Here is a 72,089-nt window from a genome sequence, read left to right as displayed (position 1 = left end):
TCCATGAAGTGAACGAAGACGTTGACTTGTCTCCACTTAGAGAGGGCCTTCCTAAGGGCTGCTGTATATACAATTGTTGAGAATTGTTGTGATATAACCACACAAATTCCATTCCTTACAAGAACAGGAGGAAAAATCCTCATGAAATTCTCTCCCTTTTCTGTGTCTGAAGCAAAGAGGCCAATCAGGATCCATCTGAAATGGAGGAGCAATTGGACAATTGCTGGGTAGTGGAATCCTTCTTTGAGGTCCATCTGGTGGAAAAAGGGGAACCGACTTTTATCTCTCAGAGCCTCTGAAGCTCTTACATAACTGATCTGAAAAAGCAATTGAAAGGATTAGAGCCATGATGGGGAACCTGTGGCACACAGAGCCCTCTATCTCAGCATGCCAGCCGCCCCAGCCCAGCTCTACTAGCATCCACTTACAGGCACAATTCCTGCCAGCTAGCTGGTTTTGGGGCCTATGCTGAGGGCCAGGGCTGGGGATGCATAAGTATGCGTGGGGGGGGGGGGGAGGGAGCACTCGCATTGTGCAGCAAACACCAGCGGGCTGGAAGTGAGTGTGAATGGCCTTGGTCCCCCCAGTGCTTCCTGGCTCAGTTGGAAGCTTCCTTCAGCCTTCAAATAGTTGCAGGGGCTTTTTTTTCTGGTTTGACCTGGGAAAGCTGCACCAACCTGAAAGTAAAAACAACAACAACTGCAACTGTTTGAAAGCTGAAGGAAGCATCCAACTGAGCCATGAAGCCCTGGTGGGTGGGGCAGGCCATTCACACTCACTTCCAACTTGTGGTGGGTTCCGGATTCCGTTCCTACAGGTATGGTTGGAGTGGCCCCGTAATTACCTACATCCACGTGCGTAGCATGAGCAAGCGTTCTAGCATCAAATGATCCTTCCGTAAGCCTCCGTGATGCTCCAGATGCTCCGTGGAGTGTCGCGCAGGTGCCTTACATGCCGTGCACATGCGCAGAAGCACCAACAGCATAAAGCACCGGTAAGGAGCACGGGTGGGCGGGCCCTCTGGAGCACCATACCGGAATGGTATCCGATGCTCCCGGCAGGGTCGTACCGCCTGCAACCCACTACTGCTTCCAGCCCACCAGAATTTGCTGCCCCAGGACAGAAATGAGAGACTGTCCTGTGGAACTCACCGCTGCTTGGGCGAGGAGGACAATGACAGGAAGAAAATGAGGAGAATGGAAATGCTTTTCAGGCTCATTTCTGCCCTCCTCAGCCCCCAGAAGCTCGCTGAAAGCTTCCATAAGTCTATGCACAGCTATTTTGGTGAAGGGGTGGGGCTTCAGGAGGCAAAAGATGCTGTATTCAGTGTATAAGGGGCATCCAGATTTTCAGTCTTTTTTTAGAGGAAAAAAGGTGCCTCTTATACTCCACAAGATACGGTAACTTAGCTCTGTTCTTAAATGCTAAATCTGTTGCGCATAAAATACAGAGGAGCTCTGATCACTACCAGAGCCATCATTTTGACAGTTTTGCTGTCCTGTAGTCTGTCCCCATGAAATGCAAGCATGGAATAAACTGAGGTTTGTCCTCAGTCTTTTCAGTGGCCACAAACTACTAGCAAAAGTGGCATTTGATCACAAGGCAAGGAATGTTTCCCCTTTTGCATTGGAGCATCCAAGAAGGGACAGGAAAGACCAAGAAAAGGCCTCCCTCTGACCTTTGCCATCCTGCACACAACATGAGCAACCAAGGAGAGTGAGCACAGCAGCAGTGGGAGCTGGCCATCCCCACCATGGCTTCCAAAGTCAACCACAATGGGCCCATCATTGAAATTGAGTTTGACACCCCTGGGCTAACAGATGACCTGAGTGCTGCATGTGTTGCTCTCAAACATACAAAGTATGAATCAAGGTTAAAAAAATTATCAGCATGCATTCAACAACAAAAGTCACATCAATCAAAAGCACGCCAAATGCAAACATTCACTTTTCAATAAAAAGGTATTTGTATCATTGAAAAAGCTGTTATTGTGGGGATTTTTTCAGCAAAAAGACATTAATCACGTATGAGTAGTTTTTCTAAACTAAAACCTCATTATTCAGGTTAAATTGCCGTGTTGGCAATCTGAGATAAATAAGTGGGTTTTGGGTTGCGGTTTGGGCATTTGGTCTTTAAAAGATTTGCCATCACTGGATTAGAGCATACACAGAGTGTAAACCTAATTCAGCTTTTGTTAAATTGCTATTGAGAGAAGGTCCATTGTAATCTAATGTGCCAACTATATAGATAAAACCTCTAGGCAAATTTCCAAGCTTAGGCCCAGCAAAGTAACTTGTGAAAAGTAAAATGTGGATTCTGCCAAGTAGCCTTGCCTTTAACTTAAAATGTGTGTTCAGCATTCCCTAACAAAACTCTGATTTATACGCCAGAAAATGTATTTCTTTTCCCATTTAAAGTCTATTGTTTTCAGAGCACTGAGAAAAATCATAAAATTCACATGATATCAAATTATGTTTCTATAGCAATGACGTTCTGTGCAAGCTGTGTGAGCTGTAAGATGTTTGGAAAAGTTTTTGGCGTGCTCCTGTTTTTCTCTCTCTGTCTTCTCTGTTAAGGTGAGAGACCAAAAGGCCATGCAGTCTCTTGCTTTCTGCAGAAATAAAAGCTGATAATCCGTAGCTTCATCTTCAGAGTTTCACTGGACTTATCAGATTCTGAGCTGCATTCAAAAACCTTGCACAATGAAGAACGCTGTGTTATATTTGGGATCAGATCAAGTCCACAATATTAGATTTTAATAATTCCAATCTTGTTCTCATTGATGGAATAAAATTGAAAAAGAGTTAATATTTTGTATGAACACTAGAGGGAGCCAAGAGAGAGTTTTAGAAGAGAACTGTGTAATCATTTAATTGGTTAAAGAAAAACAATGTTAGAAGTTGATTGGTTAAATGTCATAATTCTATATAAGGTAATAGTTAGGGCGTTACTATTGCTGACTGGTTTGTGACCGCCCCGATCAGGCTAGCTGATATGGGAGTAGGAGGAGTTAGGGAGGGTATAACTGCTGTCTCACTTTCATTGTGGGTGTGGCTCTCCTTTGTGACTCAGGTGAAGTCAGGGTGAGACCCACCAACGCTTTGCAAACCGTTTTCAAATTAGCTTTGATTTTTGATAATAAAGAGAATTTTATTACTCTACTCTGGACCTCGTCTCCAGAATTCTTTTAAATTCTGTAAACAAATTGGGGGCTCGTGTCCGGGATCCAATCTGCGTTGGGGCTCTGAGGGGTCCCCCTCAGGTGCACCCCTTTCCTTTTTGAGAGGAGGGGAGCCACCCAGAGGACTGCGTAGCTTTTGGAAGCCCGTAAAAATTGTGTCATAGACGAACAGTAGGAGGGGAGTGAATAAAATAAGAAAAAGCCTGAGGACAGACCGGATAACTCCTGCGCGCGGACCCTGGTGAGTACTGGTTTTGAAAACACCAGAGCACAAGACCCAGGGCGGTCAGGGAGTGTGTGAATGTGAGAACTGGCAGCGGGGCTGGGTATAAGTCCTTTTGAGGACGGAGTGAGTGATGGGGATATTGTGAATATCCGGAGACGGTGATGTGTGGAATTGAAAAGAGCTGCTGGGAGGGACACAGAAGCACACACTTAAGGGAGGGCTACCTACCCATATAAGAGATGGGGGGAAATACAAGTTCAGCTGAGAAAGGAACACAGTGTGTAAAGAAAATTAGAAAGAATCCTAAGCTTAAAATTGACCCGAATGGCCCAATGGGCCAAATGCTGGCTGGATGGGGGTCCCCACCTTATAATCGGGAAATTTTGAGATTAGGATTGACTAAAGAAAATATGGTAAATTTATGCTGTTTTATTTGGTGGCAAGATGATAATGTTGAGTGGCCGCGGGACGGCTCTATGAATTTCTTTAAATGCCGTAATCTATATGATTATGTGAAACAGAAAAAGTGTAAACATTTGGACAATGAGTTAGATTATGCTCTGCTCTGGAACCCGGACCTTTGGCCATCAGAACTTATTCTGATGGTGAAGCCCGGAGAGCAGGAAGAAGAGGAAGAAGCCCCAAAAAGGGATTTGTTGAAAAATATCCCTCCTCCGTATAATCCAGTTCATATCCAAAATCCCCCACACCCGGCTAATGCAGTAACTCCCCCATTATATCCTGGAATGCAGGGAGGGATAAGCCAATTTACCCCAGGGCAGTGGCCTGGTTCTCCGATGCCCGTATTAAGTCCACAGGGAGGGGAGAACCCAGTTTGGACTCCTAATTGTCACACACCCCCCATCCCGTCCTTAATGCCATACTCTCCGGGGGTTGATGAGAAAACAGGATGTTCAAAGGACAAATTGGAATAACAATGAAGCAGAGGGGAGAAGAAACATGCAAGATTTAAGATCAATAATTATAAAGGGGATGAGGGAAGCAATACCAAGAACTCAGAACATGGCTAAAGCCATGGATATAGAGCAGGGAAAGGAAGAAGCACCAGCTACATTTTTGCAACGTCTCAAGGACAGAATGCGAAAGTATGCGGGGGCGGATCCTGACAATGCCCTAAATGTACAGATAGTTAAAATTCAATTTGTAACTAAAGCATGGCCAGACATTGCAAGGAAATTACAAAAGAGAGAGAATTGGGCTACAGAATCTTTAGAAGTTTTGTTAAAGGAAGCGCAGAAAATATATGTGAATAGGGAAGAGGAAAAAGTAAAAAGGGACGGACAGAGGACAAGTCGAATGATGGCTATAGCAGTAAGGGGGGCTATGCAAACACAGCCCGAGCAAGGAAGGGGGCGGGGCTGGGTGCCACACGGACGAGGGAGAGACGATACCGGACTTAGAGGGAAGCTTGGAATGAGAGGCAGAGGCGGAGTTAACCGAGGAATGATGAGAAGGGGAACAATGGGAGAAAGAGGAACTTGCTTCCATTGTGGCAAGACAGGACATTTTAAGAGAGAATGTCCCACTCTGGCCGGGGAGGAGCAAATTAACCGATTGATGGAGGAAGATGAAGACATATATTAGGGAAGTCAGGGGCCCTTCATTAGGAGTTCCCGCCGGGAGCCCTTGATAAATTTGGAGGTGGGAACCCAGGAATATACCTTCTTAGTGGACACTGGAGCATCTCGCACCTCTATGTGTGTGATGCCAAAGGAGGGAAAAATTGATGATCAAGCAAAAATAAAAGTTAGTGGGGTAAAGGGGGAAGCTTTTAATGTGAAGCAGTTAGAACCAGTGAAAATAAGATATGGGAAAAATGAGATCCGGACTCTAAAATTATTGTATGTGCCTGAAGCAGGAATTAACATCATGGGAAGAGACCTGATGTCTGCCTTGGGAATTACAATAAGCTTTGACAAAAGTGAAACAGTTTATGTTCTAACAGAAGATAAAGAACAAAAGATCGACCCTTTAGTGTGGGTGCAACCGGGAAATAGGGGTGGGTTAGAGATAGAGCCTCTAAAGATAACATTGAAACCCAATAGTGAGGTAGTAAGCCAAAGACAGTATAATATTCCGATGAAAGGAAGAAAAGGTCTTCAACCAGTGATAGACCAACTAATAAACGACGGATTATTAGAAGGAACTATGTCACCTTACAATACCCCTATATTGCCTGTGAGAAAACCAGATGGTACTTACAGGATGGTGCAGGACCTGAGACTTTTAAATAAAATAGTAGAAACCAGACATCCGGTAGTCCCAAATCCCTATACTATCTTGAGCAAAATACCTGTAGAACACCGCTGGTTTAGTGTAATAGATTTAAAAGACGCTTTTTGGTCCTGTCCTTTAGACAAAGACAGTAGGGCTCTATTTGCATTCGAATGGGAGAATCCTTTCACTGGGAGGAAACAGCAGTATCAATGGACAGTGTTGCCTCAAGGGTTTACAGAATCTCCAAATTTGTTTGGACAAGTATTAGAACAGACCTTAGAAAAATTTAAGTTAGGGACAGCCCTGGGGATTTTGACACAAAGTTGGGCAGGGCAAAAGAAACCAGTAGCATATTTGTCCGAAAACCTTGACCCTGTAGCTCAAGGATGGCCCACATGTATTCAAGCCATAGCAGCAGTAGCGTTATTAGTAAAGAAGAGTGAGAAAATCACAATGGGAGGGGCGCTAATTGTAAGCAGCCCACATCAAGTGAGAACATTGTTGAAACAAAAAGCTGGGAGGTGGTTGACTGATTCAAGGTTGCTAAAATATGAGGGGATGTTACTGGATCATGCTGACTTAGTCCTGACAACTGACTCAGCATTGAATCCAGCCCAATTCCTCAATAAAACCAGTTCATCTGAAAGTGAAGAAATTGAACACTGGTGTAGTGAAATAGTAGATTTAGAAACAAAAATCAGGCCAGATTTACAAGATACCCCTTTGGAAAAAGGAGAAAGATGGTACATTGATGGTTCTTCACGAGTGGTAGAAGGGAAAAGACAAAATGGATACGCTATAATCCAGGAGGGCACATGGGCTCTTCTAGAAGGGGGGAGATTGCCAAACCATTGGTCTGCACAGGCAGCCGAATTGTATGCCTTGAAAAGAGCTCTCATATTGGGGGAAAAATCAAATTTAACGATTTACACCGACTCTAAATATGCGTTTGGAGTGGTGCAGACCTTTGGGAAGATTTGGAGGGAAAGGGGATATGTGACAAGTCAGGGAAAGGACCTGATCCACCAGCAATTAATCGAGAAGGTGTTATCAGCCCTTGCCCTGCCCCATAGAATTGCTGTAGTGCATTTGAGAGCACACCAAAAGGGAGATGAGGTTGAGAAGAAGGGAAACAGGTTGGCAGACCAGGAAGCTAAAGAAGCTGGTATGAATGAAGTTATTGAACAGATTAAAATTATGATTCCCCATGTATTTGAAATGAAGGAGATACCAATTTTTAATGAGAAAGAGGAAAACAAAATTAAACAGATGGGGGGAACGAAAGATGAAGATGGGAAATGGTGGTTACCAGATGGGAGACAAATTCTCAATTACCCCCTCATGAGACAAATCTTTGAAAGACTATACGAGGGGAGTCATTGGGGAACTCAAGCCTTGATTGATGAAGTATTAAAAAAAATATGCAGGAGTAAAAGTCTATACGGCAGCACAACAAGTAACTCAAAAATGTATAATTTGTCAAAGGGTAAATAGAAATCAATTAAGGGAAAAACAAAAGGGAGGGAGGCCTTTAGCGCTCTATCCTTTCCAAAATATACAAATAGACTTCACCGAAATGCCACAAGTGGGAAGATATAAATATTTGTTAGTTATTATAGATCATTTGACAGGATGGGTAGAAGCCTACCCATGTTTTGATGAAACTGTTAGAACTGTTGTTAGATTATTATTAGAACATATTATACCAAGATATGGGATTGTTCAGAGAGTTGATAGTGACCAGGGAAGACACTTCACGGGGAAAATTACTCAAGGAGTGGCTAACGTATTGGGAATAAAATGGGACTTACACAGTCCATGGCATCCGCCCTCTAGTGGGAAGGTGGAAAATATGAATGGAAAGATTAAAACAATGTTGACAAAATTGTATTTGGAAACAGGAGTGAATTGGATAAAAGCGTTGCCGATAGCCTTATTTAGAATAAGAACACAACCCAGGAGGGATGTGGGAGTCTCACCTTATGAAATGTTATTTGGAATGCCACTAAGGAATGCTGGGATACGAATGGGGAATTTACCTAGTAAAGACAAAGGATTGATACAATACTTGCAAATACTGTCCCAGACTTTTGACTCTTTCAGGAAAGCGGGCTATTTAATACAGACTCCTCCATTGAGCTTCAAAGTACATTCCATTGAAGTGGGAGACCAGGTGTGGATAAAAACTTGGAAGGACGATTCCCTAAAGCCGAAGTGGGATGGACCATTCCTGGTGTTGCTGACCACAGACACTGCCATCCGGACGGAAGAAAAAGGCTGGACCCACTACACCAGAGCGAAGAGAGCCAACTTGGAGGAGTCGGAAACTTGGAAGGCCTTTCAGAAGGAGCCATTGAAGTTGGTGTTGAAAAGGCAGTAATTCTTCTAAAGGAAAAGGCCCGTGAGTTCTTGGCTTGTGACCAATGTGCTGGTTCTGTTCTTGTCCGTGTGAAGCTTGCTGCTGTTCCCATTGTATTGACTGTGTACTTTGTATCCACTGCCGGATCCCCTGTGACATTATATTGATTGAACAATACCTGGCGGCATATTTTTATTATCCGAGTCTATCTTCAACTGCTCTCACCACAGACCTCCGTATTACCCCAACAGTACAGAGAGCGCTTGATAATCCCTTTTCTGACAATTATCACGCCGCCGGGGCCTAAAGAAGATGAAACCACGATGCCCTTCCATCAGAGGACTGTTACCTGGGCAGGAAACGGGATTTTGGGACTATTGGGCTCCTCGACCATCTTGCAAGTATTTCCTGTTGCATTTTCTAGGCATGACAATAATGATGGGTATGTTACTTTTGGTGGTGTGGGGAGCATGTGAATATCAAAATAAGGAGGGAATAGTAGAGGATTTCTATGGACCTCCCTCTAAACAGAATCGCTCAAAAAGAGAGATAAGTTTTCACCATCATGCGAAGAAATTCATAAACTCACCTGTAAACACCATTTGTATAAAAGGAGGAGGACTACAGAAAGGAGAATTCCAATATTCGAAAATGACACATGAGGGATGCAATCTAACATTAGAAGTAATGGCAAAACAAACTAAGAGAGGATTGGCCTGGTCATGTGAGAATCAAAATGATGGGTGGAGAAAGGGACTTTTCGAAATATGTAAAAATGCAACTAAGAAAGATTTAGATAATGGAGACCCAAGGTGTTATTGGATTGATAAAATTTTATGGTCTAGTAGCTGCAAAATTTCAGAAGAAAGCCCTGGAGATATACAATTTCTCTGTAATAATAATAATAAGAGTCAAAACATGCAATTAGGATGGAGTGGGATGTGTAAAGTATTATGGGAACCCAGTTGGTACAATAAAAGCCCTTCTTGAACTAAAAGGGTTCCAACTGCTGCAACTAAGGTTGAGTCAGAGAACTGTTCACCCTGCATTACCAAGGCTAAGGTGGGTGAACGTACTATCAACACCTTAATATATCATACGCATCCACCCCAGGGATGTAAACCTACTAAAATGGATTGCCTTCACAACAAAACGATGTACAGTTTGTGTACTCTAAAGGGAAAAACTGTATGTTATAATTCCAACACTCCAGTTCGCCTTAACGTTACTTTATGGGCAGGCTTGCCTAAGACAGGTTTTAGAAAGAATCCACAGGGAGGGGGTAAGCTGTATTTCTTTAATTATACTATACAGTTGCAGAAGGGGAAACAACCCCTAATTCTGGTGTTTGATGCATGTACTGCCACTAAGTGGGGGAAAGGAGTGCCTTGTGGAAACCAGGCTTGGATTAATAGTTATAAAATTAATCATAAATACTTGTGTGGACTCTGTCTACCAACCTGGTAGGGAGAAATTGCTTTGTTAGGAATGGATCTATTCATGTTGGGAATTTAATTTGTCTGGGAACATGGAGTCCTGACTATAGTATTTGGTCTTCCCCGGCTAATAATACTAAACCCCTACGTTTTAATATGACTAATTTGAGCTATTTGAATTCTTCCTCTATTAATGATATGTGGAGAGCACCCAATGCTATGTATTGGATTTGTGGAAAATTAGCGTATGAAACCTTGCCTAAAAATTGGTCTGGTTCTTGTATTTTAGGATGGATAAAACCATCATTTTTTCTGTTGCCTATAAAAGCTCGACAGGTGTTAGGGATCCCGCTATATGAAAAGGTTGGCTCTCAGAGCAGAAGAAGACGAGAGTTAGAATCAAACTCGGTCTTTTCCAACTTTCTTTGTAGTGATTACACGAAATTTGAAAATAGTGATGTTTGGAGCTCAGAAAGAATTATATGTACATATGGTAAAGCAACGTGGGCAGAAGATGGAACTTATGGGTACCGTACACCCATTTATATGATAAATAGAATTATTCGTCTCCAAGCAGTATTAGATTTGGCTGGCCAACGAATTGATAAAGCTTTTAATATTTTGTCCACTGCTACAGACAAAATAAGAACCGCAGTATATCAAAACCGTTTGGCATTGGACTATTTGTTAGCCAAGGAAGGGGGTGTATGTGGAAAATTTAATCTATCTAACTGTTGTTTACAAATTGATGATTCTGGAATTGTGATAGAAAAAAATAACTCGAACTATGATACAAACTGCACATGTTCCTGTACAAACTTGGAAAGGCATATTGGACACTGATGGTTGGCTTGGAGGTATTTTTAACAATTGGAAACAAGCATTGTTCATGGTTGGTATAATTTTTATTGGATTAATGATGCTACCATGTTTAATTCCCATAATAAGAAATGTTGTCACCTCCACGGTGGGAAGCATAATACAAGCTCAGCAACATGAAAAGTCAATGATGGTATTAAAAGAAATTGGGGATCAGATCCAATTATTGGAAAGCATGAATACATTCCCTATGGAAAGTACAATAATAGAAAGAGAAAGGTTGAAAGAAATAAGGGAAAATATTAAGAAAATTGCCATATAAGAGATGGGGGAATTGATGGAATAAAATTGAAAAAGAGTTAATATTTTGTATGAACACTAGAGGGAGCCAAGAGAGAGTTTTAGAAGAGAACTGTGTAATCATTTAATTGGTTAAAGAAAAACAATGTTAGAAGTTGATTGGTTAAATGTCATAATTCTATATAAGGTAATAGTTAGGGCGTTACTATTGCTGACTGGTTTGTGACCGCCCCGATCAGGCTAGCTGATATGGGAGTAGGAGGAGTTAGGGAGGGTATAACTGCTGTCTCACTTTCATTGTGGGTGTGGCTCTCCTTTGTGACTCAGGTGAAGTCAGGGTGAGACCCACCAACGCTTTGCAAACCGTTTTCAAATTAGCTTTGATTTTTGATAATAAAGAGAATTTTATTACTCTACTCCGAACCTCGTCTCCAGAATTCTTTTAAATTCTGTAAACATCATGAAAGTGTTAGAATAATTTGTTAATTAGACATACCTGTTGCACTTCCGGGTTTCTTGTGCACATGTGCACGTAACAATCTGCTGGCCTTTGGGCGCACGGCTGTGCCACGAACTGATCGTCTCATCCGTGCGCACCAGAAACTGGAAGAGGAGCTTCATGGTGCACATGTGTACACAGACATGCACACTAGCCAACTCCTCTTTCAGATCGCATCCCTGACAAAATCAGTTGGTGCCAAAAAGGTTCTCCATCCATGCACTATTCCAAGGGTGGTTTTACCAAGGCATTATAAAGCGGTACCAATACTTCACGTGATTTGGATTCTATCCCTCTGTTGATGCAGCCTAGGATTGCAATGGCTTTTTTTGGCTGCTGCCACATATTGCTGGCTCACATTTGAAAGATTGTCCACGAAGATTCCAAGGTCCCTCTCACAGTCCCTGCTATTAAGCCAGGTTTCACCTAATCTGTAAATGTACATTTGGTTTTTCTAGCCTAAGTGTAAAACCTTACATTTCTATACATTGAATATTCATTTTGTTAGATAGGCCCAGGGTTCAAGTCCATCTAGATCCATCTGGATCTTTTTAAAAAGTTTTTTAAATTTTCAAAACAACACAAAACAACATAAACACAACACATAAAATCTTCCTTTTTTATATACTGTAGAAAGTGTATCAGTTGCTTGCAAAAAACTTTCCTGCATCTCTTCCACAGTCATCAAGCATAATTTATATTAATTCAAGTATTTTAACTCAGATATTTATGCATATTACCATCATCATACCTCCATTTTCATTTGACTATAGTTGTTTAATCATCATAAAATATACCAAGGTTTAATACATAACCACATACTGGCATTTCATTTACTATTTCTAAAATTCTCCAATGACACTAAATCCTTATATCCTATTCTAGCTAAACATCCATATATTTAATAACAAACTTTTCTATCCTTCTTTCTAAATCACTCTTTACAATTTACATCTCATTTCCTTATATTGTACACATGCATGCATGCATGCATACATTCATACATACATATGTTATTATCATTATCCCTCCTTTATTTGACTATATCCTGCATCATATCATTTCCCCCCCTAGTAATCAAGCGGATAGCTTGTTCTTTCGCAGGCAGGATTAATGACTCTGTTTCTTTCTTTAATGTACCTGCTGTTAACCATAACCAAGTTTTTTCACTGTCCACTTTATCTTTTATTTTTTCCAGAAATTGCAGTTGGTCTTACCTGAACTGCATGTTTAAGAGAAGGTGTGGGAGGAATAACACATGGGTATTAACCCAGCCCTTTTTCCCTGGAGTCTGAGGTAATCTTTTGAAGCCACACCTCCGATCCTCCTTCTGCTCTCCCAGATTAACCAATGGTCATATCAGAGCACCTGGAAGGAAGGAACAAAGAACAACGCAAGGACACGTCCTTCCTATTTGGCTCTGACTGACCACTGAGCTAACTCAGGCCCCTGGCGCGGGGCACCCTAAACAAGGGGGGGAAGTGACTCCTCCCACACCTTCTCTTAAACATGCAGTTCAGGTAAGACCAACTGCCAGTTTCCAGAGTGAGGTGTGGGAGGAGTAACACCTGGGAAATACCAAATCTAGATGTCCTAGGGAGGGATCAATGGGCCTGAGCCCCTCGAGAGTTGAAGACTCCCTGCAGAACCCTCCTACCAAAGGCCGCCGCTGCGGAGGCATAAGCATCTAGGTGGTAATGCCTAATGAATGGCGAAGGAGACGACCAGGCGGCGGACCGGCAGATCTCCTCTATGGGGGCCTGGATGGCCCAGACTGCTGAGGTGGCCACGCTTCTGATGGAGTGTGCTGTGATGCCCTGTGGAACTTGAATTCCCTGTGCCTCGTAGGCCTGTGAAATGGCTGCCCTGATCCACCTGCTAATGGTGGCCAGGGAAACCTTAGCGCCTCTGGTGGACGGTTGATATGACACAAAGAGGGCTTCTAAATGCCTAAAGGGAGCCGTGCGCTTCAGGTAGATGTGCAAGGCTCTTCTAACGTCCAACCTGTGCCAAGATCTTTCCCTATCCCTGGAGGGCAATGGTATAGTCTATCAGTATCACCACGTGGATGTAAACTGTAGTGCATTGTCATTAGTTTCCTGGTTTTTCGGTCCAAAATGTCCAAATCAGCTTGTGTCCAGTTAACTATACCAGCTGTGTATCTTATAACTGGTATTGCCCAGGTATTTATGGCCTTGATTGTATTTCCACCATTCAATTTAGATTTCAAAATTTTCCTAACTCTGTTGGTGTACTCTCGCCTGACAACAGTTTTTACTTGTCCATGCTTGATGTTATCCAACTGCAGAATACCTAAGTATTTCCAGGCTTCGTTTCCGCTGAATTTAATTAGTTGGCCATTGGGCATTTCAATTCCCTCACATGTAGTGATTTTGCCCCTTTTTATGGATACAGTGACACATTTTTCCATGCCAAACTGCATTGAAATATCGTTGCTGAATACTCGGACTGTGTTTGTCAATGATTGGATTTATATTTCTGACTTTCCATAGAGTTTCAAATCATGCATATATAATAAATATGAAATTTTTTCAGCTTCTTTGGCTGTTTGGTAGCCTAATTTCATTTTTTTTTAAGATTACTGATAGTGAGATCATGGCGATGATGAAGAGAAGAGGTGAAAGTGAATCACCCTGGAAAATTCCTCGCTTGATATTAACCATTCCGTAGTTCTCATTCCCTACTGCCAACTCAGTTCTCCATTGTTTCATCGCCTTTTCAGTAAAGGATGTAATATTTTTGCTAATGCCAATTGTTTCTAAGCATTTTATGATCCAACTATGTGGCAATGAGTCGAATGCCTTTTTGTAATCAATCCAGAACATATTCAAGTTCATTTTTCTGTTCTTACAATTTTCTAATATCATTTTATCAATTAGGAGCTGATCTTTTGTGCCCCTGCTGCTTCTTTTGTTGCCTTTTTGCTCTACTGGCAAGATGTTTTTTGTTTCCAAATAATCCATCATGTTATCTGCAATTATGCCTGTGAGTAATTTGAAGGTTGTTGGCAAGCATGTTATTGGTCTGTAGTTTTCAGGTGTTGTTCCTTTAGTGGCATCTTTCTGAATCAAGTATGTTTTTCCAGTTGTCAACCTTTCATCAATTTGGCCCTTTTGTTAAATTTCATTCAGTTGCCTGGCCAATATTGCATGTAAACTGGTCAGATATTTGAGCCAGAAACCATGTAATTGGTCCTTTCCGGGTGATGTCCAATTCTTTACCTTTTTTACTCGATTTTTGAATATCTCAGTTGTTATTTCTAATACTTGCATTTGTTTGTTGCTAATGCTTTTCTCAAAGTCATTTATCCACTTTGCTTCCTTATTGTAGTCCTTTGCATTTTCCCACAATTCTTTCCAGAATTCAACTGTGGCCTGTTTTTCTGGTTTTTCACTTTTGGTGTCACCATTCACATTAAGATTATTATTATACAATTGTATCACAGTGGCCAGTTGTTTCGCCAGATTTGGCATTGGTTACTAGTCGGGCCCCACCCAGGGGCCTAGGACATTGTAACGTATTTTCGTAATATGCATGCAGATCCAAGCAGTGCGGCTTTTTGCATTTGACTGATGGTGATTTTGTCAATTTTTAACTGTTTTAAATGTAATTCCAGTGCTTTTGGAATAGCGCCCAGTGTGCCAATTACCACTGGAATTACCACTGCTGGTTTGTGCCATAGTCGTTGAATTTCAATTTTTAAGCCCTGGTATTTTGTGATTTTTTCATGTTCCTTCTCAGCTACCCTGCTATCACCTGGTATTGCGATGTCTATGATTGTGACCATATTTTTCTCAACCAGTGTGATGTCTGGTGTATTATGCGCCAGTATTTTGTCGGTTTGTATACGGAAATCTCACAAGATCTTGACCATCTGATTTTCGGTGACTTTTTCAGGCTGATGTTCCCACCAGTTTGTTGCTGTTTTAATATTATAATTTTTGCACAAATTCCAATGGATCATTTGTGCTACTGAATTGTGCCGCAATTTATAATCAGTCTGCGCGATTTTTTTACAGCAGCTGAGTATGTGATCAACAGTTTCATCAGCTTCTTTGCAAAGTCTGCATTTGGCATCATCAGAGGATTTTTCGATTTTGGCCTTAATGGCATTTGTGTGGATAGCTTGTTCTTGCGCAGCCAGGATTAGTGACTCTGTTTCTTTCTTTAATGTACCAGTTGTTAACCATAACCAAGTTTGTTCACTGTCCACTTTATCTTTTATTTTTTCCAGAAATTGGCCATGCAGTGCTTTGTTCTGCCAACTTTCCATTCTTGATTTTATCACACCTTTTCTGTATTCTTGTTTTGTCTACCTTCAATAGTTTTTTGTTCTTTACTTCGATTAATAGATGTTCTTGACTTTCTTTTAAATAATCAGCCAGTGCATGTTTTTCTTCTTCAACTGTTTGCTTCACTTGTAATAATCCTCTGCCACCTGATTTTCGGGGCAGATATAGTCTATCAGTATCAGCACGTGGATGTAAACTGTAGTGCATCTCATTCCCTACTGCCAACTCAGTTCTCCATTGTTTCATCGCCCTTTCAGTAAAGGATGTAATATTTTTGCTAATGCCAGTTGTTTCTAAGCATTTTATGATCCATCTATGTCGCAGTGAGTCGAATGCCTTTTTGTAATCAATCCAGAACATATTCAAGTTCATTTTTCTGTTCTTACAATTTTCTAATATCATTTTATCAATTAGGAGCTGATCTTTTGTGCCCCTGCTCCTTCTTTTGTTGCCTTTTTGCTCTGCTGGCAAGATGTTTTTTGTTTCCAAATAATCCATCATGTTATCTGCAATTATGCCTGTGAGTAATTTGAAGGTTGTTGGCAAGCATGTTATTGGTCTGTAGTTTTCCGGTGTTGTTCCTTTAGTTGCATCTTTCTGAATCAAATATGTTTTTCCAGTTGTCAACCATTCATCAATTTGGCCCTTTTGTAAAATTTCATTCAGTTGTCTGGCCAATATTGCATGTAAACTGGTCAGATATTTGAGCCAGAAACCATGTTATTGGTCCTTTCCGGGTGATGTCCAATTCTTTACCTTTTTTACTCGATTTTTGACCATCTCACTTGTTATTTCTAATACTTGCATTTGTTTGTTGCCAATGCTTTTCTCAAAGTCATGTATCCACATTGATTATTATTATTATTATTATTATTATTATTATTATTATTAATAATAATAATAATAAATCCAAAAGGGTTTCTAATCTTCCTTTCATGGGTGCCATTCAATGTTCATATCCAGTTATTACTTATCATAACACTACACATTGTATACATTATTATGATTATCAATTATTTATTTAACTATATCTACTATCACTAAATTTCGCTAAGTTTAGCTAGTTTTAAATTATACTCTTCCATCTATCAACCTGTATCTTTCCAGTAACAAAATAGTGTCATATCTTCTGCCATTTGTGGCATCAATCCTCTAATAATCTCCTTAATCAGCTTTGTATGGACTCCTCTTAGCAACTCTTTGCTTATAAGATCTCTCATGTAATTTCAATGCCCTTCTTCTGTTTCCTTAATCTGCTTATCTTTGATTGTCGGTGGTGTTATTTCTAATAAGATTTCTCTTTTTAAGATCCTAAATTCTTTTATTTTTTCCTCTTCTGTATCTTCCCATCTGGAGTAAGTTTCCCCTCCATTTAATTCATCTTTCAGTATTCCACTCTGTCCATTTTCAGAAACAAACCAATCATCATAAGTCTCAGCAATTTTAATTTCTTTATATTCATTTTCCTCTTCAATTTTTTGGATTTTAACCGCCACTTTTTCCATTTGATGAACATCTTCAACTTCTCCGTCATATTTTACTGTTAGATGCACTAAGTAATCCAACTTCTTCTCTATCCTCTCATTTATATTTGATAATTTCTGTATTTCTGAGAATATCTTTTGCAGATTTAAAACTTCTTTCTGGTGTTGAAATTGCTCCATGATTTCCGACTGTCAAACACTGCTATTCTAGCTTAGAAGGTTTTAGCAGAATTAAGCATCACAATAACATTTCACCTTTCTCTGGTTAAGAATCTACTTCAGAGGGACATCTCTGTGTTTTTCTTCTTCTTATCACTCGCTATAAATAAGCTGTGAGTCCTTGAAGTGCCAAGCCAGGATAATCAGTGAAAAAAGTATTTCGTTTCCAATACACAAACATCTAGCTTCCGAGTAGCAGTGTTACAAAATTACAATGTTACCATTTCTTTGTTTCTTTTTGTATTTCAAGTTTTTTAAAAAAGGTCTGATTTTTAAATGAATTAGAAAAACACCCACAGTAATGAAAGAGGAGAGTTTTAGTCCAAATATTACAGAGAGTAGTCAAAGAAAGAAAAATAGAAGAAGGAAACTTAATCTGTTCGTTTTAAAAGGCTTACATAAATTCCATCCGTAAAATAAGCATTTAAAAAGTAAGATAACCTACTGTTCAAAACCAGTCCAAATTTAATTCCGCCACTTATTTCTTCTGTTCTTCAGTTTAAATTAATTTTACGGGTTTTTTTTTATAGGCAGTCACTTTTAAAACAGTAAAAATTCCTCACCAGCTGAAAACACTTTCTCTTTCCATACCCTTCCGTTTTGGAGCCGCCCCGACCGCATCAGCCATTTGGCTGGATTTTTGTCACTGGCTTGAAGAGTTTCTCTTGGATCATTCAGAGACTTTGCGATGTCCCTGTGATCAGCATTATTTATATGTGAAAATGAAGATGCCAATAGAGGCCCCAATAATCAGGGATTTTTTTTTGATCAGTTAAATAGTTGCTAGAATGTCTTCTCCAGGGAATGAATTGCTTGCATTTCAGGCCTTTTATGATTAATCTCAACATGAACATAATGGGGTAAAATATAGATATTTTTGCTAATATGGAAAAAAGTAGCTCTTGACTTCCATGGAGAAGACATGATTGCATCTATTGCTCACCCACCCCCACCCCCATTCACTTTATCAGATGGAGAAAAACACACACAAACCTGTGGGACTTTGTAGGTGCCTCCTAATGTTGACATCTGGCTGGAGATCTCCCTTACAGCTTTATCAAAAAGAGTCAGGAGGTTGTCCTTCCTTCCACAGCTGTAGTTGGGGACATTGGCTTCTCCAGTGGAGAGAATGTCCAGCAAGGCATCTGAAGTGTGGAAAGTGTTCATATTGTTTTCATGGATGTTGTAGCCAAGTGTCAGATTGTGCAGGAGCTGGGAATTCTTGTTGACCATTTGAATTGCGAAAATGAGTAGTAAGTCATATGAAAAACCGTCAACATCCTTATTGTAAAAAAAGTATTATTATAATCAATGGCAACAACAAATACTTTTTTAAAATATATAATCCTCCAGAAGCCTATTGAGCCTTAAGCCAACATTGATCCAAAACCAATGATCAGTTACACAGATTTGGGAATTGGCTGAGTTACGGCAAGTACAACTTATTTCACCACTACTTGAAATAAAATTCATTATTAAAGTGATAAATTAAGGATTGAAGTGAGAAAGGAAATTAAACTGCAGCCCTTTCAGCTTTTTTTCAGACCCATTTTTGCTTTCTCTCTCATAAAATCAGACAACAGGAAGAAGCCATGAAAATCAAAATCATTCAGGAAATTAGACATATCCCCCAATATAGGGATGATGATGATGATGATGATGATGATGATGATAAGATTTTAGGGAATGAGAAAGGCAAGATCTTGTGGGACTTCAGAATCCAGACTGAGAGGCACTTGGCCTACAACACACCTGACATAACAATAATTGAAAAGAAAAAAGTATGGTTCATTGACATTGTATTACCTGGTGATGCACAAATTAAAAATAAACAGCGAGAAAAAATCGCAAAATAACGGGACTTGCAAATTGAGGTTGAGCGACTGTGGAAAAAGAAATCATGTGCTGTCTCAATTGTAATTGGAACTCTTGGAGCAACACCTAAAGGGCTACCTCGCTATTTGAAAATTCTAAATTTACCTCTTGAACATTCTGACGCTACAAAAAACCACTCTACTTGGAACAACTTATATCCTCCAATGTTACCTTAATAGTTCCTAGGTCCTTGGTTAGGGCTCCAGCTGTTGGTGTGAATCTCACCAAAGATTAACAACATCGTCGTCGTCATCATCATCATCATCATCATCATCATCATCATCATCATCATCTTTATTGTCATTGTACTTGTTTACAACGACATTGGTTAAATGAAAAATAAATAACAGAAAAGGAAAATGTTAGAATGGAGGGAATGCAACTCCATAACCATTAATGACTTACAAATCATCGAAAACAAACTGAAGAGAAGGAGCCACATTGAAAAGCAACTTAGTATCTGATATTGCATATCCACTGGTGACTATACCAATGAGATGGTCTCCTGGGCTGTAAAAGCTTGATGGACCTTTTCCATCCTGGTGCTCCGAACTCTGCGGGCATTTCATTCTCAGCTTCCCAGAGACTGGATGGGACAAAAGCAGCATCAGAAGCAGAAGCAGGTGGTCCATAATTCATGGGGTGAATCAAACAATCCCCTTCCTTTTTCTAAAAGAGAATTAGAAGAATTCAAAGGACTCTCACAAGGTGGAATATGATCCAGTTGTTTTTTCTCAACACAGAGAAACACTCAGCTTCATTTGGAAAGGAGAGAAATGTACATTCAAGAGCACAGACCCTGCCTGTCCCAACACTCCATATTTCTCTGCCCAAAGTCTCCCCTGGAGGATTCGGCCAAAGAGCAGAGCTGAAACTTTTATCGTAATTTTCCCTCTCAGGAGGGATCCCTGGAGAATTCAACCAGTTCTTGGACTCAAAGATTGTTGGGCATTTCTCTGGAGGGAAGTGAAAGGGAAATAATCCCCATGCGGTTCATAATAATAGGGGCAGAGATTGAATTAAATCCATCATCTAGAATGGAGAGGTTTGGGGGTCTCCATGCTTGAAACTGGCCCCAAAGGGTATACATGGCACTTGTGGCTTAAAATAAAAATAAACCTGATGTTTGTTTACGTAGTGATGGAACAGTAAATCCCAGAGGCCGGTTAATGCCAGAGCATGCCACAGATCTGAAATAGCTGCCAGCTGAGTTGGAACCAAAGTTTACTTTATTTTGAAAGTTAATGCTCAAGGGCATCACACAAAAGGGCTGATGAAATAGTGCGGCCAGTTTCTAAGAACATAATCAACTATAGTGAAAAAGTAGTTGCCAAAAGTTTTCAGAGTTAAAAAAATCACCGGGGGGGGGGGCTGTTAGGAAAAAAAACAAATGAACAGAGATGGAGAAATCAAGGCTGCCTCTCACCCCATGCGGGGAGGGGAGGGTGGGTGAAGAGTGGAGCTCAGGATTCTTGTGTTGCAGATAGAAAACTGATCTGCAAAATCCAACTTCCATCTTCAGAGACCTGGGAATGCAGAAGTCCAAATCCCATGTTCCCCTGCCACCCTTTCCCATAAAGAGGCCAGGCAAGAGGGCTCTTGCAGAGATACTGGACAGGACTCTGCCCAGCTGAGTGGGGAGCCCCTCTTGGGAGGAGGAAGCTGGGGAGTCTCCTCCTGGGGAAGGGAAGCAGATCTGAAAAATCCCCCTCCAGGTTCCATCTTCTGAGTCCTGGGAAGGGGGCAGACCAGGGGTGGGTTCCTGCCGGTTCTAACCAGTCCCATAGAAGAGGTACGTCAAATCTACCGAACCGGTTAGAAGAGGTTCCATCGGTGGACCCAGAAGTAAATTCTAGAACGCTTGCCCCGGCCCTGTCTCTCGCTCGCCCCGCCTGTTCCGTCGCAGCTCACTCACAGCCCACCCATCTGCAGTAAACTAGCCCAGCCTGCTGCTCACTGACTGGCTGGAGTCCAGACAATCAGTGAGCGGGCTGGAGTCAGGTAGGCATCCTAGAACCTGCCTGCCAGTGCCGCGCAAACTACCGCCCGTCGCCCCGTGCTCAGAAATCAAGTCTGGACCCAACCTCATAAAGTGGCAAGGAAAGATCCGCATTTAAAGATAGGAGCCTTAACGGCCGCCGAGGCCTGCCGCTTGATGAAGCAGGTGGAGGAAGCAATCACTGCTTCATCCAGGTGGGTTTGGCTGCAGTGCTTACACCTCTTCCAGCTAGTTAGGCTTTCGCCAGGCTCCATTTTCGTGATAAACCCACCCCCCTTCTCTTTTCAAGGCTGTGGAATTGACCAGTTTCCACATGCGTCGATGGCCGTGGCTCTTGGGGCTAACGCAGTGGGGGAAGCGGCTTGGGAGGATTTTCCCCACAGGGCGGTTGACAGCGGCTCTCATGGTGGGAATTGATCATTGACCACCATCCAGTCATATAATGTCCATGAGAGTGAGGGATACCGTCGTGGTAGTGACAGTGAGGGGCGCCGTCCACCGGGTTTGGCAGAAAGTCTCACAGAACAGGGTTTTTGCAAAATGGGGAGTTTCCCCTTAAGGCTCCACAGTGTTCCCACGTTCTGTATCCGGATGGGTTCACTGGTTCGTTCTTTGCCTTGGTCAGGACCTGTAGTGTACACGCAGTGGGCGAAAGGAGTGAGGGAGGGAAGAATATTGGACAGGGAAGTCCATTAGAGTTGGCTGACTAATAAATTCAAATAGGTAAATAATTAAAAAAGAAACTTTGGGGGCTACAGGACTTGGGATCCTGGGGTCAATTCACAGATTGCAAATTGTGTTTCCGGTACCCCAAATTGGGATTTACTCAACCAGAACCCAATCAACCCTATTGTGGTTTAGAGGGACAGATGAAAACCAGAACTAATGCTAAGATTGTTTAGCTCTTGCATGACCTGTGCTCCTGCAAGAGACGATCGGCATCTTTTGCAAATTCAGAATGTTAAAAGAGTCTTTATCAGAAGGAACCTAAATGTACTTGGAAGTAAAGTAAAAGCCAGATTATATGCAAAGACAACATCCCCACCAAAGTTTTTTTAAGAATAAATATTCTTGAAAAGGTAAAGATGAATGACTTGTATGAGAATCACCAATTGCAATCCACCATTTAGACTGAATGAAAATCAGAAGGACTTTTTAAAAAATTACATGAAAAAATTAGAGAAATTGGAGTGAGGAATATCTGCATAATAGGAGATTATAATGTCATAGTAGACAGTAAAAAAGATTATGTAAGTGACAAAAAAACTAAAAATAAAATAAAAAGTATTACCAACAACCTGTTTTGAGATGATGGAGGAATTAAACCTGATAGATATTTGGAGAAAAATGGAACCAGAAAAAAAAACAATTTACTTTTTATTCCAACCCACATCAATCTTGGTCATGGATTGATATGGCATCAATGAATGGAGAAATTGGGGCAGAAATACATACAATTGAAATATTACCAAATACATGGGCAGATCACAACCCCATTAAAATAATCTGGAAAGGCGGGGGGGAACTAGGCGAAGATGGATGTTAAATCTGCAAATATTAAAAGAAAAAGAATTTATTCAAAAATGTAGAAACAAATTAGTGTTATTCCTTAAGGAAGACACCTGGGAGAAGCTCCGTCTGGAGGGTCCTGCATCACCCATGGGGGACCCAGCTCAGCCCCACCGAAATCAGGGGAGTGGCCCCCTCGGTCCCCCCCCTCTCTGGGCTGGCAGCTCTCTTGGCAGAAGATGAGAGACTTTCGGGGGGGGGGCTTTGGTGGGATTTCAGAGGGGCGTCTGGTGGTGGTGGGACTTCCGGCAGTAGGGCAGGGGGTGCCATTCTTTTAGTTGGTCATGACTAAAGCCTGGCCTTGTTATATTGTGATACGAGGGGCAGGTGGCTAGAATAATGGGGAAACAGAGTCAGAAGGGACCTTAGAGGTCATCTGTCCGACTGCCCCCTGTAGGGCCTCCTAGAGCAGGTTGCTCAGCCTCAGCCACCTGAAGATGTCTGGACTTCAACTCCCAGAATTCCCTTCCAGCACTCAGGGTCCTCAATCCTCTTTACATGCTCTAGCTGTCTTTCACACTGCCTGCAGGGGGCAGTCTAAGGTCTGGCCTTTCAGTCCCAGGAAGCCCCACAGGCAGCAAGCAGGACAGCTAAAGCAGGCAAAGACCCCTAGTTTTTCTGAGGCGATTCTTTTTCCCTCCATTTTGAGGGGAAGAAAAGCTGTGGGGAGATTTTCTCTCCTCTCCAGCAGGGACTCAGGGTGGGTCCCCCCAAAGGGAGGGAGGGAAGTTGGGGGGCAGAGGGGAGGCAGAAACACCAGGGCAGGTGGCTAATGAAAAAAATGACATGACTTTAGCATGAATGTTGTTCGTCTTTTCTGCACTTTCCACTTAAAATGAAAAGCTGGGATAGCCGCTCTGCTTGGGGGCACCCCGAGATCATCCAACCCTCATTTAAAAAGGGAAAGAAAAATGACTCTGTGTAATGCTTCAGGACATACAAATCCCAAGGAGAAGGTCAATATAGTTAAAGGCCTCATCCTTTTTGTCCTGCTGTTTGGGGGGATAATAGAAGGACTTTCTATCCATCCCATCCCTACTTATCCCAGACTGAACCCTCTTTAAAACGTTCTTTATCTCAGGGAATAAAAATGCTGGAAAAAGGCCCGATTACCACACTGAAAATCAATGTCTTAATCAGGCCTTAGATGTTCCCATTAAATATTTGTTAAAACATCTTCCATTCCTTTTTCTCTTTCAGAAATGGATCCTAATGAGCTTTTTGTGGCCATCCAGGGAAAGACTCCAGAACGTCCTTGGAGGCCCCTGGAAGGCGACCTTTGTTTGTCCTTGGGGTCTATGTATTCATATGGCCTCTGCATTTTTTATCACCATTGCAAGTAAGTTGCTCCTGTTAAAGGGAGTATTGTCACCACAACCTGGGGAGCCCTGGGACACTGGAAGCCCCCCAAATGTTGGTGGAACTAACAGGAGAAAGGATAGAATCCCTCAGGGCTGGAAGGGACCTTGAAGGTCTTCTAGTCCAACCCCCAATCTTTTCTTGAAAATCTGGAGCCCCCATTAAGAATATGCTTCATTATCATTGTTAATGTACCAGTCAGTTATATTTGATTCTTTTCTTCTTCTTTAAAGGTGTCTGCAAGTATCACCAGAGCAACAAAATGAAGATGTGGAGGCTGATATCATCACGGTGGAACCGTACATACCCGAACCCATCTACCCCAACATCATCTTAATCGATGACAGAAGAAGGATGTTGGTTGTTCTTCCTTGGTCTATAATGCGAGAGTTAGTAAGTGTTTGAATTAATTCGGTTGTCAGTTTTTATTTTTCCATTTTAAAGATATTATATTATATTATTGTTGTTGTTGTTATTTAATTGTTAGCCTACAAAGTTAGCTATAGCTCCATGGAAGTCTGACAGCAGCCAATAAAATACATTTCTTGCACAGGAACAGGAAGCTCAAGGGCAAGGCCCAAGAGACCTCCATGTGGTCAGCTGCCTAGGATTTCGAACCCATGTTGTCCTGTTCATCAATAAACCATCTTTTCAGTCAGCTTCCATGTTTCCAGTGTCTGTCTCCCCACATGGAACTGAACCCGGTTGGCCATTTCTTCCAACAGTGTGCTGCACTTTCTTCTTGGAAAGATGTACTTTCAATAGCCCCGAGGTCTCTCTTTTTGTGTCACATTTCTTACCTCCATCAAAGTTTTCCTTGTGGGAGACACTTATGGACTGATAACCAGATTAAATCCAAGCTAAACTGAATTAGTTAATATTCCAGAAGGGAACTTTTTAATTAATTCAAATGTAAGGCTAAGGATAGCAAACAAAATACCAGGTATTTTTAAATAGTTCTAATTTTAAACAAGACTGATGCTTCAAGTAAAAAGGAGCTAATTTTACTCTGACCTTGATATTTCAGATGAGCAGATGGACTAGCTCAGAAAAGAGAATCAAGATCTGAGTTGCAGGGTTCAAAAATGAGATGGGGTGAAGGCAGAATTCCTCAGAGGAGAAAATAATATTAAAGAAGAACATAACAGAAATAGATAGCAATTCTGAATTTTTCTTTCAGATTCAAATATTTGTATTAAAGCTCTTACTCAATACAAGAAGTATTCCATTGTGTCACATATCTATATGTGTAGAAGAGAAAAGCCGTAAGTATAATGGAGTGTAAAAATAATTAAAAATGTAGTTATGTTTGTTGATTCAAATAAAAAACTAAGGGAGTTAATTTTTCTCTATTCTTCATAATTTATGGTAAGAAAAGACAATGGAAATTTCAAGGCTGGAAAAAGGTGGAAAAGTCAGGTAAAAATAACAGCCTCTGGAGCCACCTGAATTTTTTCATAATTCCCAGTACACAGCTGGTCCCAACAAGAAAATAGAGCATGCTCTGCACTTTGTCAATGCTCAGGAATTATCGGGCCACAACCATGAGTCAACATGTTGAATCACTATTTACGGACAAAATCTCTCTTGGATTTAGGGGGAAAAAATCTTGTAAATCAAGAGGTATAAGGCAATGTACTTAAAAACTGAATTTCGGCTTCCATTCAACTTAAGTGGAACTTCATTTTTGGTGTGTTGTGTTCAGAGTGGAGGTCTTTCACTCTCCTTTACATAGCAATGTTTTTCTCAAAACAGGATCTGTGGATAAAAGCTTCTGAATCCAGAGTCTTCCTCTCCCATTTTAAGCAGGGCTCCGAGGGGGAAGGGGTTCCCCTGCCTCCTGGTCTCCCCACTTTCTGAGCCCTCGTCTCCATTGCCGTCAATGGGATCATTCACCTTTTCCCTTAAAAAAGCTTTGAGCTTCTTTCTCCTTTTCATCCCATCAGCCCATCAGGGAGCCTCTCGTCTGATGCCATGAACCTGTAACCTCACCTTTTCCCTCCTAGGAATAAAGGCCATCCTTGACTTACAACCATTCATTTAGTGACCGTTCATAGTTGCAACCACACTGAAAAAAGTAACTTAGAACCAGTCCTTGCACTTTCAACCAACAGAGCTTCCCCACTGCCACGGGTTACAAATCTGGGCTCAGGGAAATCTCTGTGTATCTACAAGAGTTGGGGTCCCTCAGGGTCCCCTGAGAACCACTTGCGACCTTCCCAGCTGGCTTCCAGCAAGCAGTCAATGGGAAAGGTCTGATTCACATAATGACTGCATCCAATGATTCGCTTAACAACCATGGCCAAAAAGGTTGTAAAATTGGGCACCACTCACATAATAACAGAAATTCTGGTCTCAACGTTTGTCATAAGTCGAGGTCTATATGCGGTTTCCATAAAGCAATTCCATAGAAAACAAGTTAATATTTTAGAAAGTAGCCTTAAAAATGGTACCTTTGCAAAGTGGCCCTCAGAAACTTTGCACGCTTGGCCATTTGCACATGCACAGGCACTCCACGAACTCTTGGTGCAAATGGAAAGGACGGAATTTGAGGTGTGGATGGAAAGATTACAAAAAGTAAACTGAAGAAAAGAGGAGTCTCCTGGGGAAGTCTTGCCTTGCGTCTCCTCTTTTCCACCTCTTCCTCTTTGTGGCCTCCAATGAAGGCATGGAGACAGACAATAGACCGAGATAGTAAAGATAGTCCTCGACTTACAACAGTTCAGTTAGTGACTGTTCAAAGGAGTCTAGGAGTCTTTAACCTTAATTTGGTTGCTCAGTTTTATTAATTGTTTTAACAGATGGTTTAACAGATTAAGAGAGTTGGAAGGGACCTCATAGGTCATCTAGCTCAAGCAGTAGACCCTACACCATTTCTGGCAAATGGCAGTCCAATCTCTTCTTCAAAGTCTCAAGTGATGAAGCTTTTGTTTCTTGCTTACTATTTCATTATGATTAAAATATTCAATCTGTGCTTCTTTTGCCCCAGGGCAAATCACGGCCATGAGTGAAATTCCAGCCATCACATTTTTAACCAGGGCTGAACGTCTGACATCGTCTTCCATCAATTATGGTGATGTTGGGATCGATGGATTCCGGATATGGAGGTTCCACCGTGATGGAGGCCTCCTCCTCATCTTCAGCTGGTGGTTCTGGTGACACTTGCAACACCTTCAACGCAGAGGCCAAACAACACTAGACCCCAAAGATGAACAAGGTCACTTTCCAGGATCTCCAAGGAAGTTCTGAGGGTTCTCACTGGATGGCCACACAAGTTCAGTCTTTTCCATTTTGGAAAGAGAAAAGGGACTATTATTGCCATCATTGTTACTGTTACTCTTACTTTTATTACTGTTTTTATTGTCATTGTTGTTGTTCCTTTTATCTTTAATGCTTTTGGTATGTTACTATAATAAACGTTGAATTGAATTGAGTTGCTCTTTGGACCCGATTCCTTCAGGATCCTTCATTAATCCTGGAAAGTCTTGGGTGACCAGAATGCCCAACGGTGGTTCATGTATGCACTCTTGTCCAACCACTTCACAAGTTTGACCCCAAAGCAATGGGATTGTTTACATGGTAGGACATTTTTTACCCTTCCCCCTCCCCACTCTGGATCCCCCTCCCCAGCCAGGACATCTACAACAGTGAAAGGCTGCTCTTGAATTCCATGGAGAAGATAAGATTGAATCTATCACTCATCCATCCACACTCCACTCAGTCTGCCAAATAAAGAAATGCACACAGGAACCTGAGGGACTTTGTAGGTGCCCACTAATGTGGACATCTGTATGGAGAACTCCCTGTCAGCTGCATGAAGAAGAGCCAAAGGAAGTTGTCCTTCCTTCCACCACCGTCATTGGGAACATGGGCTTCTCCAGTAGAGAGCATGTCCAGCAAGGCCTCTGAAGGGCCAAGTGTTTTCTCTTAGCTGTCAGGAAGGTTGTCGCCAAGGGTGAGATTGCGCAGGAGCTGGAGATTCTTACTGACCAATTAAATGGCAAAAATACACCATATACAGTATATTAAAGTCATTATATAGAAACTCCATTACAAAAATGCTCATGTTATTATTAGATCATCATGAATAGAAACAAGAAAATCCTCTTTTTTTCAATTTAATCCTCTTTGTGTCCACCAGCTGACAGAGTCTCAATCGAGCCCTGATCCAAAGCCAGAGGCAAATGATAGTTACTCATCACTTGGACATTCGAATGAGTGTTGAGAAGGTGGGATGGAGACAGTTCTCCACCAGAGTTGAGAGTCACAAACATACCATTATTGTAGAAGGGCTAATTTTTATCTGGCCACTAATGGGGATTCAAAATAATTAAATCATTAAAATAGAACTGAAAAGAAGATTTTTTTTTTAATGTGAGAAACATTTACCAATTCTAAAAAAACCTTCATTTGTTTCTATAAGGATTGGGAATTGTGTATCAATCAGTAGTTATAAAATAGATGGAACTGGACTGGGCAGGGGCCACTATAACCATTTAAAATAACTAAACAAAAATTCGCATTCAAGTGATGAACTGAAGTTTGGATGAAGAGAGGAAAATAATTTGGAGTTCTTACGGTTTTTATTCCGTCCCATCTTTGGATTTCAGCGACTTCCACAAAATAAGAGAAAAAGAGAGAAGCTTTGAAAATCCAGACTATGCAAGAAATTAGAGACAGGTCCTTTCATATAGGAGTAAGTGGAATAAAGAGAAAACTTACACATTTTTAAAGTTAAACAGAAATTATAAATTATAAATCCTTTCAACCAGCACAGAAATGACATTAACACTACAACTATTTTAACTATTTTCTATAAGCTGTTTAATGACATTATTTTTTTATTGAAAATTTAAAAAGCTTTCACAAATATTTACCTCCCCTCCCCCACCCTCCCCACCCGAACCCATCTCCCCCCCCCAACCTCCCCCCCCGACTTCCCAGAGCAAATACAGGGTATAACTGAGGGGTAAACTTTATCCTCTTTTTAAAAATATTTTGCCTAATCCACCATATTTTTATCCAAAATGCTTTAACCTTTTTGCAAGTCCACCATATATGACAGTGGTTCCCAAACTTGGCAACTTTAAGACTTGTGGACTTCAACTCCCAGAATTCTCTAGCCAGCTCTGCTTTAAGTTGCCAAGTTTGGGAACCACTGATATATGGTAATATGTAGCATCAACACAATCACATCTCCAGCATTTAGGTTGTAAATTCGGATACATGCAAGCCAGTTTTTTAGGATCTAAGTGCCATCTATAAAACATCTTGTAGAAGTTCTCTCTCAAGTTTTGGGCTTGCGTGAATTTTACATTTCTTACCCATATCTTTTCCCATGTATCCAGCATTATTGGTTCTTCAAAATTTTGTGCCCTCTTTATCATACAATCTTTAACTAGTTCTGTTTCAGAATCCATTTTTATTAAAACGTTGTATAACCATTTTATATGCATTTGACTTTGATCCCTAATTTGTTTTAATAGATTGTCCTCGTCTTGCATAATACCAATTTTCTGATCTTTTTTCCATCTGGCCTGTAACTGTCCATACTGAAACCATGTTTGGACTACCTTTTCCTCTTTTAGTACATTCAAGGGTTTCAGCTTTCTATAGTAAGAAGCTGTCTGTATGTGGTTACATTCTGTTTTTGTGCTATGTTCATATTTTCTATTGCATGTCTGGGAATTGCCCACATAGGTATCTTATCATTTAATTTATGTTGATATTTTTTCCAGACACGCAATAGAGCATTCCTTAATATATGACCTTTGAAAATCTTATCCACCTTCTTGTCGTATATCAAATAAGCATGCCAGCCATATATCAAATCATACCCCTCGATATTCAGTAATTATCCTCTGTTGAAATAATCCAATCACTAATTATTGATAAAACTACTGCTTCATAGTATAGTTTTAAGTTTGGCATTTTCAAGCCTCCTCTCTCACATACGTCTTGCATTATTTTAAGTTTTATTCTCGGTTTCTTCCCTGCCCAAACAAATTTGTTATTACCCTTCTGCCATTCAAGCAAGTTTGCATCTTTTTAAAATATTGGTATCATTTGAAAAAGAAATAAAAACTTAGGCAATACATTCATTTTCATGGCTGCTATCCTTCCCAACAAAGACAATTGTAGTTTTTTTCCCAATTTTTCATCTGTACCTGTATTCTATGCCATAATGGTTCATAATAATACTTATATAGTTTCCCATTTGACATTGTGATCTAAACTCCTAAATATTTAACATTTTTAACTATCTCACATCCTGTTATTCTTTCTAATTCTTCCCTTTGATTAGTGTTCATATTTTTAGCTAACATCTTTGTTTTCCCTAGATTTATTTTAAACCCAGATACTTGGCCATATTGATTAATCATATTCATTAAGACCTTAGTAGATTTCCCTGATTGGGTTAAAGTTATAACCAAGTCATCCGCAAATGCTCGTACTCTATATTCATGATGCCTAATCTTAATTCCCTGTAAATCATCTGACCCCTGTATTTTATTCAGCAATAACTCCAAGGTTATAATAAACAATAATAGCGATAGGGGGCAACTCTGTCTTGTACCTTTCTCGATTTTAAAAGATTCTGTTAAGCTTCTGTTGATTATAATTTGTGCTGTTTGTGCCTGATATATTGCATTGATTGATTGTAGAAAGTACTCTCCAATTTGCATCTTTTGCATTGTTTTCATTAAAAATTGGCAGTTCACTCGATCAAATGCTTTCTCTGCATCTAGAAATATAAGCTAATATAGAGCCAAGGTGGCGCAGTGGTTAAATGCAGCACTGCAGGCTACTGCTAGATCAGCAGGTCAGCGGTTCAAATCTCACCGGCTCAGGGTTGACTCAGCCTTCCATCCTTCCGAGGTGGGTAAAATGAGGACCCAGATTGTTGGGGGCAATATGCTGACTCTCTGTAAACCGCTTAGAGAGGCCTGAAAGGCCTATGAAGCGGTATATAAGTCTACTGCTATTGCTATTGCTATTGCTATAAGCTCTGTGGGGACTTGGTTTCAGCTGAACCCTGGCAAGAGGGAGGGGCTGTGACTAGGGGAGGGGCTCTCTGTGTCCAGGAGTTTCTCTCCTTTGCTCTCAGATGGGGATGCTCTAACCCAGAAGGATCGAGGGGGAAACTTGAGGTCCTGCTGGACTCCCAGCTCCTGCTGGAAGACAAGGCGGCAGTGGTCACCAGCAGGACCTTTGCCCAAAATCCACCTTGCTTTAACATTGACAAGTTAAGGCAGCAGGTTAGGAAGCAGGAGAGCCTGAGTTCAAGTCCTGTCTTAGTCCTGAAAGCCTGTTTGCTGACCTTGGGACATACCCTCCCTTTCAGACAAGCCCACCTCACAGGGTGATTGTTGTGGGGAAAAGAGGAGAAAGAGATAAACATGTTCACCTCCTTTAATTAGTTGAAAAAAATAATAAAAATAAGATTCCATGCTTCTGTTTGCATGGAATCTGTCTTAGCCTTGTGCAGATCCAGAAATTTGTCTTTTCACTAGGGAGGAAGAGGTATTTTTTTATCATCCATTTTCTCTCACTCCTTTTTTTGCTTCCTGTGGAGGCCCCAGTGAGGACCCCAGATCCCCTCCCAGCCCTGGGACACAGCGGGTCTCTCTGTTTCTTTGGGAAAGATTCTTTCCACAAGCAGAGTCTGCCTGAGCCCCATCATCCACTCCTCCCCCTGCCTAGGATCAGCTGAATTCCTCCATTCAGACAATAGGAAAAAAGGAGTTTGGACAGAGTCTCTGGGTCAGTCTCCATTGTTTAACAGAAAGGTTACTCTGACACACACACACTCAAAGCCAAATTCCCCCTCAGTTCCTAGACACCTCTGGCCATTGCTCAGCTGAGCTCACACAGGGCCAGAGTGGCTGAGAATTGGGATGGAAGGGACCACAAACCCTCTTCAAGCCTTCCCAACCACAATGGACTCTCAGATAGAGACTGTGGCCTCACAGAAGCTCCTCAATGAGGCCTTTAAGTGGCAGGGGAAGGGTCATATGGGATCAATCTCACAACATTCATCCTATACGGGCTCCCCCATCTGCTGTCCTTGGTGGCATATGGAAGATTGTGAATCCCACTCCTGACACCAGTTTCTGTGGAATCAAACGCAGGACCCAAAAACCCAATAATCCAAGCTCAGTGGATTTATTTATTCAGTCTCCACTGGAGGAATTTCCCTCCATAAAATAGTGAGAGGAAATGTTACAGACAATGTATACATTCCAGGAAAGGAGGAGAAAATGATAATCATACATATGCATATTTCAATAGATGATGTAAGCCTAAATGTTCATAATTAGCTAGATTCAAGTTACTATGTTGTTACCATCAAGAAACAGTTATTGTGTAAATAAAAGCAGTTTGGGTAAAATGTACTGAGAAATGAGGACATCAACCTTGCTCCATACTTTCTGTCTTTATTTCTGTCTTGCTAACATGCTCCTATTTCTTCAATAAATTTTCTCCTCACAATCTTCCACACACCCTTGATTTATTTCAAGAAAAATAGTTGGCCACTCATGCATGGAGAACAGCTTGGACCATTTTGCACGTCTGGACTGTGGAAAATATTAAAAGTTGAAATTCCTGTTTTTCACATTTCCACACTTCTTCTGGCCATAAGCTGCTCCTTTGTGTTCAGGTCTGGCCTCAGAAGGATAATGTAACACTTGGGGATGAAGATGCAGCCCAGCAGACCAGCACTGGAGGCCAGGATGGAGAAGACCTGCACAGCCACCATGTATTTCCCTTTGGTGCTCAGGTAGGTCAGCACAAAACTCACCCAGACGCTGCAGAAGACCAGCATGCTGAAGGTGATCAGCTTGGCTTCGTTGAAGGCCCCAGGCAGATTCCTGGCCAGGAAAGCCACTATGAAGCAGATGACAGCCAGGAAGCCCATGTAGCTGGACAATGTAGGAGAGGTCCTGGCTGTTAGCTTTGATAAGGGGAGTTTCTCTGTATTTAATGAATATGATTAAAACAAAGCCTGTGGTTAGGAACAAGAATAGTGCAAAAGAGACCAGAATGATGCCCAGATGTTCTTCATAAGACAGGAAGGTTATAACTTTGGGGATGCATTGGATTCTGTCCAAATTTGGATATTTATCATCCAGACACTTGGTGCATTTTCCTGCATCTGAGGGGAAAAATATTTCTTTAACATTGTGATTAGAATTAGAATTATGGACTGATTATAATAGAATAGAGCTGGAAGGGTCCTTGGAGGTCTTCTAGTCCAGCCCCCTGCTCAAGCAGAAGAACCTATATCATCTCAGACAAATGGCTGTCTAGTATCTTCTTAAAAACTTCCAGTGATGCATCCATGGTTTCTGAAGGGAAGCTCTTCCAGAGCCAAGGTGGCGCAGTGGTTAAATGCAGCACTGCAGGCTACTGCCAGATCAGCAGGTCAGCGGTTCAAATCTCACCGGCTCAGGGTTGACTCAGCCTTCCATCCTTCCGAGGTGGGTAAAATGAGGACCCAGATTGTTGGGGGCAATATGCTGACTCTCTGTAAACCGCTTAGAGAGGCCTGAAGGCCTATGAAGCGGTATATAAGTCTACTGCTATTGCTATTGCTATTGCTATTTATTGTCCTCACTGTTAGGAAATTTCTCCTTCTCCCTTTCTGTCCCTTGACTGTTGTCCAAAAATACCTTATTTGGACAATAACTGATAACTGGAACATTTTTCAAGATGGATTCCTTAATCATTCCATGGGAAAAAGTGAAAATACAATCTTCCAAAAATTATATGGTTAATGGAATTGGTGGAAATCCTAGGACCTAAAGCACTTATTGTGTAATAGGGAGCTTTCATAGAAATCTACATTACTAGAGGAAAATAATGAATCTGATAATCTTCCTAGGAGGAAGTCCTAGATCCTTCCAGATGGCATTTCTTAATATGCTGGTCCCAGAAGATTCCTGAGCCCCATCATCCACTCCCCTCCCTGCCTAGGATCAGTTGAATTCCTCCATTCAGACAATAGGAAAAAGGGAGTTTGGACAGAGTCTCTGGGTCAGTCTCCTTGTTTGACAGAAAGGTTACTCTGACACATAGACACTCAAAGCCAAATTCCCCCTCAGTTCCTGGACACCTCCGGCCATTGCTCAGCTGAGCTCACACAGGGCCAGAGTGGCTGCGAATTGGGATGGAAGGGACCACAAACCCTCTTCAAGCCTTCCCAGCCAAAACTGACTCTTAGACAGAAACTGTGGCCTCACAGAAGCTCCTACATGGGGCCATTATGGGGCAGAGGGAAGGGTTATGGGATCAATCTCACAACATTCATTCTATAGGGGCTCCCCCATCTGCTGTCCCTGGTGGGAGATCTAAGACTGTGAATCCCACTCCTAACACCAGTTTCTGTGAAATCAAACACAGGACCCAAAAAACCCAAAAATCAAAGTTCACTGCAGTTGTTATTTATTCAGTGTCCACTGGAAGAATTCCCCTCCAGAAAATAGTGGGAGGAAATCTCAAAGTCAAAAAGATGCACTCATATTTATACATTTCTGGAATGGAGAACAAAATGATACTCATCAATATGCATACTTAATAGAAGATATAACCATGAATATTCATATTGTTACCATCCTCGAGAAAGAGGTATTGTCTAAATAAAAAGAAACAATCTTCCAGAAACCATTTATTTATTTGAAAAAAATGAATATTTATTTGAATAAAAGTGATTGCCCCATTCACGTATGGAGAATAGATTGGAGCTCACAAATTCCTCCGTGTCATATTTCTACATTTCTTCTGTCTGTAAGCTGCTCCTTTGTGTTCAGGTCTGGCCTCACAAATATAATGTAGCACTTGGGGATGAAGATGCAGCCCAGCAGACCAGCACTGGAGACCAGGATGGAGAAGACCTGAACAGCCACCATGTATTTCCCTTTGGTGCTCAGGTAGGTGGGCACAAAACTCACCCAGACGCTGCAGAAGACCAGCATGCTGAAGGTGATCAGCTTGGCTTCGTTGAAGGCCCCAGGCAGATTCCTGGCCAGGAAAGCCACTGTAAAGCAGATGGCAGCCAGGAAGCCCATGTAGCTGAGGGTGACATAGAACATGACAACAGCCCCTTCGTTGCATTGCAGGATGATCTCTCCAGGCTGGAAGTGGAGGTCAGAATCAGGGAATGGGGGAGAAACTCCCAGCCAGATGGAGCAGATGATAATTTGGACAGCAGAAAAAGAAAGGATGATGGAGTTGGCCAAGCTCTTCCCCAACCATCTCTTCACTTGGTTTCCTGGTTTTGTGGCCAGGAAGGCCAGCACCACCATGATGGTTTTGGCCAAGAGAGAAGAAACAGCAACTGAGAAAATGATGCTGAAAACTGTTTGTTGGAGAAGGCAGGTGGCTTTCCTTGGTTGACCAATGAAGAGAGAAGGAGACAAGAAGCAAAGCAGGAGGGAGACCAGGAGGATGTAGGAGAGATCCCGGTTGTTGGCTTTGACAATGGGAGTTTCTCGGTATTGAATGAAGATGATTAAAACAAGGACTGTAGTTAGGAACAAGAGCAGGGTAAAAGAGACCAGGATGATGCCCAGATGTTCTTCATAAGACAGGAAGTCTATAACTTTGGGGATACATTGGACTCTGTCCTCATTTGGATATTTATCATCTGGACACTTGATGCATTTTTCCACATCTGAGAAACGAAAAGCAATTTTGTTTAACATTCTGTCCTTTTATCTTACAGTAAATACCTTCTTTGGATAACAACTGATAACATGGACATTTTCCAAGAAGTATTTCTTAATGATTTCATTAAAAAGAGCATACGAAGGATATTTAAATATATATATGGGTTCCTCAACACTGAATGTTTTGAAGAAGAGACTGGATAGTCACTTGTCTGAAATGGTATAGGTTCTCCTGCTTGAGCAGGGGTAGATCTCCAAGATCCCTTCCAGCTCTACTCTGATTTATTGATCTACATGACTGCAGAATATTTGCGTAATGAGTTCCCCCCATAAGCATCACATTATGGACCAGTGACACCTTCTCAGTGATCCTCAAGGGGAGGATTCAATATACAGTGAATTGCAAGGTCTTTCAGAAGGTGGACCTCAAACAATTCATCAAGTTTCAAAGAACTCAGATGTTCTTAGAAAGGTGAATTTAGCAGCACAAGTCCAAACTAAAAAGCAGAAGAAATAGTTCCTTAAATAGTAGTAAAGCTTGCTCAGTCTTCCACCTCCTCCTCCCAACTATTCCCAGCCCCTCCTTCAAAGTTTTTTTTGATTTACTTCCTTTTAAATAATAAATTGTGCAGGATAAAAACAAAAAAAACCCTGGTGAACTTCAATCTGTCTTTTAACTTGCAGTTTCATGAAAATGTTCTGGATGGATCCAGTTCCACAAAGCTTCCTATTTTCCTCAGTGTGACCCACCTTCCTGAGTGGAGAAGGTCCCCTCCGGACAAGGAACACAGTCATAGCAGCAAACTGGCTCTCCTTCTCGAGCCCTCTTGACAAATCCAGGATGACAATTTTCCACACATTTGGACTCAGGCAGGGACTGAGCAGAAAAGCAAGGAATGCCAAAGGAAAGATGTTAGGATTCTTCGTCCATGGAAAATGGAGGGAGAAATGGATGGAGATAAGTAACCTCAGGTCTTCACTGAGGTAAATATGAAACAACTGGAAGATTCTTCATTTACTTCCTTTTGATTTTGGTATTTAATATTACAATAAAGTACTTTTCTACTTTAAACTTTATGAACAGATTGAATTGAAAAAAAAATAAGTATGATGACATATGTAAAAGATTTAGGAAACTTTTATTCCATTAGATTTTTTAATATAGAATAAAACTGATGAAGAAAGAAACCTCTGACCAGTAAGATCTTGAAAGGTTTTCATAAAACATGGCAAAGCCCCTCCACTTAGGTCCCATCTGTTAAAGAACTTACATTAGATGATACCAATTGGCATGGAAGACCAACCACCCTGGAGACTATATAGGCTTTGTCCACTTGAAATGGGACCTCAGGCTTTGGGAAACAGAGAAAAGACACCAAAATTTCTCTCACCCTATTGAGTAACTTTAGCTGTAAAAGACCATCTTGGTTGATAGAAAGTCTCTCTCTTTCAAAATATGTCAGAATCTCTTCCCTAGGCTGGTCATTGGGGAGAACCAAGAAGCCGTGAATGGCAACATCTGCTCTTATCTCTCCATTTTGGTCCAAGTACAGTTTTCTATGGGAAATATTCCAAAATTCATTCTTCTCCAGAAAGGGATGAAACTAGAATGGGAACATCCAGGAATTTGAAAAACAGAAAACTTTGTTTCTTATCCCACATTGAATCTTTCTTCTACATTTGTCTAATCTCCAAATATGGTTAAATAGGGTACAAATACTGCCAATATCTTCATAAGTGAATGAAAAAGTTTGAGAAAAATTTGTCAATCACATACTGCAAAATATAAAGAAAATATAATCCACCCAGTTGGTCAATTATAGGGAACATTCAATAAAATGAACAGAGAAAAAAAAGATGATCCATAAAGTTTTTGAAAACAACAGGGTGATTCCCTGAAAGCATGGGTTGATCAAGAAGAAATCTGTCAGGCTAATCTTCTCCCTGGTCATCCTGATGGAAACACCTCCAGATGTGCTAATTCTACTTGATTGTAATAGGATCTTAGAGTAAGCTAATTTGATGTGATTTAAAGAATATAAAGTCTCAAGAGCCGTTGTTTTTCCATTTACAGGAGGTCCTATGACTTTGGGGAATGGAAAGCAGTTGGGAAAGATCCTATTTAAAATTTTAAGGAAATGTATTATTATTATTAAGAATCAAACAAAGATGTTTAACCCCGGAAAGATTCTGGATGGATTAGAGGTAATGATTGTGATGGTCTGTAGTAGATAAGAAGCCCCTATAAATATTCCAGTGATGTGCGGTGAGCTTCATGGCCGGTGAGGCAAGCGCGAAAGCCCTGCTGAAGCCCCGGCACCGCGTCCGCCATAGAGCAGGACTGGGACCGCTCTATGGCGGACGCAGCACCGGGACTTTAAAGCCCTGCCGCCGGGACCCTGCCGCCACTTTAAAGCCCTGCCACCCAGGACGCGGCAGCAGGGCTTTAAAGTGGTGGCAGGGCCCCAGCGGCAGGACTTTAAAGTCCTGGTGCCGTCCACCATAGAGCGGGTCTGAGCAGTCATGATTCCCCCCTCCCCAGCCAGCCAGCCCACCTAGACCATTCCTCCCCCCACCACCGCTTTGTCCAACAGACCAGGTGTCTCGCGTTTATGGTGGACATAAACGCGAGACGCCTGGCCTGTTGGACACAGCGGTGAGAACGTCCCTGCCGCTGCCGTGCTCCGCCGCCTCACCCCCACCTCCTCCAACCTCACTGCTGTGAAGAAAGAAACACACGCGCGCACGCGCACACACACACACAAATTCCTCACAATAAAAAAATTACAAATTAAATTACAATAATTTTGAATCCCCCCCTCCCTCCGTCCAATCCACATACCTTTTCCAGCTGTGGAAACTCTTTCAACTCTCTTCTTGTCCGCCCACCATGATGAAATTATAAAATATTAAATAAAAAAGCAACTTACTTAGGCAAGGCACGATTTGCTGCTCCCAGATCAGGAGGCGGGAGAATCACATGCCTCCTTTGCATAAGAATTTTTTTTGCCTTTTAACCCTTGCTTAACTCTGAGCAAGAGTTAAAAGGCGAAAAATTCCTTATGCAAAGGAGGCCCATAGTTCTCTCGCCTCCCCCTACAGTTAGCACTAAGCAGACTCAGAGTCACTGTGATTCTGGAGTCTGGCAGCAACTACTTTAGCCTTTTTAATTATTTTAAAAATTCTTTTCTTTTCCTCATGACACTGGTGAAGCCCCGCCTCCCCTGCCTCCCCTGACTGCAAATCCCTGAATTATTCTGTGAGTTAAATACAACAGCAGATAACAGTTTGAAGTTTTGAAATTTAACTTTATTGTTGGATTACCTGTTAACTACGTTTTTTATATACAGCAGATACATGACAAGTCAAGTAGCTGCAAATAGATGTGTAATTTATAATGGTGGGCCTGTTTTGCAAGGGGGAGAAACTATTATAGCTGTATTGTGTTCAACTGGGGGGACAATATGCATGTTTTTGTCTGTTTTAATGCACATTTTTTTTAAAAAAAATGTTTTGTCTACTTTTGTTTTGTCATTGTAATAGTTTTATTTTACCTTTTTGAATAAAATTTTTATAAGAGGAATATTAAGTTTCCAGAAACAATATTTATGATTAGCATGCAGAGAAGGGTGCATAAGTAAAGAGCAGTAGAAAAATATCTGATTTCTAGCAACTAGGACTTGACTAACAATAGAGTCTCATATAAGAACATGAATGATGGACTGGAAAAAGGATGAGGGATACCAAACTTGATATATTTGCTTCTGAAAATGATCTCAAAATCGTAGTTAACTGGAAACAGAATCTGAGTCAGCAGGGTGATGTCCATGGAAAGAAGGCAAATGCAACCATAAGAATCTCAGAAAGTGAATGTTCTGGTTTGGGGAGACCCCAACTCAAGGACCAGGTCCCCTTGCAGGCACCAAGCTTGGAGGAGAATTTGTACAAAATCTACATGAACTTCAGGGAAAGACAATGAAGCCAAGGAATAGATCAAAGGAGTTGCTCTTAGCCTTGAGGAAATAGAACAAGGAGAAAAGCTGAAGACCAGGAGGAGTCTGGGAACCCCCTTTTCCAACTGACACAATCTCTTGGTTGGAAAAAGGAGGATACAGCCAATGGTGGGATTCAGCAACTTCAGCCTCTGTAGTAAAAATTCTGCTTGCCCATGCCCTGCCCCACCACTACTTGCCTCACAGGCCTTGGCTGGTACCTTAAAGTCATAGCTGCAGCTGCTCTTTGGCTCCCTTGCCTCAACCATGTGTCCATGCAGCCCAGCCTGTTTGCCTGCCTTTGCCATGGCCTCCTGCTCGTCTTGGTCTACTCCTGAATGCCCACCTCAGGCTGCTCCCAACCACTCCACCAGCGGCCATTCTTCACCTTTTCCCTCTTTCCTTTCCTTTCTCTTTCCCTTTTTCCTTCCCTTCCCATTCCCTCCATTTTTCATTCTTTCCATCTTTCCCATTTCCTTTCCTTTACTTCCCCCTCCCTCCCTCCCTCCCTCCCTCCCTTCCTGGGGATCTGGGGGAGAGTCAGGGGACCTCTTTCCTCCTTGACCCCCTCCCCAATATCTGCTCTGATGGCAATTATGGATAAAAAGCCTTTGGAAGCTGGGGCTACCACCTCCCCCTCCCCATTGCAGAAACCCCTCTTGCTGCAGAATTGGGATCTTTCAGAACTCCTTCTCCTGCCCCCCCTCCTCCCCCCTGCACAGCCTCAGTTGCTGCTTGGATGGGGGGGGATTTCTGGTTTTGCAGGGCTGAGAGGAAAAGGGAAAGGATGAACAGGCCCTCCAAGGCTGCCCATCCCTTTGCATTTCTGCAGTCAAATTATACCCCCAAACAGAGGACCCCCACCCGAATACTGCAGGGAAGAGCAAGCTGGGCCCTTAACTGGGCAGCGTGTGGGGGGAGAGGCTGCAACACCTCCATGGTGACCGGAGGGAGGGAAGAAAGTTCGGCCAGGTCCAACCGGGGGGGGGGGATTGACCAGCGCAGCCAACAGATTTCAATCATCCCTCCTGGCTCACCCGAGCCACTTCAAGTTCCCCCCTCCAGAGGCGCCTCCGGCTAAAAGCCCCTCAGTGGACACCCCAAGCACACACACCCCCAATGCGGAGTTCAGAATGACACTTCTCCCAAAGAAGTTCTGGGGACCCCCCCCCCCTGCTGCCCCTTCAAGAGCCCAGAAAACTCCCAGGCAAAGCAGCACCGCCTCCCTCTCAGGAGTGAGGGAGAGAATGGATGGGAGGAAAAAAAACTTGGGGAAGAGGGAGGGAGATCCAGAGGAAATGGGGAGAGGCCCACGCCCTGTTTCCGCCTCCTCCCAGGCAGCCCACATGGTTGAAAAGCTTCTGATTCCTCACTCTCACTCTTTTTCTTTTTTCTCCCCCCCTCTCTCGCTCTTTCTCTCTCTCTCTCTCTCTCTCTCTCTCTCTCTCTCTCTCTCTCACACACACACACACACACAAACACACACACACACAGACACTCACACAAACACACAGAGTCACACTCTTATCCCTGCAAGTCCCCCTTCTCTGCCTGCTCCAGAGAGAGAAGCTTGCCTGCGCAGAAGAGGCACCAATCAAAGCACGTCCCAGTAAGTTAATCAGCCGGGATTTCCTGGGATGCGAGCGATGCTGCTGGGTATTTGGAAAGGACTTTGGCCACTGGCCCACCACTAAAATCAAACAATGAGGCAAGGCACAGAGTGGTTGGAAGTGTGTGTCCGTGCGTGCATGCGTGTGTGTATAAAATGGGCGGTTTCATCCAAAGGAGTTTTTGTTTCAGGTGGATCTCCTAGCTTTGGAAGGAAGAAAGGAAGGGGTAGAAAGAGAGAGAAAGAGAGAGACAAAAGAAAAGGAAAAAGAAAGGAAAGGAAAAGAAAGGAAAGAAGAAAGAGAAAGAAAGAAGGAGTTATGGAAGGAAGGGAAAGAAAGAAAGAAAGAAAAAGAGGGAGGGAGGAGGAAGTGAATGAGATATAGTTGGATGGATGGGTCAATAGATACATGGAGGGAGGGAGGGAGGGAGGGAGGGAAAATAAGAGGAAGAAAGGACACAAACCATGGTTTCAGAAGACTCTTTCAAACAGCACAACAATGTTTGAAAGGGCTGGAAGGGATCTTGGAGGTCATTTTCTAGTCCAACTCCTGCTCTAGTAGGGTCAGAAGGGGCACTTGAAGCCATCTAGTCCACACACTATACACATACTATACCTTGTAATATGTATGTACACATATGGCATATATACATAGGATTAAATTGTGTATTTTGGACGTTCATAAGTAGTAAATAAATAGACAGGGAAATTGTATCTTGTTGACGCAAGGAGAGGCCTTGCAAGGTACCCCTTGACGTGAGTGATGTCAAGTTGGCCATGCCCACCCAATCACATGACCACCAAACAACGCCCACCCAGTTACATGACCATCAAGCCACACACACCCAGTCACAAGACCACCAAGCCATGCCCACAGAACCAGTAGTAAAAAGATTTGAATCCTACCACTGCAAACAACCCTCTTCCAATAACTGACTCCTGTTACACATGAGTGTAAGATCCGCTTACTCTTATTCTAGAGTGTCAGACATGGAAAAAGTGAATTCAGTTACAAGAGAGGAGATTTTAACTGCATGAGAGAAAAAATATGATAAAAGGATGAGCTGTTTTAGAGCTGAGCCAGTAAAGCAGAGAAGTTCAGTCTCCTCTTCATGGATCATCTGAGAGCAAAGACTGAACAGCCATCAATCAGAGACTCTTGAACTGGGATTCCTGAAGAGAGGAGGGGTTGGGCTAGATGGTCTCAGGGTCTCCTCCTAATTTATAAAGGTTGTCATGCCACAACATGTACTGTATTTTTCAGAGTATAAGATGCATCGGAGTATAAGACGCACCAAGGTTTTGAAGAGGCTTTTTTTTTAAAAAAGTTGGTAAGTAGAGGGCGAGAAAGAGAGAGAAATACAGTAGGTAGGTAGGGAGAGAGAGAAAGAAATAGAGAGAGATATAGAGATAGAGAAATACAGCAGGTAGGTAGGGATAGAGAGAGAGAGAAATAAAAAGAGATAGAGAGAGAAATACTGTAGATAGGGAGGTAGAGGTTTCCAGGTGTATTTATCCATGTGCTGGAGAAGAAAATTGCTGACAATCTGCAGCATCTAAGACTTTTTTTCTGCTGGCACAGCACTTGATCAATATAATTCTCATCAGCCAGTTAAAGGTTTAGGTTTATTAGATTTATATGCCGCCCTTCTGCCAAGGACTCAGGGTGGCGTACAACATTAAAAGAAACACATAATACAAAAGTTTTTTAAAAATTAAATAGAATATCCCAAACCCAATTAAAATTGACAATGACAATTTTTTAAAAAAATTTCAAATTAAAATTAACAGTGATCAATAATTTATTTTGTTTTGTTCAGGCCAGGCTGAAGAGCTTTCGAAAAGGGGGAAAAAGTTTTTACACTCTGCAAACCTCTCCAAAACTGCCCTTTAAGAGAAAGTCATGAACAGCCTTTGGGGGAGGGGTGTTGCAGGGTGCTCCAGGTCGGAGCGGGGCCAAAAATGACAAAAAAGTGGCCTATTTTCGCAAAGACAAGCCCATTTTTTTGTCAAAAAAATTGCATGCATAGCCTTATAGAGGCTTATATAGTGCTGCTGGGGGGGACAAAAATGCTCCATGTTTTGCTCATTACTGCCCTCCCCAGCCCCAGGAGCTCTCTGAAAGCCTCCATAAGGGTATGCATGGCCATTTTGGTGGAGGGGGCAGGGCTTCGGGAGGTAAAAAAATACTGTATTCGATGTATAAGATGCACCCAGACTTTCAGCCTCTTTTTTGAGAGAAAAATACAGTAAATGTTGTGCTGTTGTTGCTCTAGCCCCACCTAGTGGCTGGTGGCAGATAAGTCTAACTATGTGGTCTGAAGCCAGACTCCATTTTCTGTCAGCCTTTTGAGAAGTCGGAAGCAGCCGTTGTGACCGAGACCCCTGGTCATCCGGAGACAGCCTCCGTCCCTCACACGGAGCATCGCTGGAGAGGTTCCAGCTGCTTCTTTGATAGCTGTTAGTTAATGCTGCCTATCTCGTCTTTCTATTTGATTTCCACTATTTGCATCTCCTCAGTTTCACCTGCCCTGTTCTCCCAATAAAGCATCCAGATCCATGCCAGGATCCCTTTCATTGGAGGAGAATAGGGCAGCTTAGCTGCCTGTCCAGCTGCACACAGACCCACGTGCAATGGGGATGGAAGAAAGGTGGAATTCCACCAGGCTAATCACAAACCCACAAATACAGGAATTTATTTTGAAAAGAATACAGCATTTTCCAATTAGTAGTGCTAAATATAAAAATGCCATGGTATCTATTCTTTGGAACCATTAATTCCCTGAATAATTAAATTGGCCAAATCTGTTGAGACGGTTCCCCTCCTCCGCTTCTGAATTTCTTCTCCAAAGGATCTAAGATTAATGGATCCATATTGGGACCCCCTTACCTGCCATGGCTGCAGCCTTGGAGACAAAATCTTTTCTTCCTTCTTCCTTCTCCTCCTCGATCTGGAGGAATATGCAGCATTCAAGACCTGGGCCAGAGTCTTTATGAGAGGGTAAAGGTAGTAATAATTTTGGGCCCTTAATCTGTCCCTTTTCCACTGCGTCTCCAGTGGGGCTTTCTGGGTGCATCTTCTGCGGCCTTTGACAGAAAAGATATTCTGTGAAAGAGAACAATGAAAATAATGATCTTGAAACTTTTCTTCCACAAAGAAATCGGGTTTAAAGGCAGAATCTTTTGGCCTTTCTTTTGTCAGATAACCAAAATTCCAAATACTATGGATGTGTTTGAGAAGTCTGCGCTTGTCCATTTCATACCCTGCAAAACTTGTGAGGATCCAGACTTTCCGTTCAATGAGTCCTGGCAGACGCATAAGTGTTAAATGGAAAGGAAGAATTCTCTCCCAAATGGAACCAAATTCTATGAAGTGAACAAAGACATTGACTTGTCTCCACTTAGAGAGGGAATCCCTGAGGGCTGCTGTATGTCCAGTTGTTGAGAACAGTTGTGATATAACCACACAAATTCCATTCATGACAAGCACAGGAGTAAAAGTCCTCATGAAATTCTCTCCCTTTTCTGTGTCTGAAGCAAACAGGCCAATCAGGGTACATCTGAAGTGGAGGAGCAGCTGGACAATTGCTGGGTACTGGAATCCTTCTTTGAGGTTCATCTGGTGGAAAAAGGGGACTCAACTTTTATCACTCAGAGCCTCTGAAGCAGTTTCATCATTGATCTGAAAAAGCAATTGAAAGGATTAGAGCCATGATGGGGAACCTGTGGCATGCAGAGCATCCTCTCCCAGCACACCAGCCGCCCCAGCCCAGCTCCACTAGAATCCACATGCCAGGCGCACCTCCTGCCGGCCAGCTGGTTTGGGGACCTTTGTGGAGGGCCAGGGTGGAGGAAGTGTGAGTATGCAGTGGGGGGGGGGGCGCTCACATTGCACAGGAACCTCCAGCGGGCTGGAAGTGAGTGCAGATGGCCTGGTCCCCCAGTGCTTCCTGGCTCAGTTGTAGGCTTCCCTCAGCCTTCAAACAGTTGCAGGGTTTTAGGGGTGTTTTTTTGCTTCCAGGTTGGTGCAGAAGGCTTTCCAGGGACAAAATGGGACATGGAAAGCGCAGGGTTCCTCCCCCTCGTTATTCCCGAATTGTGAGCTCTTAGGAAAGTATCCCCTCCTTGTGGGTTGCTAACAGTGGTGGGTTTCAAACATTTTTAGATCCTCTTCTGTAGGTGTGGCCTGCTTTGTGGAAGTGGCTTGCCAGCTATGTGACCTCATGGAAGTGGCTTAACAGTTCGTGTGACTGGGTGGGAGTGGCTTGGCAGTCATGTGACCAGGAGGAAGTGGCTGTCGGCACTCCTTCATTGAGTAATTAGGAAAGAAAACCATGAGACTCCATTGATAGAAATCAAGTGTACTTTTACTGATTATAAATGATCAGAAGCGTAGCAAAGCGAAGACTGATTATTTAGGCGCGAAAGTGAGTGATATATAAAATAACCCATTCCCCACCCCTTGGCATCCCAGTTGCAATCCAATCATAATTCTCCCAAGTGTCAGGTGTGAGATAACTTCGAAAGGCATCACCAAGATGGAATGTCGGTGCCGTTGGCCTTGGCAGGAACCTCCTCCGCATGCGCAGTCCGACAGGCAGCAGAACTCCAGAAGCTTCCTCCAGCACAATTAGTAAACCCCTCCCAAATACCATGCCCTCCCTCCCCATTTCAATGGCAGCCGAAGCAGCAGCAAAGCAGAGCCTGACATCCGGCCGTCCTCCGGAAAAAGGCGGTCAGGCCTGGAAAACGACAAAACACAAACAAACAGACGAACAACAAAAAACAGAAAAAGAAGAAAAGGGGGGGGGAGAGAAAGTCAGGAAGGAGAGTCAATCAGGGTTTGTCAGGATAAGTAGAATAAAACTGGCGGAGCAGCTGGGGAGCACGGAGGTGGGACTTGTCCACCCACTCGGCATGAGATGGAGGAAAATGCTTCCAAGCCACTAGGTACTGAATCCGATTCCGCCGCCGCCGAGAGTCCAATATTTCCTGGACCTCAAAATGCTGTTCACCATCAATCAATAGGGGGGGCAGGCAGTTGGTCCAGAGGTGGACGTAAAGACAAGAAGCGAACAGGTTTAATGAGATTAACGTGGAAGACCGGATAAACACGGCTGAGGTGCTTGGGTAGCTGCAAGTGAACCGAAACAGGATTGATGACCTTGATTATGGGAAATGGGCCCACGTACTTAGAACCCAACTTCTTAGACTTTTGCGTAGTTTGAGGGAACTTCGTGGATAAATAAACTTGGTCACCCACCTTGTACTGATAAGGTTGTGCATGTTTCTTATCAGCCTGTTTCTTATGCGCGCGATGCGCAGCATCCAAAGTACTAAGTGCCAAAGGCCAAATATGCCTCAACCGCTCACTCCATTTGGAGACGGACGAAATGTGTGGCTGCTCAAGAGGAACCTCGGGAATAGGAACAAAGTCCTGGCCAGATACAACTCGAAAAGGAGTGAATCCAGTGCTGCTATGTATGGAGTTATTATAAGCCAGTTCCGCGTGCGGCAACAAGTCCACCCAATCATCCTGCTGGTAATTGATGAAACAACGTAAATATTGTTCTAGAACAGAATTAGTCCTCTCGCAAGCCCCATTAGTCTGAGGTTGGTGGGTGGAGCTTAGACCCTGGGCAGAGCCAATGAGCTTAAGAAATTCCTTCCAAAAAACAGAGGTGAATTGCACACCTCTATCAGAAATGATGCGATCAGGCACGCCATGCAAACGGTAAATGTGAGAAATGAAGAGTTTAGCAAGTGCCTTTGCAGAAGGAATCTTATGGCACGGAATAAAATGAAATTGCTTGGAAAATAAGTCAGTAACCACCCATATAACAGTGTGCTCCTGGCTCCGACAATGAGGTCCATAGAAATCTCCTTCCAGGGGGCGACAGGGCGGGCTACAGTCTGGAGTAAACCCTGTGGTTTCCCCGGCGGGCGTTTAGCAGCTGCACAGACCGGACAGCTGGCAACATAAAGTTCAATGTCCTTCTTCAAAGAGGGCCACCAAAACTGCCGTTTCACCAAATGCAGCGTCTTCACAAATCCAAAATGCCCCGCTAACTTGGAATCATGAGCCCGTTGGAGGACAACGAGACAAAGAGAGGCGGGGACGTAAAGTTTTGCTCCAATCCATGGCAAATCGTATCTCATTGTGCATTCACCTTGATGCTGCTGGAACCAATCATCCAGGGGAAGGGCCTTTTTGAGATCGGAGAGAAAATCTTAAGACACTTCCACCTTTGAGCATGACTGCTGCCTAGTGACAACATGCATGAGAACAGAATGGCTGCCGAATCCCGCCGCTCCGAATGCCTGAGGACAAGAAGATACTAACCGCGGTGCCCAGGACCCCTAATATGGTAACTGAGGGGTTCCTTTTGGGCGCCAGCCTTCAGCCCTTCCAGGGAGGTGGTTGTTTGAGGAGGGGGCCGCCTCTGAGCGGCTCCGGGAACAGCTTCGGAACGACGTTATCCTCCCTGGCGTGGTTTTTCGCATCGGCCCTTTTGAACAGCTGGGAAGCGGCGGCGACGGCTTTGTGCGAGAGGCGGAGGCTTCGGCCCCACTGTTTGGAAAGGTGGCGAACCTTCTCTTTGACTAGGCAACATCGTGGGGTTGGTTTATGCCCCGAAGAGGGATTGGGAGGCAGAGGAGCTGGTTTCCTGTCTCCACCACAGCTTTGCTGATATCCTCCCCCCCCCCCTGCATTTTGAAGCGGCGTTTTTCTTCGACCTCGCCCCTGTTTCTGCGGGGCTTTAAACGGCTTGACCATCTGCCTGCTTGGACTAGAAGTAAAGCTTCAGGAACTCAATTACGGGCTCCCTGTGGCAGCCAGTACCACCAGCTGCTACCACTACCACTACCACTACCACCGCCTCAGGAGTGCTGTGTCGACCAGTACTACTGCTATCTTACTGAGCTGCCTACATCAGGCACCATTATTACCATCAGGCACTATTATGCCAGAGAGGCAGTGTGCTGGGAACTTGGTCCCCCTCTAGTGGCCATTATTGGTATTTTTCTTCTGGACCATCAAGTACCATTATTATCATCCGGCACTATTACGCCAGAGAGGCAGTGTGTTGAGAACTTGGACTCCCTCCAGTGGCCATTATTGGTATTTCTTTCTGGACCACATACATTTCTGGACCATATACATTTTCTTACTGGACTCCCATTAGACTTTGTAAACGAGAAGGCCAAGATTTTAAGATCCTTCATATAAGCCTTCACCAACTCGCACAAACGCGCAATTTTTACATGGTATGATGAGTGTATGAGGTTTGCCTGTGTCTGAATGAATGAGGCCACTTTTTATTACTCTATTACCATTGTATTTTTATGTGTTTTAAATATTACGTGGGGACTGCTTGAGTGGATAAATGAGTATGTTTGATTCGGAGGGCCTGTCGGGGGATGCGGGAGCCACAGGGGTGGTTGAGGGAGCCACGGTCACGGGAGTGGGCCGGAGCATCACGGTCGTAACAGGGAGGGGCAGATATGGCGGGGACTTTAGGGCTGGCCATTACTGGGGAAGGAGGGCTCGCTACGTCATAGAGATCCCTCCTTCCGGCCCTATGAGTCCCACTCCAAGGCCAGATGGTGCAAGTAATCAGGACCCTGGTCTCAGGCTGCTGTCGCTAAATGCCAGGTCTGTAGTTCACAAGGCTCCCCTCATCTGGGACTTAATTTTAGACAAGAGGGCAGACCTGGCATGTATTACTGAAACCTGGCTGGGCCTGGAGGGAGGAGTCCCCCTCGTAGAGATGTGCCCAGAAGGATTTCAGGTGCTTCATCAGCCGAGAGCCCATGGAAGGGGTGGGGGTGTGGCTATTGTTATCCGGGAGTCTTTAGTACCTCGTAGGATCCCTGCTCCGGAGCTTGTCGGGTGTGAGTCCCTGCTGGTGAAGTTGGACCTCATGGGTCAAGTGGGTTTGCTGTTAACGTACCTGCCTCCCAACAGCATTGCAGCAGCCCTCCCCTCGCTCCTCGAGTCGGTAGCCGAGCTGGCAATTGAGTTCCCCAGGCTTATGGTGCTGGGGGATTTCAATTTGCCTTCGCTCGGTGAACACTCTGATGGGGTGCAGGAGTTCATGGCTTCCATGACAGCCATGGGTTTGACCCAGGTAATCCGGGGCCCAACCCACTCAGCGGGTCACATGCTTGACCTCGTATTCCTCTCGAAGCAGTGAACTTGTGATCTTGGTCTGAGGGGTAATGAGATCATACCCCTGTCGTGGTCAGACCACTGCCTACTGAGGCTTGACTTCCGGAGACCAAACCCCCACTGTAGGGAGGAGGAACCGACCAGGTGGTTCCGCCCCAGGCGACTTATGGACCCCTTGAGGTTCCAGACGGAGCTTGGGGTTATTCCTGACACTCTCTCCCACAGTCTGGTGGAGACTCTGGTTGCTGCCTGGCACTCGGCAGCATCGGAGTCTCTTGACCGGATTGCGCCACTACGGCCGCTCCGAGGTGGCAGATCCTGGAGGCCCCCTTGGTTTACTGAGGAGCTCCGGGAGAGGAAGCGCCGGAGGAGACGCCTAGAGCACCTATGGAGGTCCAATAAATCCGAATCGAGCCGAACACTCTTAACAACTTGCACCAAGGAGTACATCAGGGCACTTAGGACAGCAAAAAGATCGTATATTGCCACCTTGGTTGCGTCCGCTGAGTCTCGCCCAGCCGCCCTGTTTAGGATAACCCATTCCCTCCTAAATAGGAGGGATACGGGGGACCCCTTGCAGGGTAGAGCTGAAGACTATGTCCAGTTCTTAGCGGACAAAGTTGCTCAGTTTCGGTCGGATTTGGACTCCACCTTTGCAGATCCAGCCGAGGCACAGGAGGACAATTTGGCAGACCATCGCTGGGTTGAGTTTCAGGATGTTGCCCCCGGGGACGTGGACAAGGCCATGAGAGCTGTGAGTGCCTCCACCTGTGTACTGGACCCGTGTCCCTCCTGGCTGGTTGCCAACAGCGGAGAGGTGACACGGGGCTGGATCCAGGCGGTTGTTACGGATCTTCCCCTCCGCACTTAAAACAGCGGTGGTGAGACCCCTCCTGAAGAAACCATCCTTGGATCCAGACGTTCTTAACAATTATCGCCCAGTCTCCAACCTCCCCTTTGTTGGGAAGGTTGTTGAGAAGGTGGTGGCCTCCCAGCTCCAGCGGTCCTTGGAGGAAGCCAGTTACCTTGACCCATTCCAGTCCGGCTTCAGGCCTGGTTACAGCACAGAAACCGCTTTGGTCGCATTGACCGATGATCTCTGGAGAGCCAGGGATGGAGGCCATGCCTCCATCTTGGTTCTCCTTGACCTCTCGGCGGCTTTCGATACCATCGACCATGATATCCTTCTGCGATGACTGCGGGAGGTGGGGGTGGGAGGCACTGTTTTGCAGTGGTTCTCCTCCTACCTCTCGGACAGGTCGCAGTCGGTGTTGATTGGGGGGCAGAGATCGACGCCTAGGCCCCTAACATATGGGGTGCTGCAGGGGTCGGTCCTGTCCCCCCTACTATTTAACATCTACATGAAACCACTGGGCGAGATCATTCGGAGGCACGGGATAAGATACCACCAATACGCAGACGATACCCAGTTGTATCTGTCCGCCCCGTGCCAACTCAATGAAGCGGTGGACGTGATGAACCGGGGTCTTGAAGCTGTTAGGGACTGGATGAGGGCTAACAAGCTTGTACTCAACCCGGGAAAGACCGAGTGGCTGTTGTGTTTCCCTCCCAATAATTTGGCTAGTGTTCCATCACTCAGGCTGGGGGGCCAAATATTATACCCCTCAGACAGGGTTCGCAACTTGGGAGTCCTCCTGGACACACAGCTGACCTTTGATCATTATCTGTCGGCTGTGACCAGGGGGGCATTTGCCCAGGTTCGCCTGGTGCGCCAGTTGCGACCCTACCTGAACCGGGAGGCTCTCACAACAGTCACTCGTGCCCTTGTGACCTCTAGGCTGGAATACTGCAACGTGCTCTACATGGGGCTGCCCTTGAAGAGCATCCGGCGACTTCAGCTAGTACAGAATGCGGCCGCGCGAGTGATTGTGGGTGCACCTCAGTTCGCCCACATAACACCTATCCTCCGCGAGCTGCGCTGGCTACCTGTTGATCTCCGGGTGCGCTTCAAGGTGCTACTTACCACCCATAAAGCCCTCCATGGTAGTGGATCTGGGTACTTGAGAGACCGCCTCCTGCCAATTACCTCCTTACGACCTATTAGATCACACAGATTAGGCCTCCTCCGAGTTCCATCCACCAGTCAGTGTCGACTGGCAACTACGCGGAGGAGAGCCTTTTCAGTAGTAGCTCCGACCCTTTGGAACGATCTCCCCGTGGAGATTCGTACCCTCACCACCCTCCAGACCTTCCGCACAGCCCTCAAGATCTAGCTATCCCGTCAGGCCTGGGGTTAAAGATTATAATCCGTCCCCTCCCGAATGATGAATGAATGAATGTTGCTTCTATTTTTAATTACGTATTGTTATTATAAGTCATTGTGTGTACTCCCTTCCCCATACGTTGTAAGCCGCCCTGAGTCCCCTCAGGGAAAAGGGCGGCCTATAAATAAATTTATCTACAATCTACAATCTACAGGAGCAGTGAGGCTGGACGTGGGAACCATGGGCTGGATAACACTGAGCTTAGAGCAGTTGTATTGAGGAAGTCTGGACAAAGCATCAGCCATAAAATTTTTCCCTCCTGGGATGTACTTGAGTGTGAAATTGAACCGATTGAAATGCTGAGCTCAGCGCATCTGTTTAGGGGAGAGGTGTCTGGGAGTCCTGAAAGCTTCCAAGTTTTTATGGTCAGTCCAAACCTCAAACGGGTGCTTAGGGCCCTCCAGAAAGTGGCGCCACGTGGCCAAAGCCCAACGTACAGCAAATGCTTCTTTCTCCCAGATTGCTCAGCGTCGTTCCGTGTCTGTGAGTTTACGGGTGTATGCACACGGTTGTAAATTACCTTGGTCGTTAGTCTGAAGCAAGACGGCCCCTACTGCCACGTTGCTGGCATCAGCTTGAACGACAAAAGGCTTGTCCATCTCCGGATGCTTCAGAACCGGTTCCACCGCAAAGAGTCATTTCAACTTCTCAAAAGCAGCTTGACACTTCATGGTCCAATTCAATGGCTTGCTAAGGTTAGGTTTAGGCCCACCTTTGGACTTCAATAAATTAGTGATGGGAAGCGCAATTTTGGCAAAAGAAGGGATGAACTGATGATAGAAATTGGCAAAACCCAAAAATTTCTGTAATTGCCTACATGTACGGGGCGCCTCCCACTCAGTGACCGCCTTGACTTTAGTGGGGTCCATCTCAATACCAGCGAGGGAGATACGATACCCAAGGTAGTCTATGTTCTCCTGGTGAAATTCACATTTGGATAACTTGGCATAAAGTTCAGTGGCTCGGAGCTTCTTCAGGACAGTGCGGACCAACTTGACGTGTTCATCATATGTTTGAGTGTAAATAAGGATATCATCTAAATATACGATAACACCCTTGTAAAGGTGGTCATGCAAAATTTCATTAATTAATTGCATGAAAACTGCAGGCGCCCCTGCAGGCCAAAGGGCATCACCCGGAACTGGAAACAACCGAGGGGGCAGTTGAAAGCCGTCTTCCACTCATCCCCCTCCTTTATGCGGACCCTATAGTATGCTTCTCTGAGGTCCAATTTAGTGAAAATACGGCCCTTACCCAGTTGGGCCAGCATGTCCTTCATCAGTGGTAAAGGGTATAGGTTCTGAGCTGAGATGCAGTTCAAGTTTTTGAAATTAACTGTCAGCCTCTGCTTTGCTGTTGCTTTCGGCTGCCATGAAACGGGGAGGGAGGGCATGGTATTTGGGAGGGGTTACTCATTGTGCTGGAGGAAGGTTCTGGAACTCAGCTGCCTGTCGGACTACGCATGCGTAGGAGATTCCCACCAGGACTAACGGCACCGACATTTCCATTTTCGTGATGCCTTTTGAAGTTATCTCACACCTGACACTTGGGAGAATTATGATTGGACTGTAACTGTGATGCCAAGGGGTGGGGAATGGGTCATTCTATATATCAATCAGTTTCGCGCCTAAATAATCAGACTTCACTTAGCTATGCCTTTAATCATTTATAATTAGTAAAAGTACACTTGATTTCTACTCATGGAGTCTCGTGGTCTTCTTTCCTAATTATCTAATGGAGAGGTGCTGACAGTAAGCGAAGTCTCACTCACACCCCACCAGGAGATTTCAACCTTCCGTGGGGGGTGTACTTACAAGAAGGAACGAGGAAAATGTCTTTGCGAGCGAGCGATGAAGAAGAGATTGAAAGGGAAACTGCAGACGCATCATCTGGGTCTGCAGGCGAGACTCAGCGGATGCAACCAAGGTGGCAATATACGATCTTTTTGCTGTCCTAAGTGCCCTGATGTACTCCTTGGTGCAAGTTGTTAAGAGTGCTCGGCTCGATTCGGATTTATTGGACCTCCATAGGTGCTCTAGGCGTCTCCTCCGGCGCTTCCTCTCCCGGAGGGAGAATGGCTGGCCTAGGAATAGCGGACCCTGCGGTTCCCCTCGATGGTCCCTAAGTGTGGGGCAAAAAGAGGACAGCGAAAGTTGGGATGCTGGAGTTACTAGGAGAAAACAAAGGGGAAAACCAGCTGACTGGGAAGAAACCTTGACCGAACGGAAGCCCCGAGAAAGAGACCAAACGGAAGAGTTTGAACAAAGGTACTCTATGCAAACATTTAGGGAGGGTGAAGAGGCCGAGGGAGGATGGGAGCAAACAAACCCAGAAACAGCTTCCCCCCCCAGCCAGGGCGGCTGCCAGAGTAGGTGGGGGCCCCCAGAAGACGCAGAATGGCAAAAGTCCCTCCCTTACCTGTAAAATATGACGGGAATTTCAAGAAACTGGGTCTCTTTGTTATACAAATTTGGAACTATATGGAAATTTATGGGCCTGGTTTAGAAACAGATGAAATGAAGGTGCGAATGGTTTTACTTGCTTTGGAGGAAGAGGCGGCCGAATGGATGATCAGCTTGCACCAAAGCAATTCCCCCCTCCTGAGGAATTTTGATGCTTTTATGACTGCGTTTAAAAGACGATTTGATGACCCACTAATTGAGAAACGAGGAAAGATGAAATTTATGGCTCTCAAACAGGGAGATAGACCGGTGGCTGAATATATTCAGGAGTTTCAACAGCTTGTTATATGAGAGGCTGGTCTCAAGATGCCCTTTTGGACGAGTTTGCATTAGGATTAAATGAGGACATTTACCAACAATGCGTTAACAGACACCTTCCCAAGCGAGTTACAGCTTGGTATGAAAATGCAGCAGACGTTGAGCTCGATTTGATTAGACTTCAACGTGTGAGAGAGGAGAAAGCAGGAAGATCACCCCCCGCCCCAGCTCAAAAGGCCCCATTCCGCATCAGGGGTGAGGGAAAGGGAAGCTCCACCGGCAAGGCCAAGCCGCTCACATGCTTCCGTTGCAGAAGGGGAGGTCACCGCGCCACAGATTGCCGCATTAAACTTCCTGCAACCGCCCCGCCCACTACCAAGAGGGAAGGGAAGACGAGCAAGGGCCCAGGGAAAAGGAAAGAGGCTGCTTTCGCTGCTGATAACACCCCCCAGCGCTTCAGGCAGGAGGTGGAGGAAGAAGCAGACGTCACCCCCAGCTCCTCTGATGACTCCGATGACGACGCCTCGCCTTGCTGGGTGAGTTCAAATAAAGGCCCCATGTTGATCCCAATAGAATTAAGGGTACCACCCGATGGAGTGACAGAACAGCTTCCTGCCCTCCTTGACTCGGGCTGTTCGAGATGTATGATTAATCCTGCAATGGTGGAAAAACTGGGCCTGAAATTAAGAACTTTGAAAACCCCTATTGTGTTTTGCCAAATCGATGGATCCATTGCAGGGGGTGGCCCAGCCCATTTCTATACTGAACCTCTAGAGATGAAAATGGGCACCCATGTAGAATTGATCTCTTTTATTGTGGCTCCTGGGATGGACAGACTCCTGATTTTGGGACTCCCCTGGCTTCGTAAATGGAACCCTCGCATTAATTGGAGGGAGGGATGGCTGCGCATTCGGACCAGCACAGCTCCAAATGGGGAGGGCGATACCCAGAGCTTGCTGGCTCCAGCCGCGCATTGGCCGCCAGGGGCCAGGAGAGAATTGAAGGGGAAGAAAAGATTCCTAAAGAGTATTGGGACCTGAAAGGAGTTTTTAGTGAAAAATCTTCAGATAAGCTTCCACCCCTACTGATTGCTCCATCGATATTTTGCCGGGGGTAAAGCTTCCAAAGCCCCAAATATATTCAATGTCTCCTAGGGAAATGGAGGAAATGAGAAAATTCATTGATAAAAACTTGGAAAGGGGTTTCATTGAGCCAGCACGACCCAAGGTAGCTGCACCCGTGTTGTTCAGAGAGAAGAAAGATGGCTCCCTGAGATTATGTGTTCATTTAAAAAACCTGAACTGTATCTCAGCTCAAAACCTATACCCGTTACCGTTGATGAAGGACATGCTGGCCCAATTGGGAAAGGGCCGCATTTTCATTAAATTGGACCTCAGAGAAGCGTACTATAGAGTCTGCATAAAGGAGGGGGATGAGTGGAAGACGGCTTTCAACTGCCCCCTTGGTTGTTTCCAGTTCCGGGTGATGCCCTTTGGCCTGCAGGGGCACCTGCAGTCTTCATGCAATTAATTAATGAGATCTTGCATGATCACCTTTACAAAGGTGTATATTTGGTGTATATTTGGACAATATCCTTATTTACACTCAAACTTATGACGAACACGTCACGTTGGTCCCCACTGTCCTGAAAAAGCTCCGGGCCGCTGAACTGTATTCCAAGTTGTCCAAGTGTGAATTTCACCAGGAGAAGATTGACTACCTGGGGTATCGTATCTCCCCCGCTGGTATTGAGATGGATCCCGCTAAGGTGAACGCGGTCACTGAGTGGGAGGCGCCCCATACACGTAGACAATTGCAGAAATTTTTGGGTTTTGCCAATTTCTATCATCAGTTCATCCCTTCTTTTGCCAAAATTGCGCTTCCCATCACTAATTTGTTGAAGTCCAAAGGTGGGCCTAAACCTAAGCCTACCAAGCCGCTGGATTGGACCATGGAGTGTCAGGCTGCTTTTGAGAAGTTGAAACGGCTCTTCACGGCGGAACCGGTTCTGAAGCATCCGGACATGGACAAGCCTTTTGTCATTCAAGCTGATGCCAGCGACGTGGCAGTTGGGGCCGTCTTGCTTCAGACCAATGACCAAGGTAATTTGCAACCATGCGCATACACCTCCCGTAAGCTCACGGACACAGAAAGGCATTGGGCAATCTGGGAGAAAGAAGCATTTGCAGTTCGTTGGGCTTTGGCCATGTGGCGACACTTTCTAGAGGGCGCTAAGCACCCATTTGAGGTGTGGACTGACCATAAAAACTTAGAAGCTTTGAGAACTCCAAGGCGCCTCTCCCCTAAGCAGATGCGCTGAGCTCAGCATTTCAATCGTTTCAATTTCACACTCAAGTACATCCCAGGAGGGAAGAATTTCATGGCTGATGCTTTGTCCAGACTCCCTCAGTACAACTGCTCTAAGCTGAGTATTGTTCAACCCGTGGTTCCCACATCCAGCCTTGCTGCTCCGGTTGTCACTCGGCAGCAGGCGCGCTCGAAAGTAGAAGTGCCTCAAGATTTCCTTTCTGACCTCAAACAGGCCCTTCCCCAGGATGACTGGTTCAGGCAGCATCAAGGTGAATGCACAATGAGGGACGATTTACCGTGGATTGGGGCGAAACTTTACGTCCCTGCCTCTCTTCATCTCGTCGTTCTCCAACGGGCTCACGATTCCAAGTTGGCGGGTCACTTTGGATTTGTGAAGACGCTGCATTTGGTGAAGAGGCAGTTTTGGTGGCCCTCTTTGAAAAAAGACATTGAACTTTATGTTGCCAGTTGTCCAGTCTGTGCAGCCACTAAACGACCACCAGGGAAACCGCAAGGTCTACTCCAATCTGTAGCCCGCCCTGTCGCCCCTTGGAAGGAAATTTCTATGGACTTTATTGTCGAACTTCCCGAGAGCCAGGGGAACACCGTCATATGGGTGGTTACTCACTTATTTTCCAAACAAGTTCATTTTATTCCGTGCCACAAGATTCCTTCTGCGAAAACACTTGCTAAGCTCTTCATTTCTCACATTTACCGTTTGCATGGGGTGCCTGATCGCATCATTTCCGATAGAGGTGTCCAGTTCACTTCTGTTTTCTGGAAGGAATTTCTTAAGAGCATTGCCTCCGCCCTGGCCCTAAGCTCCGCCCACCACCCTCAGACTAATGGGGCTTGTGAGAGGACTAATTCTGTTCTGGAACAATATTTGCGTTGTTTCATCAATTATCAGCAAGATGATTGGGTGGACTTGTTGCCGCACGCTGAAGTGGCTTATAATAATTCTGTCCATAGCAGCACTGGATTCACTCCTTTTCGTGTTGTGTTTGGTCGGGATTTTGTTCCTATTCCTGAAATTCCCCTTGAGCAACCTCAAGTTTCTTCTGTCTCTGAGTGGAGTGAGCGATTGAGCCATGTTTGGCCTTTGGCACTTAGTACTTTGGATGCTGCGCATCGCACTCATAAGAAACAGGCTGATAAGAAGCGTGCGCAACCTTACCAATACAAAGTGGGTGACCAGGTTTATTTATCCATGAAGTTCCTTCAAACTACGCAAAAGTCTAAGAAGTTGGGGCCTAAATACGTGGGCCCATTTCCCATCATCAAGGTCATCAATCCTGTTTCGGTTCGTTTGCAGCTACCCAAGCATCTCAACTGTGTTTATCCAGTTTTCCACGTTAACCTCATTAAACCTGTTCGTTTCTCATCTTTACGTCCGCCTGTGGACCCACAACCTGCCCCCCTGTTGATTGATGGTGAACAACATTTTGAGGTTCGAGAAATATTGGACTCTCGAAGGAGGCAGAATCAGATACAGTACCTAGTGGCTTGGAAGCATTTTCCTCCATCTCATACCGAGTGGGTGGACAAGTCCCTTGTCCGTGCTCCCCGACTGCTTTGACAGTTTTATTCTGCTTATCCTGACAAGCCTTGACTTTCTCTCCCCCCCCCGCTGTTTTTCTCTTCTGTTTTTGTTGTTCGTCTGTTTGTTTGTGTTTTGTCGTTTTCCAGGCCTGAATGCCTTTTTTCCGGAGGACAGCCGGATGTCAGCCTCTGCTTTGCTGTTGCTTTCGGCTGCCATGAAACGGGGAGGGAGGGCATGGTATTTGGGAGGGGTTACTCATTGTGCTGGAGGAAGGTTCTGGAGCTCAGCTGCCTGTCGGACTACGCATGCATAGGAGATTCCCGCCAGGACTAACGGCACTGACATTCCATTTTCGTGATGCCTTTTGAAGTTATCTCACACCTGACACTTGGGAGAATTATGATTGGACTGTGACTGTGATTCCAAGGGGTGTGGAATGGGTTATTCTATATATCAATTGCTTTCGCGCCTAAATAATCAGACTTCGCTTCGCTATGCCTTTAATCATTTATAATTAGTAAAAGTACACTTGATTTCTACTCATGGAGTCTCGTGGTCTTCTTTCCTAATTATCTAATGGAGAGGTGCTGACATTAACACATAATCTCAGGGAGCCATCTTTCTTTCCTCTGAACAACACAGGCGCTGCCACCTTGGGCCGTGCTGGCTCAATGAAACCCCTTTTCAAGTTTTTATCAATGAATTTCCTCATTTCCTCCATTTCTCTAGGGGACATTGAATATATTTGGGGCTTTGGAAGCTTTACTCCAGGCAAAATATCGATGGAGCAATCAATAGGTCTGTGGGGTGGAAGTTTATCTGAAGATTTTTCATTAAAAAACCCCTTCAGGTCCCAATACTCTTTTGGAATCTTTTCTTCCCCCTCAATTTTCTCCTGGCCCCTGGCAGCCAATGAGGGGCTGGAGCCAGTAGGCTCTGGGGCGTCGGCCTCCCCGTCTGGGGCTGTGCTGGTCCGAATACGCAGCCACCCCTCCCTCCAATTAATGCAAGGGTTCCATTTACGAAGCCAGGGGAGTCCCAAAATAAGGGGTCTGTCCATTCCAAGAGCCACAATAAAAGAGATCAATTCTACATGGGTGCCCATTTTCATCTCTAGAGGTTCAGTGTAGAAATGGGCTGGGCCACCCCCTGCAATGGATCCATCGATTTGGCAAAAAACAATAGGGGTTTTCAAAGTCCTCAATTTCAAGCCCAGTTTTTCAACCATTGCAGGATTAATCATACATCTAGAATCAATGAGGGTGGGAAGCTGTTCTGTCTCCCCATCGGGTGGCACCCTTAACTCTATTGGGATCAACATGGGGCCTTTATTCGAACTCACCCAACAAGGCGAGGCGTCATCATCGGAGTCATCATCGGAGCTGGTGGTCACGTCCGCTTCTTCTTCCGCCTCCTACCGGAAACGCTGGGGGTGTTTTCAGCAGCAAAAGCAGCCTCTTTCTTCCTCCCTTGGGCCTTGCTAGTCTTCCCTTCCCTCTTGGCAGGGGGCGGAGTGGTTGCAGGAAGTTTAACACGGCAAACCATGGCGCGATGGCCCCCTTTCCCACAACAGAAGCACGTGAAAGGCTTGGCCTTGCCGGTGGAGCTTCTCTTCCCTTCACCCCTGATGCGGAATGGGGCCCTTTGAGCTGGGGGGGTGATCTCTCTGCTTTCTCCTCTTTCACACGTTGAAGTCTAATCAAGTCGAGCGGAATGGGGCCCTTTGTGCTGGAGGAAGCTTCTCGAGTTCTGCTGCATTTTCATACAAAGTTGTAACTCGCTTGGGAAGGTGTCTGTTAACGCATTGTTGGTAAATGTCCTCATTTAATCCTAATGCAAACTGGTCGAGGAGGGCATCTTCAGACCAGCCTCTCATATAAGAAGAAAGCTGTTGAAACTCCTGAATATATTCAGCCACCGGTCTATCTCCCTGTTTGAGGGCCATAAATTTCACCTTCCCCCGTTTCTCAATCAGCGGATCATCAAATCTCCTCTTTAGTGCAGTCATAAAGGCATCAAAATTCCTCAGGAGGGGGGAGTTACATTGGTGTAAGCTGACCATCCAATCAGCCACTTTTCCTTCCAAAGAAAGTAAAACCATTCGCACCTTCATCTCATCTGTTTCTAAATCGGGCCCATAAATTTCCATATAATTCCAAATCTGTATAACAAAGAGACCTAAGTCCCTGGGATTTCCGTTATATTTTACTGGCAAGGGAGGGACTTTTGCCATTCTGCGTCTTCTGGGGGGGCCCCCTACTCTGGCAGCAGCTCTGGCTGGGGTAGGGAGGCTGTTTCTGGGTTTGTTTGCTCCCATCCCCCCTCGGCCTCTTCACCCTCCCTAAATTTATGCATAGAGTACCTTTGTTCAAATTCTTCCGTTTGCTCTCTTTCTCGGGACCTCTGCTTGGTCATGGCTTATTCCCAGTCGGCTGGTTTTTTCTTTTGTTTTCTCCTGGTAACTCCAGCATCCAAACTCTCACAATCTTCCTTTTGCCCCACACCCAAAGTCCATCAGGGCCAAACTGCAGTTTCTTCTATCCTCAGCCCAGCTAGCTTTTCAGGTAAAGATGGTTCTGCAGTTTCTCTTCCAGTCTCCTCATCATCGCTCACTTGCAATGACATTTTTTTCTCCATTCCTTCTTTTGAGTACACCCCCCACGGTAGGTTGAGACCTCCTGGTGGGGTGTGAGTGAGTCTTCGCTTACTGTCGGCACTCCTTCATTGAGTAATTAGGAAAGAAAACCACGAGACTCCATTGATAGAAATCAAGTGTACTTTTACTAATTATAAATGATCAGAAGCGTAGCAAAGCGAAGATTAATTATTTAGGCGCGAAAGCGAGTGATATATAAAATAACCCATTCCCCACCCCTTGGCATCCCAGTTGCAGTCCAATCATAATTCTCCCAAGTGTCAGGTGTGAGATAACTTCGAAAGGCATCACCAAGATGGAATGTCGGTGCCGTTGGCCTTGGCAGGAACCTCCTCCGCATGCGCAGTCCGACAGGCAGCAGAACTCCAGAAGCTTCCTCCAGCACAATTAGTAAACCCCTCCCAAATACCATGCCCTCCCTCCCCGTTTCAATGGCAGCCGAAGCAGCAGCAAAGCAGAGGCTGACAGTGGCCAAGACGATGTCAGCATTCCCAGTCAAGATAGAGGTATAAATTACACCAAAAAGAAAGAGGCATCCATACATCTGAATTTAACTTCAAAGCAGTGGCAACAACTTAAATTCTTTAAATAATAATGTTTGTTAGGGCTATGCACTGTTTTTGAATATAGTAATGTAAAGCCCACAGCATCTACTTGGTACATTTTAAAGCAGTGGCACCTATTTCCTGGATTCATGAAATATCTACTTTAAAGAGTTGTGGGTGGGTACTATATTTACAGTCTTGTACTCTCTTCAGTGCTTTGTTTGGAACAGAATCCAAAGTACCATGCAGTCCTAGCATTTGTACTAAAGTTAGGCAAGTTATTTTACAGGGCTCTCCTCCAGATCTGGTCAATGAAGCAGATGTTCCAAAGTACTCCCACAATTTTCCAATGCTTTGAAATCCCACCAAATGATTTATACAGGCCTATTTCATACTTTCTTCTATATGGCGATCAGGGTAGTTTTACATATGGTTCACATTTTCCAAGTACTTAGAGGGCCAAAAACTGCCTTTCCTAGATTGCAGCTTTAGCTTCCTTGAATGTTAACACACCTTCAGGCGATTCAAATATAGACTAGCTCTGATCCTGGAACCATATCACATGCTTTATATGTTAATATCACATTCAATGTAATCATTATTGCTAAAAAAACAGGAAGCAGTTAGAGTAGTTTGTAACAAAACATGGGCAATAAACAAGAAGTTGTTTCACCACCACCACTCCTATTTTAACTTGTTTCTGTTTTATCTAATATTTTCCTGCAATTCTTCCATAATCCAGACAACTAAAACTAGCCTTTTAAAATAAGCTTGATGTCCAACAGATTTCCTACTTATTAATATGAACAGGTCCTGGCCTGTTGCTTAAAAAAATAAATTCTACAGGAAAATGCAGTCTGTGAGTATAATTTCTTTTGTGCTACTACTAACACAACTACACATAAACACCATACAAAAGGCTAGTAAGATTATTTGCAGAACAATGTGCTCCCTCACACTTGCCTTTGTTGTTTAAACCACTTTGTAGAGTATAATATACAATATACTGTGTATGTAGAGGGGAAACTACTTGGATTGGCCACCCTCTTAAGATCTTGGGCTTGGAATTATGTGCACCAGAAACAATACCTATTTGTTTCAGAGTATTTTCAGATTGACAGGCTGTCATGTGCTGAACTACCTGTTCTTTGTTTTGTGTACACAAACATAAAGTACAATCGGTGCAACTGTTAACTCTTTATACTGTATATAATCTCTGAAAATGTAAAAGAGAGAAAACATAGGACTCCCCAGTCTGTCCCAACCACATTTCAGCTTCTGCAACTTCCCTCCACCCTCAAAATCCAGGGCCAATAAGTTATATTCCAATCTTACACAACAGAAACAACCCCCCCAACACCCACACCCACACCCACGCTCACTGTTTCCATTTCTTTGAAGGATTTATCAGCACCTGTCTCTGCATAAAGAGGCTCAAGGAAAGATAATCAATTTCTTATTGGACTTGGAAGTACTTAGAAGTAGCAAAAGTTCCCATTGCTTTCCAGTGTCTCAAAAGCCAATCATAAAGGTGAGAGTCCATCCTTCTGCTTCTCAGTGCAGAAATCCCTAATATGTTCCAGTAGATTTCAAAAGCATCACGTGGAAGCAGAAACAGCTAATGTGGACCCTCAAGAGTAGTCACTGCTATATAAGGTTTCTTTAGTGCTGTGAACTATACAATTTAAAGTTTCTGCACACTGCTATCAAGCAACTTAAGCAGGAATATACCTCTGAGTAAATAGGTATGTTGCTTATGGCATTTGTACCTTACTGCAATAAGCAAGCACTCACCCTCTAAATAAGTTAGACAGTCATAATATTAAAACTTGATAAGTGTTCTTAACAAGAAATTCACAATGATAGCATCACACATAAATTCCAAAAAATACTTACGATATTTGCACAACCACCTGCTTTGTAGTTTTTGTCTTCTTAACTGATGGGAGACTGAAACCCAATAAATATTTCACCAATAAAAAAAGAATAGTATGTCGGAGTACTGAAAAACTCAGCCAAATGTGGAAATGCAAAGAAAAGATATTGGACTTCCTGCTAAGAAGTAACAATTTATACATAGTATAAATTTATACATAGTATGCACAATTCTTTTAGTTAAATTATTACTGAACAACTTGCTACGTCCTGACGTCTTGAGAAAGACTTGTCAATCAATGGGGAAAAAGGAAGCCGTTGACTCTGGCGCAAGTGCAGGCTCGAGGAAGCTGGGCGAGCTTCCTATTGGTTAACAGTTTGACAGCTCGCATATAAAAGGCTGTCAGTTAAGTTTGTTACTTTGTTCGGGACTTCCGCTGAGAGGGGCTTGCTGATGGGAGCTGCTCATTACAGCTCCCAAATCCCTGGTCGCGTTATCTGTCGGATGACCAATCCATCAGACGTCTGACAGTTTGTTTACTTTTTTCTTCAGGCAAGAAGATAAGGTGAGCCGTTCTGCTGAGCAACGTGCCATCCGACCCTCGCAGTTTGTTTCTGGGAGGGGGGGAAGACCAGCTGAGGGCAGAATTGTCTCTGTGCTGGGAATTCCAACTGCGATTTGCAGTGTGAAGCAAACTCTCTCTTCCTCAGAACAAAATTTGATTTACTGAGTCCAAGGCGAGCGGAACCGGTACATGTGAATCTTTAACTGTTTGTATTAAATCTTAGCTTCATTTTTACAAGAACTCCTTCCGATAACTTAACTACTAGACAGTTAAAATGGTGCAGAGTTGCTTCGTAACACTGTTTATGTTTTGAATTTCTATGGAGTTTTAAAACTTCAAAGGAGTGATTTATCACTAAATTAACAGCTGTATAATTGGCCAGCAGAGTTTTATTAATTGGTTGAAGAAGAAACTTGGAATGGCTTCTAAACAAAACCCTACTCAAAAGATTCCCCCCCCCCGACTCCCAAAAGCTCTGGCACCTCGCCCGCCCCTGGCACAAAACTGCAGTCACTGCTTCCTACTCCCCCTATGGGTGAGCCATTAACGAAAGAATTTTTTCTGAAGGAGCTGGATGAGGCTTTTAAAACTCAGGCAATTACGATGGAAACAAAACTCAAAGAAGGACTCAAAGAAGAGATATCTGTTGCGCATAAGGATCTGTCTGATAAACTTGAGACCCGGGTTCAAAAGATTAGAGATGATATGCTGGGGATTGTTAGTTTATTGACAGAACATGTTTCCAGAATTGAAGACAGACTAGATGATCTTAATGATGCCAACATTAATTTGGTATCGAAAACAGAGGTGGTGCAACAAAAAGTTGAAAATGCTGAAAAAGAAATTTTTATGATACAGTATAGACAAATGGAACTTGCACTAAGAGTAAGGGGTTTGCGTGAAAACAATCAGGAAAACTTGAAACAGATTCTTTCAGAAGCTTTTGATAGCCTGATGGGAAGACCAGGGGGTAACTTTGATTGGCAAATTGATAAGGTTTACCGTGCTAATTCTTGGCTGGCGAAGCAGAAGCAGCTCCCAGGGGACATTGTGATATATTTTACTACAAGAGACATGAGGAATATGATATTGCAAGAGTCTTATAAAACCAAGCTTCAAATTGGGGTCAGGAATTGACTGTTCTGAAAGAGATACCACCTCAAATGCTAAGATCCAGAAAAGACTATGCCTTTTTAGTTGAAGAGCTTAGAAATTGTCAGCTACAGTTCAGATGGGACACACCATTTGGCCTAGCACTCACTTTCAAGGGGCAAAGATATCATCTTAATTCAGTATGGGAAGCTTGAGATTTTTACCATAATATTTTGAAGGCTGGACATCCCGCACCATCTGGATCTAGAGAAAGAGAACAAGAAGGACAAGATAAACAGCAAACTACACAATTATCAACAAGGATGGATCATCTTTCTCTCTTAGAAGCACAAGGAGCCATGGAACAAAGACCAAAACCTGTGATTAGCAGACGAATGGATCAACAATTAAAAAAGCAACAATCCCAACAATCACTTGCCATCGGTCAAGATGCTACAGTTACCAGCTTAGAAGCAGTGGGAGGAGCCAGGCCAAAGGTTAAACTCCAGGATATCCAGGTGGCTCTAAAAAAGCTTCAGGAAACCAAAGATGACAACTAAGCTTCTAACATGGAACGTCAATGGATTGAATTCTCCACAGAAGAGAAAGAAAATATTCCACTATCTTAAACAGTTCAAGAATGATATAATTTGCTTGCAAGAAACTCATATTAGATCAACTGATCAAAAATATTTGATTAATACAAGATTTGGTCAACACTTTATAGCTTCTGCTATGGAAAAGAAAAATGGTATAGTTATATACTTAAGGAAGGATATGAAAGCTGCAATAGATTTGGTATTAGAAGGGAAAAGGACATTGATACTGGAAATATATGCTCCCAATCAACTACAAGATGGATTTTATAGAAAGCTTCATGCCAAATTAGTACAGTGGGATTATAGGTCCTGCATACTATTGGGTGACTGGAACAGTGTTATGGACACTAAGAAAGATAAGAAGGCTTCTCGTCCAAATACTCAAATGCGAGCAAAACTACTTAAGTCCTTTTTCGATATGATGGGTGAGTTTGAATTGAGAGATATTTGGCGAGAAAGAAATGCAGAAGAACATGACTTTATCTTTTTCTCTGATAGACATCAATCCTTTTCTAGAATTGACTTTATATTAATTACGAATGACTTTCTTTCCAGGGTGAAGAAGACGAAGATATGCCCAAGAACTCTAACAGATCATAACCTGGTTTGGATGGAACTGGAATATGGAGAGGGGTCTAGGAGGTCTTGGAGGTTAAATGAAAATTTATTTAGATATGAGGGAAATGTCATAGAATGCAAAAAACTACTAAGAGTATTTTGCTTTTAACATGCATAAGGGAACATCTATGGAAATGGTTTGGGATGCAAGTAAAGCATATATGAGAGGTGTTTTAATAAACTTGAATAACCTATATAGACACAGAGAGGGGGAAAAATGAAGGGAATTAGAAGAGGAGATAAAAAAGAAAGAGCAGGTGCTAATATCTAACCCAGATGATAAGAAGACAAAAGAAGCAATTACTTTACTACGAGGGCAATTTAATATGTTGATGTCAGATCAAGTAGCAACTAACTTGCTGTGCGCTAAACATAATACTTTTTGCAATGCAAATAAACCAGGCAGATGGTTAGCATATATGTTTAGGAAAAAACAAAAATCCCATACCATAGAGAAAATAGAGTACAAAGGTAAAGAAGTCTATCAACAGGATATGATTAAAAAGGCTTTTTTAGAATTTTATACGAGACTGTAAGCTGGTGATAAAATACGAGGTTTAGATATAGATAGATATTTGGAGAAAGAGAATATCCCCATAGTTACAGATGAGCAAAGAGAAAAACTGAATCAACCGATAACCACGGAGGAAATTCTCTTGGTAATTAAGCAGTTAAAAGTTGGTAAGGCTTCTGGTACAGATGGATTGACAGCGGTTTATTATAAAAATTTACAATTAGAATTGGTAGAACCTCTTAAGGAACTATTTAATAAAATACAATTGGAAGGAAGGATACCACCATCTTGGAGAACAGCTTGGATGTCAGTTATACAACATATGATTCACAATGATCAATCTGGTTTTATACATGGGAAACAAATGAAAAGTAATGTAAGACAAATTGTTAATATATTGGAGTATTTGGGGAAGAATAACCAAGTCCCCACAGTGCTGATATTCTTGGATGCGGAGAAAGCATTTGATTGAGTGAATTGGCAATTTCTAATGAAAATAGTACAAAAGATGCAGTTTGGAGAGTATTTTACACAATCTATCAAGGCAATATACCAGAAACAAACAGCACAAATTATAGTTAATGGTAGTCTAACAGAATCTTTTAAAATAAAAAAAGGAACAAGAAAGGGGTGTCCCCTGTCTCCATTACTGTTTATTTTAGCTTTGGAATTATTTTTCTTTTTTCATTTTTTAAAATGAAAATATACATTTTTATTTTCCATTTTCATAACATATAATCACATGTATATTATTACGTAGCCAATATCCTATTGTACTAAGTAGTAATTACATCAGTTCCTCGTCATCTTTGCCCCCCCCAGCCTTCCCTCCCCCGACTTCCCAGAACCCATACACGGTATAAATCTTTAACAAAAACAGTCTAAAATATATTGGAAAAAAGAATAGAGAATTGATAACATCTTTACATTGAACTTAGCTCCTCCTTGCTAGGCTAACTTTAAACAATTTATATCATTTCTGATCTTAATCATAAGCTATCTGGAATTTCTTAGTCCCATATTTATTTTGTATATAATTTTTCCAGTCTCGTTTATATCTCTCATTTGAGTGGTCCTTAAGATATGCAGATATTTTAGCCATCTCGGCTAAATTTGTGACTTTCAATGTCCATTCTTGAATTGTAGGCAAATCTTCCTTCTTCCAGTATTGCACCACCACCAATCTAGCTGCAGTTATTAAGTGCAAAATCAAGTTAATCTCTGCAGCTGTACAATCAGTAATTATACCTAACAAAAATAACTGAGGGGTAAACTTTATCCTTTTTTAAAGAACATTTTGCATAATCCACCATATTTTTATCCAAAATGCCTTAACCTTTTTGCAAGTCCACCATATATGAAAATATGTAGCGTCGAGAGAATCACATCTCCAGCATTTGGGTTCTAAGTTCAGATACATAGAAGCCACCTTTTTAGGATCTAAATGCCATCTATAAAACATCTTATAAAAGTTTTCTCTCAAGTTTTGGGCTTCTGTAAATTTTACATTTCTTACCCAGATCCTTTCCCATGTATCCAACATTATTGGTTCTTCAATATTTTGATCCCACTTTATCATACAATCTTTAACTAATTCTGTTTCGGAATCCATCTGTATTAATACATTGTATAGTCTCTTTATATGCATTAAGCTTTGATCTCTTATTTGTTTAAATAAATTATCCTCGACTTGCATAAAACCAATTTTTTGATCTGTTTTCCACCTGGCCTGTAGCTGTCCATACTGGAACCATGTTTGAATTACCTTTTCCTCTTTTAATTCATCCAAGGATTTTAGTTGTAATACACCCCTTTCTAGGGTAAGAAGCTGTCTGTAAGTAATTATATCCTGTTTTTGTACTATGTTCATATTTTCTATTGCATGTCTAGGAATTGCCCACATGGGTATCTTATCATTTAATTTATATTGATATTTTTTCCAAACCCACAGTAAAGCATTCCTTAAAATATGACTTTTAAAATTCTTGTCCACTTTTTTGTTATATAGCAGGTAAGCATGCCAGCCATATACCAGATCATACCCCTCGATATTAAGTATCCTATCATTTGTTAAATTAATCCAATCACTAATTACAGACAAAGCTACTGCATCATAGTATAGTTTTAAATTGGGTAATTTCAAACCTCCCCTCTCACGAACATCTTGCATTATTTTTAGTTTTACTCTTGGCTTCTTCCCTGCCCATACAAATTTATTAATACCCTTCTGCCATTCTAGCAGGTTCACATCTTTTTTAAGTATAGGTAGCATTTGGAAAAGAAATAAAAATTTTGGTAAAATATTCATTTTCACTGCTGCTATTCTTCCCAGCAAGGATAACTGTAACTTTTCCCATTTTTTCATCTCTGTACATTATGCCAAAGTGGTTCATAATTATACTTATATAACTTCCCGTTTGAGGTTGAAATATGAACTCCTAAATATTTGACCTTTTTAACTATTTCACATCATTCCTTCTAGTTCTTCCTTTTTAGTATTCATATTTGTAGCTAATATTTTTGTTTTCCCTAGATTTATTTTAAATCCTGACACTTGACCATATTGATTAATCATATTCATTAAAATCATACTAGATTCCTGCGGTTGGGTTAATATTATAACCAGATCATCTGCAAAAGCACGCACTCTATATTCTTGCTGCCTAATCTTAATTCCCTGTAGGCCCTCCAAGCCCCGTATTTTATTCAACAATATTTCCAAAGTAATAATAAACAGTAATGGGGACAAGGGACAACCCTGTCTTGTACCTTTTTCAATTTGAAAAGAATCTGTTAAACTTCCATTAACTATAATTTGAGCTGTTTGCTGTTGATATATTGATTTAATTGATTGTAAGAAACGTTCTCCTATTTGCATTTTTTGCAGTGTTTTCAACAGGAATTGCCAATTAACTCAATTAAAGGCTTTCTCAGCATCCAGAAATATGAGCGCAGCAGGAATTTGGTTATTCTTTCTCAAATATTCTAGTGCATTAACGATTAATCTTACGTTACTTCTCATTTGTCTCCCTTGAATAAAACCTGTTTGATCATTATAAATCAATTGTTGAATAACCAACATTAACCTAATTGCTAGTATTTTAGTAAAGACTTTATAATCTACATTAAGTAGTGATATAGGTGTGTAGTTTTTTGGCTGTGTAATATCTTGGTCTTCTTTGGGTATCAGGGATATAAAAGCTGTCTTCCAAGATGGAGGTACCTTACCTTCCATTTGAATCTTATTAAATAATTCCTTAAGAGGTTCTAACATTTCTAATTGTAGATTTTTATAGTAAGCCGCTGTCAAGCCATTTGTACCAGGTGCCTTCCCTGCCTTTAACTGCTTAATTACCTGCAAAATTTCACCTGAAGTTATTGGTTGATTCAATCTTTGCCTCTGCTCTTCTTTAACTATGGGTATTTTTTTCTTTATCCAAGTATCTCTCTATATCTAGACCATTAATTTTGTCACCCTTGTACAACACTGTAAAGAATTCACGGCAGACCTTTTGAATCTCACCCTGTTGAAACACTTCTTTCCCTCTGTTGTGCAATTTAGCTATGTTACGAAATTTTTGTTTTTTCCTAATCTGATACGCTAACCATCTACCAGATTTATTTGCATTGCAGAAAGTATTATGTTTTGCATGTAACAGACTAGTGGCTACCTGGTCTGAGATCAACATATTAAATTGGTCATTTAATAAGGTAATTGCTTCTTTAATCTTTGTATCTCCTGGTTTTAAACTTAACTCTTGCTCTTTCTTCCTAATTTCATCTTCCAGTTCTGTTCGCTTTTCCCCTTGTTTACGTCTATGTAATCTATTTAGATTTATCAAAGCTCCTCTCATATACGCTTTACTTGCATCCATACAATTTCCATAGATGTACCCTTATTCATATTAAAAACAAAGTATTCTGTTAACAATTTTTTACATTCATTAATATATTTCTCATATCTGAATATGAGTATTTGGGCGAGAAGCCTTCTTATCTTTCTTAGTGTCCATAACTCCGTTCCAGTCACCCAATAGTATGCAGGACCTATAATCCCACTGTACTGATTTCACATGAAGCTTTCTATAAAATCCATCTTGTTGTTGATTGGGAGCATATATTCCCAGTAGCAATGTCCTTTTCCCTTCTAATACCAAGTCTATTGCAATATATCTTCCGTGGGGATCTGCTTCGATTAATTCAGCTTTCATATCCTTCCTTAAGTATATAACTATACCATTTTTTTTCTCTGTAGCAGAAGCTATAAAATGTTGTCCAAATCTTGTATTAATCAGATGTTTTTGATCAGTTGATCTAATGTGAGTTTCTTGCAAAAAAATTATATCATTCTTGAACTGTTTAAGATAGTGATATATTTTCTTTCTTTTCTGTGGAGAGTTTAATCCATTGACGTTCCATGTTAGAAACTTAGTTGTCATCTTTGGCTCCCTGAAGCTTTTTTAGAGCCATCTGAACATCCTGGAAATTAATCTTTGGTCTGGCTCCTCCCACTGCTTCTAAGCTGGTAACTGTAGCATCTTGACCGGTAACAGGTGTTTGTTGTGATTGTTGCTCTTTTAATTGTTGATCCATTGGTCTGGTAATCACACGGGTTTGTCTTTGTTCCTTTGCTCCTTGTGCTTCTGAGAGAGAAAGATGATCCATCCTTGTTGATAATTGTGTAGTTTGCTGTCTATCTTGTCCTTCTTGTTCCCTTTCTCTAGGTCCAGGTGGGGCGGGGTGTCCAGCCTTCAAGATATTATGGTAAAAATCTCGGGCCTTCCATACTGAATTAAGATGGTATCTTTGCCCCTCAAAAATGAGTGCTAGCCCAACTGGTGCATCCCATCTGAACTGTAGCTGACGATTTTTAAGCTCTTCGACTAAAAAGGAGTAGTCTTTCCTAGATCTTAGCATTTGAGGTGGTATCTCTTTCAAAACAGCCACTTCCTGACCCCCAATTTGAAGCTTGGTTTTATAGGACTCTTGCAATATCATATTCCTCATATCTCTTGTGTTAAAGTAAATCACAATGTCCCTTGGAAGTTGCTTCTGTCTAGCCAGCCAGGAGTTAGCATGATAAACCTTATCAATTTGCCAATCAAAATTCCCCCCTGGCCTTCCCATCAGACTATCGAAAGCTTTTGAGAGAATCTGTTTCAAATTTTCCTGGTTATTTTCACGCAAACCTCTTATTCTTAGTGCAAGTTCCATTCGTCTATACTGTAACATAATAATTTCTTTTTCAGCATCTCCAACTTTTTGTTGAACCACGTCCATTTTGGATACCGAATTAATATTAGAGTCATTAAGATCTTCTAATCTGCTTTCAATTCTGGACACGTAATCTGAGAACGAATTAAGAACCCCCAACATATCATCTCTGATCTTCTGAACCCGGGTCTCAAGTTTATCAGAAATTCTTTATGAGCAACGGATATCTCCTC

Source organism: Thamnophis elegans, chromosome 15 (genome assembly GCF_009769535.1).
Source record: "Thamnophis elegans isolate rThaEle1 chromosome 15, rThaEle1.pri, whole genome shotgun sequence".
NCBI classification, from domain to species: domain Eukaryota; kingdom Metazoa; phylum Chordata; class Lepidosauria; order Squamata; family Colubridae; genus Thamnophis; species Thamnophis elegans.
Note: the sequence above shows the minus strand (reverse complement) of the source record.